Source organism: Phocoena phocoena, chromosome 15, assembly GCF_963924675.1.
Source record: "Phocoena phocoena chromosome 15, mPhoPho1.1, whole genome shotgun sequence".
Lineage (NCBI taxonomy): Eukaryota > Metazoa > Chordata > Mammalia > Artiodactyla > Phocoenidae > Phocoena > Phocoena phocoena.
The window spans coordinates 50,282,461-50,353,378 of NC_089233.1; the positions used below are offsets into that span (position 1 = coordinate 50,282,461).

At 48.5% G+C, this 70,918-nt stretch overlaps 1 protein-coding gene across 1 annotated transcript; it reads left to right on the top strand.

The window, feature by feature from the left end:
* Positions 1-23,275: 23,275 nt before the first annotated feature.
* Positions 23,276-59,012, top strand: JAG1 (jagged canonical Notch ligand 1). Its single transcript, XM_065893593.1, has 26 exons — positions 23,276-23,853; positions 24,295-24,600; positions 33,199-33,250; positions 38,557-38,811; positions 40,511-40,571; positions 44,436-44,566; positions 44,802-44,921; positions 45,360-45,473; positions 46,852-46,965; positions 47,546-47,659; positions 48,073-48,119; positions 48,455-48,628; positions 49,029-49,179; positions 49,975-50,139; positions 50,620-50,733; positions 51,228-51,341; positions 51,425-51,538; positions 51,678-51,794; positions 52,281-52,308; positions 52,768-52,853; positions 53,952-54,065; positions 54,712-54,821; positions 54,902-55,135; positions 55,347-55,478; positions 55,668-55,818; positions 56,800-59,012. The coding sequence occupies exons 1-26, from the start codon at positions 23,773-23,775 to the stop codon at positions 57,255-57,257; spliced, it is 3,657 nt and encodes a 1,218-aa protein (XP_065749665.1). The 5' UTR covers positions 23,276-23,772; the 3' UTR covers positions 57,258-59,012.
* Positions 59,013-70,918: the final 11,906 nt, after the last annotated feature.

The following is a 70,918-nucleotide window of genomic DNA, read 5'->3' on the forward strand; positions in this document are numbered from 1 at the left end:
GCCCATTGTCTAGAAATGTGACACCCACTGTATATTGAGCAGTTGGTGGTGACTCACTGACGTGTGTGTGTGTGTGTGTGTGTGTGTGTGTGTGTGTGTTGGTGGGGTGTAGGGTGCATTTTTGTTGGCCTTTCATGGCAAAATGGCCAGGGATGCTTTCCCCAACTGCAGAGGATGAAGGCTAGAGAAGGAAGAATGAGAGGGGGCAGCTGAATGAGCAAGGATCCTGGGTGAGGGGAAGGAACTGAATGATACTGGGGACTCAGAGCCTTCTGATGCTTTTGAGAATGAAAAGTGCAGCAGGGTTTCCTGCTTCTATCTTCCTGGAACATCAACATTCCCAAGAAGTGATAACTCCTTGTATTTCCATGGAGCTGGGACAGGCCTGGCAAGCATGCTTTGTGGCTATTTCAGAGAGCTGCTTCCTGAGCTTTAAAAAGAGAAGATGGCCCATCCTTGAGGCCTACTGGCAGCTGGAAGCCACAGCTCCAGCCCTTATCGCGCAGGCCCTATCAGCTCCCCCATCATTGTCAAGGCAGAACGGCCATGGGAGCTAAGATATGTCTCTCTTTCTCCCATGCTCTGGCTCTTTCGGGAAACAGAATGCATGATGCTTAGTGGAGAGAGATGCATAACTTTCAATGAAATTGAAAAGAAATTTTGAGGGAGAAGGAAATAAATCACTTGTCGGGCAGTGGAGAATAATGAGAACTTCCTCCTGAGGGTCACAGACCCCTGGAGATCCCTTCATACTTCTCAGTCAGCTCTAGCCCATGCTTCTACCATGTCTCAGGAAACCCCAAGAAGATGCATTGGGAAATCCTGGCAATAAGACACTTTTTACAGAAAGAAAATGATGGTAAAAAGAAGATACGTTGTATACTGGGCCTTGGGCCACATTTCCTTGGCAATTCTTAGAACTCCAGGTTTTCTTAACATTTGAGATTGATGTCTACTCTAAAACTTGTCTTTAAAGCATTTGATAACATGTAGAACAACTGCTTTGTCTTAGTTCACACCCAGCTCTGAATCAAAACGAATTTAAAATATTTTTTTCAAGGAAAGCCTACTTCTCTTACCTCTTTGTGGAGAGGGAATAATCAGACTATTATGGTTTGACGTAGCATCCAGTTTTGGAAGGCTTCCTATGGAGAAGAAGATAAAGTTCAAGGCATTATCCTGGCATTCAAGTCCATCCAGAGTCTGGCCACAATCTTCTCCCTCACTATCCCCAAACCTCTGTCACCCAAGCCTGTGTTTATGTTCTAGGCTTAAGTTTATATTCATAGACTTTCTTCTAATTTATACATTTTATCTCTTGATCAAAATGCTAACTCAAACTTCCAGCCCCACCTCTTTTATGGGACCTTCTCCAACCAGACACTCCACCTATCGCTTCTTCCCTCTTCTGTACTACTCAGCATCAGCTAGCTCTGATGATGATTGACACTTCATCTGTCTTGCTTCCTCAGTGAAATGTGAGATCCAAAGGCAAGAACCATGTCTTATACAGTCCCCTGAGCACCTAAGACATCTTCAACTGGGAGCATATATGTGAATGCACATGTCAGAGTTCTTGGTGGCAAACAACAGAAATTGACAGCAATGAAAGTATAAGAATCTCACAAAAGATATGCAAGTATTTTATAGACAAATACAATATAGACAAATGCTTTATTGAAGGGCATTAATAAATAACGTTAATAGACAAAGTAACATACCATGTTCATGGATGGGAAGACAAAATCATAAAAACGTTAATCAGCAAATTAAAATACAATTTTAATGTAATTCCAATAAAAATGTCCATATGGTTTTTCATGAACCTTAATAGTCAGATTATAAAATCTACATAGAAGAGGAAAGGCCCAACACAGCCAAGTCAGTCTTTAAGGAGAAGAATGAGGATGAATGGAGAAACTCATTTCCCCAAATCTAATATTTTTATGTGTAGTGATAGGGATGAATGCAGCGTAGTAATGCACAAGGATAAACAAAGGTCAATGGAACAGAATAGAGACTCTTGAAACGGTCCCATTTATACATGAAAATGTGGCATGTAACAGATGAGGCACCATAGATTATTGAGGAAACAATTGACTATGTATTTATGTTGCAGGTAGGACAGCTCATTACACACAAAATTATATTCCTGCTCTACGCTGTACACAAAAGCCTATTCCAGGTGGTCTAAAGGCCTAATGTTGACAATATAGGAGAATCCGTTTATGATTTGAGGGTAAGGAAGATTTTCCTAACAACATACCAAACTCTTCCACACAAATCACAAAAATAGAGATTAATAAATTCGACTACATTAAAAGTTAACATTTCTGTATATTACAAGACAGCATTAAAAAATAAAAAGTCAAGCCACAGATTGGAAGAGGATATTTACAATGCTTGTCATGGTAAAGGATCACTATATGGAATAGATAATTCACTCCTACAAATATGCAAGAGAAAGACAATTCATAAGGGGGAAAAATGGTCAAAAGATGCGATTTACTGAAGAGGAAATTCAAATGTCCAGTCATCATCTAGAAAGGTAATCTTTTTCACAAGTAGTCAGGAAAGTGCAAATTCAAAGTACCATTTCCCAGCCATCAAAATTCAGTAAAAATAAATAAATAAGTATGATATAGAAAGAATACGAAACAATAGGACACAGAATTATTATTACACAGTGGCAGGAGTGGAAATTGAGGCAACCACTCTGGAGAGCAACTTGGCACCAGCCAATATATTTGAAGGTAAATATGCAGGGACCTGAAATTCTGCTCTGAGGAACAGACCCCAGGAAAGCTCCCAGGTGAGGCTAATGCTGCTAAAGGGGCAAGTTACTACAAATTACCTAACAGTCACTGTCAGCTCCCCTTTCCAAACAGAGGTAGTAAATGAGTTAGAAGCTCAACTAAATGTGCACTTAACACCTTGAGGTCTTTAAGGAGGATCCAACACCGTCAAGCATTCATTCCAAGGGTTCTCAAAAAGCAGAAGACAGTTAACACTGACGGTTACTTTGACTCTTAAATAGTGAGTAATAGCAACCAGTAGCAGTCCAGGTCTCCGGTAGCTACTCAGCACCTCACTATCAGAACGCAGATAGGATTTTAAATGAGCTTAATTCCCAAAGATAAAATGTCCTAAGACTGGTTTTGCACCTTGCTAACTATGATTCAACTGAGACTTTGACCCCAAAAAAACTTTAACACCAGGGAAGAGGACAGCCTCTGAATGAAGATGTCATCGGGTCAACAATTTTAAAGATGCACCTCACCTGGGAACACTCTTAAATAGAACCAGGTTTGCCAGAGTGAAAAGGCCCAGCTTTTGACATGGAATGCTCAGAGACCACTGTGATTTGGGTTCCACCTTTACAGCCAGAACGGATTCATTAGTCTGTCCACTTTATACCGAGAAAGAGAGAGGCCAAGGCAACCGCAAAAGGTGGGCTAGGCAAGGTTTCCAACAAGGGGCCTATCTTTTGTCCGTTGCTTTTAGTGGCTTCCAGTCTGACCTATTAAAGGTATACCCTTGGCTCCAAAAAAGGGGAAAGAAACTATAGCTTTGTATTCCCAACTCATGTATCTTTGCCTGCAATCTTGCATTCAATTTCAGTGTAATATGAAGAGGCCTATTCTTTTACAAAAAGTTCTCTCTTCCCACCAGGCTTGTTTGTTATTTTATGTCTTTCTGCATCATTTGTAGACTCTGCTTTGATCTGCATTCCTCCTGGATGTGGGGTTTCCTTTTCAGCTACCAAAAGGAAAGCTGGTTTGTTTGAAAATCTGTTTATTTGGATTTTTTTTTTTTTTTGCTAGCCTAAAGTCCCTATCTTTATCAGGATGAGCAGAGCTCCGTGTCTGCCTGGCTCGAACATCACTCATTTTCCCTAAGGAAAAGGCACCTTGGAAATCATACAAGTTGCCCGATTGTCTTTGGAATATTCTGGGAAAGAATATTCTGGGTTTAGAGGTTTCAGTTTAAAGCTTAAGAGAAGTGATTCTTTACCAGATGTATTTAATCAGCAGTGGAACTTTCAGGTTGAGACTGAGGGGGAAGAAAAAAGAGTTTCCTCTCATTATTTCTCAACTAGGAATTTTCTCAGCAAGCACTGGGAAGAACCTGCAACCTCCACAGAGCAAGGAAATCTAGAACAAGATGGCATCGTTCTCCCTGTCTAGGCCAGCATGGTCGTGTGGACCTATGGAAAAAGAAAGTCAAAGTCATACGAGGGTGACGGTATCACTATATCACTGTCTCCAGAATATTTTCCTTTGAAGAGAAAAGTGAACACCTGACTCAGCGTTGGGCTACTAGGTTGCAACTAACATCTGGGCTCTGATTAATGAACACTGGCTACATGAACAATCTTGGGTACATTAGGTCCCCTTGGGAAAAAGGAGCCACAGTCACGTGATTCGGGATGACTTCCGCAGCGTGGAAGGATGTGGCACACATAGGGCATCATCAGCGAATACATCTAAAGGCACCATGTGAGCATCAGATAATTGTCTTTGATGTGTCTGTCTGGGGGTTGATGGAGGGAGATTATTTTGGGTGAGGGCAACCAATCCCATAGCTAACTACTTATGACTTATAAATGATATTGGCTCTCGACCAATATTTCTTCCCAGGGACAGTTCTTCGGAAGACTGAAGCAGTCGATAGACAAAACACAGGGAGGAAATAAAGCCTGTCTGAACGGGGAATACAGGAGACACTCTCCCACATCCTCCAAATGCCTCTTTGATGGGGAAACAGGATGTGTTCCCCAAGGAGCTCATGAGACAGTCACCTCACAGGATGGCAGTGGCCGGGACCCTCTCTTTGGAGGGCTAGCCAGCAGGATTCAATCTGGGAATGCAAACAAACTTAGGAAAACAATAGGCAGGACAAGGAAGGAATGGGAATTATTTGTCTGTTTTTAATAGAATCCTGCCTTCAAATTGCAGCTTTGCTCTAGGAAAAAAAAAAAAAAAATCACAGTTTTCTTTAAAGTTACACATGAACAGTTTCTGGCTTCAAAAGACAGAGATCAAAATAAACTCCAGTTGTTGCCTAAGAACCACCTCTTTTTGTGGGGACACTGGGCCTCACTCCATTTAGGCCACCTTGGGACAGGTGGTAAGTCTACAAAATAAGACTGGTTAAGTAAAATGACTCCACACTGAGATTTCTCAGCTATTCAAGCAGTGACAAACCCCAAATAGGAATTAAGATGAACTTGTTTATACCAAACTCTGGGCTGTTCTGATTTCTCAGCTTGGCCATCTGTAGAGGAACCTTTGAGTCTTCGAGAAGCAGCAGAAACTTACACCCCACTTTGGGTACCAAACCTGAGAAGTCCACATGATTGAAGAAACTACGACTATTTGTTAACCCAGAGAGCTTTTTTTTTAAACAGAACATTGAGATTAGACTTTGCTCCTTAAAAAAGACATTCTATTCACATTATAAGTGTTGTTTGTGAGGTCCAGAAAGAGAGTGGGCTGGGGTCAAACTGAACTGAGGATTTCATCCTGGCAGATCCAGGAGAAACACAAGGATCTCCTGTGGAAAGTTTTGGTTTTGAGATACAAGCTACAAAGGAAGCTCAGCAGAGTGGACAAGATGCTCAAAAAGTTTGTTAAGAGAAGAAGCCTGGGGCTTCCCTGGTGGCACAGTGGTTGAGAGTCCGCCTGCCGAGGCAGGGGACATGGGTTCGTGCCCTGGTCTGGGAGGATCCCACATGCCGCGGAGCAGCTAGGCCCGTGAGCCATGGCCGCTGAACCTGCGCGTCCAGGAGCCTGTGCTCCGCAACGGGAGAGGCCACGCAACGGGAGAGGCCACAGCAGTGAGAGGCCCGCGTACCACAAAAAAAAAAAAAAAAAAAAAGAGAAGAAGCCTGTCTTCCTCTTGACAATCCCCCAGATGCAAAAAACATATATGCGTCATTGGCATACAGACTCTAAATTTACAAAATTTTATAACACTTCTCATCCTCATCTTATGCCTTCATATCTCACGTGCTAAGATGGGACCCAATAAGGAATCGTGGCTCTCCTTGGAAGAACCTTGACATCACACACTGTGGTTTCCACAAAATCGCCTCCAGAAGGACAAACATTTGAGTCCTATTAATAAATTTCCACTGAGAAGCCCCATGTGAGGCCAGAATTCCAACCCACAGCCCCTAGAGAATTTACTAAAGTTCAACCCCTCCCCTTGGAGGTAAGCAAAGGCACACACCCAGAAATCCTGAGAGCGGCTGGAGCAGGTTGCGCAGAGTGTGGACCTCAGACCAGCAGCAACAGCATCTGGAAGCTTGTTAAAAAGCAGATTCTCAGGGCCCACCCCAACCGTGCTGAATCCGCATTGCAGTGGGAGAGGGGAACGAATCTGTCTGACAAATTTTCAAAGCGATTCTTCTGTACATTTAACTATGAGAAGCACCCCTCCTAGGAGGTCTTCGGCAGCATTTTGGCAGCTGTCGGAGAGGTCAGCCCTGCAGGACTTTATAAATGCAGCAAGGGCGTGGCAGGGGGGCAGGGAGAAGAGAGTGGGCCCCCAGGCCCCCTTTGGAATCGCCAGCGGGTCTTTAGGATGATGCCATCCATCCAACAGGAATGCATTAATTTTGATCTTTAGTGAAACACTGGACCCTGCCTGACAGTCTTCTCATTTTTCCAGCGGTAATGCAAAGGAAGTGCAGGTTCAAGGCCAGAAACCTAAACAAACCCTCTCACGTGAGAGTGGGCTCTTTACTGGCCTCAAGCTGAGCCTATCTTGACTTCACACACACACACACACACACACGCTCAGCTCACTGTCCTTCCCCAGGTGTGTCCACTCAACCCCAGGACGTGCCCACTGTCACTGACCATGGCTGAGCCCCCCACCCACTCTGCTGTGCTCTCATGGAGAATCAAGCTCCATCCAAAGGTCCGTGTCACTGCTACTCCAGACCCTTCAGTTTCAACTCAAATCAACCCAAGATGTTCTTCATGGAGCAATTATTACATCACCTCCTGCCTCCCGGCCTGGTTACATTCTACGTCACTTCCTCTGAAAGTGCCCAGTAAACAGACTTCCTCAGAGAGAAGAAGTTTCTCGGAGCTCAAACATACCCATCACGACGTCTTTCTTAAAGAACTCTACTAGGCTTAGTTTCCGGAACTTTTAATAGTTTTTAGTTCCTACTCCACTCAATCAGAAACACTTCACTATTTTTCATTCCCCTCTACCTCTTGATTGACGTTGACCTTTGGTCCCCACACCCCACGTGTGATAATTGTAACTGCAGCTAAAACACATGGGGAGCTTACCCTGTGCGGAGCATCATTTTACATACATTCTTTCATTTTCCCAACCACCCTGTGAGAAAGCTACTATTATTATTTCCACTCTACCGATGGGGAAACTGAGGCTTCACTTGCCCAAGATGACACAGCTAATCAATAGCAGAGCTGGGATTCTACCCCAAGTCTATCTTTGATACTTTATGCTTTATTGCCTCTACTGGCATAAGAGAAAATACATGTGAAAGTAAGTTGAACTTGCAAAACACGATCCACCAGAAACACATTCTTCTATGGGCTCTCCCACGCTTTTGGAGTCCTCCGCTCTTCAGTCCCATTCCCCATTTAAGTGTTAATGTGGCATTTTCTCAGTTTCTCTCTCACCACCACTGCAGATCCCAGCTGTTATGCGTCCTCTCACCTAGTTTTCCTGGCCCATTGCACCATGGGACACACATCTGATGGTCCCTCCATGGTAGAGAAGGCTCTGGTTATGTCATTCGTTCGTTTGCCTGCTTAGTAGGTAGTTTGTCCAGAGCCACGTTTCAACCTCAGCTACACATCAGAAGATTTAAACAGTCTCAGTGGCCCAGGCTGCAACCTACACCAATGAAACCAAGGTCTCTGGGGGAGGGACCCAGGCATGGATACTTTTCAAAATTCCCCAGGTGATTCTAATGTGTAACAAAGATGGGGAACACTGACTACAGGCTTCATCTTCCTGCTACTGTCCTAATATTTCTCAAGTACCTTATGTTGACAAAACTCTCCAGGATGGCCCTTACACCTGTGTTCCTCCAGTATGCCTCCTGGACCATCCTACATACAGTGGAGGCTTAATAAATGTCACCTGCCAGGGAACTGAGTTTTTTCATGGGGGTCTTATAATAATTTTCCTCATAGGGAAGTCACCCTAAATCAGCCACCTGGGATCACTTATTCTCCAGATCCTACTTGGGTCCCAAAACAAACCAGAAGGAATTTATTCTTTGAAATACGAATATCATTTCCTATGTTATTTTCCTTTCTCTGTAACCGTATGAACTATGGAACTCTTATGAGGAGTCTTCTCCCAGACCGGAAAGACCAGAGAAGATCTGGGAGCCTGTTACTACTGATAAGTATGAATGGGTGTTCTAGAATGAAAAAAGTAGGTTTGTTGGTCATTCTGGATGTATCAGTATCTTAGGACCAAATTTCTTAAAATTAAAGAACTTGGCTGTAAGATCTCACACTTCCTGGTGCAGGAGAGAGACCCAAGATACATGGCTGTGATTGACCATGGGTAAAATGGTCTTAAAAGGTTGTTTCACCATGGTTAGAATAAAGTGTAAAAAAATTGGTAGATCCTTAACGTGAATGAGCTATAGGTGAAAGGCTACTCAAATCCCCTCAAACCATCTTTACTTTGCCTCTGCAATTTTGCTCTTTTCTGAAGTGAATGCACGGTAAAAGAAAGTCCAGATAGTACTTTTCCTTGAAGATCTTATTTAACTCTCAAACCGGGGTTATGACTGGAGGCTTCTAGATTAGGGGAGAGTCAGCCTCCTGGATAGGATGTCAAATCATGTGACACCTTTCATCTCCCGTCCAACATATGAATTAAGCCCAGGTTTACCTCGGCCGACCGCACCTCAGTGAAAGAGCGAAGAGGATTTTCAGCGGGATTAAATGATATGAATAGCTTTCAGGTTTCTACTGGGGCCCGAGCTGCAGGGCGGAGCTGCTGTGGCAGCTGCTCCAAGGGGAGAATAAAGGATTTGCTGGAGCTTTGTAACTCCATGGATCTGCTGAGGATTGATCTGAGGGCCTTCCTTAGCCTCCTTCTGGGGGGAGGAGAAGGACTTCTTTTCACAGTCACATTGTCTGGCAACAAAGCCTGACCCAGGAGAGTGGTGTTTGAGGGGCTGCACACTTGCTGGGGAGAGAGGTGGGCTCAAAGCCTCCCTCAAAGAGAAGGCACAGAGCTTCAACAGGCGGGCCTAGAAGCTGGGAGGGGCTGGGGAAGGTGAGCCCAGCCTCCCTGGCTTTCCCAGAGCCTCTGACCTCAGCCTCCTCCCGGGTGGCTCGTGCTCCTGGCATTTCTCTGCCTGAGATCCCGAGGTGAAGGCTGTCCATACTGCGTGTGTCGAGGGACTGGGGGCAGTGCCTGGCATGCAGCTCAGAAAGATCACTCAGCTAATGCTGGGGGCAGTGCAGAAACGGTGCCACCACTGTGGAAAATAGTTTGCAGTTTCTTACAAACATACACTTACCATGGAACCCAGCAATCCCACACTTAGGTATTTACCTAAGACAAATGAAAACAGGTTGACACCAAAACTTGCCCCCAAATATTTATAGCAGCTCTCTTCATAAATGCCAGGAACCAAAACAACTCAAAGATCTCTCAGCAGGGGATAGATAAACACATTGCAGTACATCCCTGCAATGGAGCATCACTCAGCAATAAAAAAGGATCCAACTGTTGACACATTGATTAACATGGATGAATCCCAAGTGTATTATATTAAGTGAAAGAAGCCAAACTCAAAAGGTTGCCTGCTGTGTGGCTCCATCTATGTAACATTCTAGAAAAGGGAACGCTCTAGGGCTTGGAGGAGGGGGCTGAATACCAAGTGGCAGCACGAGGGGATGTGGGAGCTAAGGGAATATCCGCATCTTGATTGTAATGGTGATTACACGACTGTGTGCAGGAAAAAGAGTGAACATTACTATATGTAAGTAAAGAAAATAAATCAGTAACAGCTCCGTCATGAAAGACGTGAAGGGAGGTTCCAAAGACTGTCATACAGAGTGAAGTAAGTCAGAAAGAGAAAAACAAATGTCATATATTAACGCATGTATGTGGAACCTAGAAAAATGGTACAGATGAACCGGTTTGCAGGGCAGAAGTTGAGACACAGATGTAGAGAACAAATGTATGGACACCAAGGGGGGAAAGCGGCGGGGGAGTGGTGGTGGTGGTGTGCTGAATTGGGCGACTGGGATTGACATGTATACACTGATGTGAATAAAACTGGTGACTAATAAGAACCTGCTGTATAAAAAAATAAATAAAATTAAATTTAAAAATATTTAAAAATATACAATAACAGGTGAAGTGATCTTTTTGTTAGATACCAGAACAATAGTAAACCTTGAGGGGAGTCACTAGAATGGGACCAGGGGGCCTCTGAGTGTCTGGTGATTTTCTGTGTCTTTATCTAGAAGCTAGGTATAGAGTGTATTCAGATTATGATTTTTCTGAAATTTGTCATTTCCTTACAAACCATGCACGTTTTTTGTTTTGTTTTGTTTTTTAAAGCTGTGGTTTTCTTTTTTTTTGAAGATGTTGGGGGTAGGAGTTTATTAATTAATTAATTTATTTTTGCTGTGTTGGGTCTTCGTTTCTGTGCGAGGGCTTTCTCTAGTTGTGGCAAGCGGGGGCCACTCTTCATCGCGGTGCGCGGGCCTCTCACTATCGCGGCCTCTCTTGTTGCAGAGCACAGGCTCCAGACGCGCAGGCTCAGTAGTTGTGGCTCACGGGCCTAGTTGCTCCGCGGCATGTGGGATCCTCCCAGACCAGGGCTCGAACCCGTGTCTCCTGAATTAGCAGGCAGATTCTCAACCACTGCGCCACCAGGGAAGCCCTAGTTGTTTTTTATACATAACAAAAAGTAAAAAATATAGACTAGGGAAGGTAATTATAAAAAAAAAACAGGTTTTAAAACTCTCAGGCCTTGTCGCAGCTTTCACTATAATCTCACCCTCCTTCTTCCTGTCGGTGGTAACCAGTGATTGTTCTAGATTCCCATCACATGTTCCCGCAGTCAGTGACCAGGTGACTATATCCCTGGTTGCTTCCGGGAGGCGATCACTTTAGCATACAGTGGTGGGTTTTCTTACTCTGATGGTCCCAGTTGCTTCCCCTCAGCTCTCCCTCCTTTCTCTCATGAAGAATGTGGGGCCTCGGCATCCCTCCTTGGACTCATTCTTTTAATACAGCTCCCCCCTTGTGTTCCCTCTTCAAATTCTTCATTGACAAAATGAAAGGCAAATTGTATTGTGTGGATGACACAATTAAAGGACCATTCAGGACGTCTGCTTCCTGCCAAGGGACATCTCAGGCTTTGTGCTGATGCCAATGGCATTGAGAGCATTGCTCCTCTAAGTGCGTTCTGGGGCCAGCAGCATCAGCATTACCTGGGCTCTCATGAGGATTGCAGACTCTCAGGCCTGCCCCAGACCGATGAATGAGGATCTGCCTTTTAACAAGATGCTCAAGGATTCCCACTCCCTTTTAAAGTTGTCTTGCTCATATTCACTCACCAAGAATTTATTTTTAGCTATTCACATTTATTCTCATCAAGCTATATTCAATTTAGTTTGACTAGAAGCAACATCTTTCTTTCAGCACTCATATTTCATCGGTTTATGTAATAGTGAATTAAATGATGTAATTACAATAACAACTGGCATATACAGTTTTGGGAACTCATCCAAACCGACTCTTGGAAAATATAACATCCTACCCCTCTTTGGAACAGAACTTAGTCTATTAGCTGCCAGAATTCTCCATGCTGTAGGTTACTGTCAGTATTTATTAAAGAAGGGATGAAGGACATAGGTCAATTCAATGACTAGGTTAAGCAAAGGATGTTACAAGAGTCTCTGTCATGACTTTTTTAGGGGAGCCTGAAAATAATTTATTTTTTGAGATAACGTGAACAGATGCAAGATTATTTGTACAATAAATGCCCCTTGAGCTCACATTTCAGCTTGCTTTCTGAAGTAGAGGCTGCTGAGTTAAGGTTGGTTACCCCAGGCTATGCTTAGCTCACAAAAGTTTACTAGTGGCAATTACCACTCATTGCATGCTTGCAAGCAATTTTTGTGTTTCTGTTTTCTTTAAAATTTCATCCATGGCAACAAAAGCAAAAATAAACAAGTGAGACTACATCAAACTAAAAAGCTTCTGCACAGCAAGGGAAACCATCAATAAAATGAAAGGATAACCTACTGAATGGGAGAAAATAATTGCAAATCATATATTTGATAAGGGGTTAATACCCAAAATAACTCAAGACAACTCAATCCCCCCCCCAAAAAAAATCCAATTAAAAAATGGTGTGAAGCTCTGAATAGACATTTTTCCAAAGAAGACATACAGAAGGCAAACAGGTACCTGAAAACGTGCTCATTAATCATCAGGGAAATGCAAATCAAAACCGCAATGAGATATCACCTCACACCTATTAGAGTGGCTATTAATCAGAGACATCAGAAAGAAATAACAAGTGTCAAGGATATGGAGAAAAGGGGACACGTGCACTGTTGGTGAGAATGTAAATTGGTGCAGCCACTATGAAAAACAGTGTGGAGGTTCCTCAAAAAACTAAAAATAGAACTGCTGTATGATCCAGCAATTCCATTTCTGGGTATTTGTCCAAAGAAAACAAAAACACTAATTCAAAAAGATGTTTGCACCCTCCAGGATCACTGCAGCATTATTTACAACAGCTAAGATATGAAGACAACCTAAGTGTCCATGGATGGATGAATGGCTAAAGAAATAGTGATATGTATGTGTGTGTGTGTGTGTGTGTGTGTATAAATATATATATAATGGAATATTATTCAGCCATAAAAAAGAAAAAAATCTTGCCATTTGTGGCAACATGGGTGGACATCAAGGGTATTATGCTAAGTGAAATAAATCAGACAAAGACAAATACCACATAATGTGTCTTATATATGGAATCTTAAAAAAAGGCTGTTAGATACAGAGAATAGACTGTTGATCGCAAGAGGAGGAATGTGGTGGAGGTAAGAAATGGGTGAACTGTTTTGGTTTTTTTTTTAGTTTAAATAAACTGAATAAAAATTTTTCAAAAATTTCACCCATGGAGGCCATCTACCGCCACAATAGTGCTGTATAACAAACCGGCTCCAAACAAGTTGACTTAAAGGAAGCAGTTGTTACTTCTCACAAGTCTGTGAGTTGGCTGGGAGGTTCTGCTGATCTGGGCCAATTCGGCTGAGTTAAGTTGGGCTCCCTGGTGTGTCTGGAGTCACCTGGCGGGTCCAGTGAGACTGGTCAAGGAAGATCTTGGTTGGGACTACTCAGTTTTCCCGCCCATAATGTCTCATCCTCCTGCTGGTTAGCCCACCTTGTCCCATGACCATGGCAGAGTCTTGAAGCAAGAGGGAAGCAAGTTCTCTGGGCCTGGGCTCCGAGCTGGCCCACCGTCACTTCTGCACTGATTCGTGGCCACAGCAAACCACGAGGCCAATACAGATCCACAAGGTAGAAAGGACTTTAAACTCACATCCCAAAGGGGTAGAGATATGAGGCTGGGACAGGGGGTGGTGGTAAAGAGTTGGGGAGATTTTTTGCAATTCACCACTCATAGGTTAATTTGTAATTTAAAAAAATATCTTAGAGGTAATTGAGTAATTTTCTAATTGCAACACCTTTGCTAAACAGGTCTACATAGTCTTTATTTTAATGAATATATATCAAATGTTTGCATAAGAATATACTGGATTGTTTGTATGACCACCTTACTCTAGGTGTTACTCGTGTGATTTTGATGTCCAGTTTATTCTCATGTCGCTACTAAAGAGTACTGCTTTAATTGTGGGCTAATATGAAGAGGATTTTAAAAAAGAAAAACAGAACTGGACATAATATATAATGTTGGATTTGTGCCAGGTGAAGTGTAAATGCAATTTTGAGAGCAGGAAAAGCTAGATGAAGAAAGCTTGAGAAGTAATTTTTTTTTCTTTTTATTGGTGTATAGTTGCTTTACAATGTTGTGTTAGTTTCTGCTGTACAACAAAGTGAATCAGCTATATGTATACATATATCCCCTCTCTCTTGGGTCTCCATCCCGCCTGCCCCACCCCACCCGCATCCTACCCATCTAGGTCATCACAGAGCACCAGGCTGAGTTCCCTGCGCTATACACCAGGTTCCCACTAGCTATCTATTTTATACATGGTAGTGTATATATGTCAATCCCAATCTCCCAGTTCATCCCACCACCCCCTCCCTGCCCCATGTCCACACGTCTGTTCTTTATATCTGCCTCTCTATTCCTGCCCTTCAAGTAGGTTCCTCTGTACCATTTTTCTAGATTCCACACACATGCGTTAGAGAAGTAAATTTAAACTCCCTGGGTCTAAGCTTATAACCTTATTACTATTATCTGCAGAGTGGAGATCCAGGGTGGAGACAGGAGGAGGAAATCAAGATATTTAAAAAACATTAAGTCTAGTATCTTTTGATAGAAGATTAGTCATATCATTTCTTCTCATAAAACTTACATTTTGAGAAAGCTGAATGGCTTATTTCACTACTTATTTTTTTAAAAAGGCTTTTTATAAGTAGCGTCCTTCACAAAAAAAGGTGCTTATATCCCATTAGTTTTACTTCCCAGAAAAAGTTTACTGAGTTCATCAAAATCAGCACATTTACATGAGAGGAGAACTCCATTGAAAAAAAAAAAATGAAATCCACTGTGCTACTGACCTGGGTAATTACAGCCATGTAAACTGGAAGATCAGAGATCTCAGAAAGCTGTGTTGTTAGAACCTACATTGTGTCAATCTTTGGGCAGGGCGTTTTGTGAACGTTTTTTTGAACAAGAACAATTAAATTGCTAGGTATTTAATCTGTAATCATTTCCACACGTGAGAGTTTATTCGGTGATTCAATAATCATTGCTGAGCAGCTATGAAAAAACAAAAACAAACCAAAAAGCCACCACACTAGATAGTTGGGGATCATCTTTGGATTAAGCAAAACTCTCAGAAAGACGTACACTTGGAAGCATGTCATCTTCCTCCCCAGCCCCACCCCCATACCACTTTCTCTGAGCAGTGCTTTGGTGTCAGGCCCTCAATTTTCAGGTGCTTCGTTCTGAGAAACAGTCTAATTTTTCAGAGCTCCGTCAATGCAAGACCCAAGCCCCCCTAGATATTCGTAATCATACATTTCCACCTGTGGGGATATCTTTCATCACAAATGTCAGGAAAAGCTTTGCTCCATCTGAGGGACCAGCTTGTTGGCACTCTGAGGTGAATCTTGTAGCTGACTCCATTTTCTTGATCACTTTGGCTGTTGGCAAGCTCATCATCCAATTCTCAGCTCAATTCAGGTAGTTGTGCTTGACCCACCTGTCTTCATTTATTATTTTTCCTTCCCGATCTTGGTCTCCTACCTTCAGCTCCATTTTCCTTGGTCCTGATATTTATTATCAGGTCCTGATACTATTTATTTTACCTGAAAGTCACCTGAAGTCTTTTTTTAAGACTAGGCTGTTGTATACAGACTTGGTTAAATAAGTGAGAGAAATTCCCATTATGACTCATGATGGGACCACCAAAATGTCCATTTGACTAACCAACACTTCCACCCAATGACACAGTATTGCCACCATTCAGTGGAAAGAACATCTGATAACTTCTGCTTAACTGATGTGTAGACTTTCGGTTTCAGTGTGGGTTAGACTTGAATGTGCAGACGAATTACCTGGGGATCTTGTGAAATTGCAGATGCTCATTCGGAAGGTCTGGGGCAGGGGCCTGAGAGTTCGACTTTCTCTCAAGCTCCCAGGTGAAGCCAATGCTGCTGGCCTCAGACGGCTTTCCGAGTAGCAAGGGAGAGAGTACAGTCACGGGCCAGGGCTAAGATGACCAGCTCTGTGACACAGTTGACTTGTTTGCTGCAGCCATTATGTAAATATGGGTGTGATTGAGTCTCAAAAAGTCAGTTCAGGAAAGCAGATGGGTCCACACCGTTCTCACCCTTGCACACCAGTCTCTGCTGATCCCCAATCAGTGGTATCAAAAACCGGCTCCTAGATTCTCAGGTAGAGACCTGAATTCCCACCCTGTTTATTTTGTCGTTGCCTCCTAGAAATGAGGTTCCTAGGAAACCACCTAGTTCAATGTTCCATCCAGGGTGGGGAATCCCCCTCTCTCCTGCTGCTGACAGGTGGTCCCAGCAGCCTCTGTTTAATTACCTTCAATACTAGGGACTCACTACTTCCAAGGCAGCTTGTTACATTGCGGAATAGCTTTCATGGAAACAAAGTCTGTCTTTCTGCTGAGTCAAAACCAACTTCCTTGTAACCTCCACCCACTAAGCTGACTCTGCCATTTGCAGCATCCCAAGTCTGCTCCCTCTGACTCAAGTCAGCCTTTCCAATATTGCAGACACCTGCTATGCCTCCTATTCCCTCTTCTACAACTAGACAGCCCCCCCCTTGCCAGCCCTTCAATTGCTTTGCTTAAAGATCTGCATTTTTTGGCCTTTCACCACCTTCTGGGTTATGACCCAATTGGTTAATATACCTCTTAAAATGGTTCCCAGTATATACCCAACAGATTTGAAAGCAGGGTCTTGAAGAGATATTTGTAGACCCATGTTCATAGCAGCAGCATCCACAATAGCCAAAATGACCCAAGTGTCCATCAGTGGATGAATGGATAAATAAAATGTAGCATACACATACAATGGGCCATTATTCAGCCTTACAAAGAAGGAAATTCGGACACACGCTACAACATGGATGAACCTTGAGGACATTATGCTAAATGAAATAAGACAGTCACAAAAAGACAAATGCTGTATGATTCCACTTACATGAAGTACCTATAGTCAAATTTATGGACCGAAAGTAGAGTGGTGATTGACAGGGGCTGGGGGAGGGGAGAAATGGGGAATTTTTTAATGGGTACAGAGTTTCAGTTTGAGAAGATGAAAATGTTCTAAAGATTGGTTTCACAACAGTGTGAAGGTAATTAACACCTTTGAACTGTACACTTAAAAATGTTTAAGATGGCAAATTTTAGGTTATGTGTATTTTACCGCAGTTTTTAAAAGACGGTGCCCAGAGCTGGTCAGAACACTTCAGTCGTGTTAATGCTAGTGCAGAATATGCTGAGGCTATGATTTCTCCATGATCGCTAACCCCCTGCATTTCTAGTAATTCAGCCTCATACTGTGGCCCTACCCTTCTTAGTAGCCTGATTATAGAATTAGGCATGTCACAGGTGTGGTCTATTAAAATCCCCACCTCCTCTGCACATGAATTACTGCCAAATTATCCTAAAATAATGTAATTGCCTTCCCTAGCTTTTACCTGCTTTGAAAAAAATTACCACTTCACTGGATGCATCTTTTGGTAATTAAACTTTCACCTTTATAATCATTTGAAGTTTTCTATGTCCTAGTTTTATTTCCAAAAGAAAAAATCATCTTTGATAGGTTCTGAAATCGTTTCTGAATGATGTTTATGAAAATCTGTCTATCAGTAACCTATGTCATGATCAGTATCTAAGGATTTAGAAATTTATAGGTAGTCCTTGTGCCAGTGTTTCTGTGCTCAAGCTAATGTTTCTTTAGCCATCGTTGACTGCTCTTGGCATAAAAACAATATGAAAAACAACTATTTACTTTCCACATAAAAAAAAAGCTTAAGCATTACAATCATCCACATTTTATGTCCTTAGTAACTTCTAATTTCGAGAAAGCCATCGGGAAAGAAATCACTGGCTTGAGAACAAAAATGTCAAACACAGACACAATCTTGTAATTTATTGAGAACCATTAACCCAAACATGAAATACTGGGATTAGAAGCCCTGTGGCTTTCGTGCTGTTGGCAGGGTAATCACCTGTCTTTGACTCTCACACTTATGTATGTTTTGAAATTTTCTCAGATAACTGGATATATTTAGCTCTCCTTTTCTTGAGTTTCAACAACTACTTTGATTTTTTTTTTTTCTTTTTTTGAGATCTGGAGGCAGATTTGGGTTTGCACAGGTTTGGAAAGCTGAGTGCAAACAAGATGAAACGTTGCTCAAGAGTGAATTGTATTGTGGTACTTTCCAAATGCTACCTCCTTCTGGAAGTGTAATTTCCAGAGCCTTTTAGGAGATGAAAAGGTTTGTAAGAGTTCAGTCACACTTTCAAATTATAGAAAATTGTTAGTTTCATTTAGATCAGTCAACTGTACAAATGAGCCAATTTGGTTTCAAAAATATGATCCCAGAATATCTGTGGGTCAAGTCATTCAGGTGTCATTCATAGAACAGAAAACTCACTACGTCATCACCACAAAAAGGAGGGTAGATGAGTCATTTACAGTTGTTTGAGAATGCCAATTTAACAGGAATTTACACCCAAGATTTTTATTTTCAGAGAAGACTCTCCACTGTAAGAAAAGAGGACGTTTTATAAGTACTCTTTTCTCCCCAGTAAATTATGAAACTGTAAAACTATATAAAACTATGAAAGGTCATTTAAAAAATCTTTGGTTTTAATTCAAGGAGTGAAATGAGGAAATTAGTCCCACAGTTCCTGGATTTTGCATCTTGGGTTTTTTGTGACTTTCTGTGATTGGCTTGTTAAAGGGGACATGGACATGTAACTCTATTTGTCCTGATAGATTTCCAGATAATAACTGTGAAACAGGGTTGGGGCAAGACAGTCAAAATGATAAATTCCTGAACTCAAGGCAAAAACAGAACAATGTTTAAAAGCTCATACAAAATTACTGTTGAAGATGCAAGAAATTCATAGTTCTAGTTTCCAAAGAAAATTAATTCACATCTCTTTTGTATGTAAAATGAAGCTTTGAAAAAAATGGTTGGACCTACTCAATTCATACTTGGACGTATAAACCTGTGGCCTGGTTATGGTGGCTGTGGGAGCTGTAACTTTATCCTGATTTTTTAATGTCTAATTTGTTGCCCATAGGTGGTTCTTGTTTTTTCTTTTTCATGACTTCTTGTGATGTGGAAGAATAAGAATAATCCACGGAAGTGGCTGTATACTCAGATGCTGAGCTTCTCTGGGGGAGTTGGCTAGACAGAGTTTACAGAGGCTTACATTTTCTCACATAGTAATATGGTAGAGAGATTGTAGGACACGGAAGTGTCCTTTGGATATATATATATATACACTAATATGTATAAAATAGGTAACTAATAAGAACCTGCTGTATAAAAAATAAATAAATAAGAAAAAAAAGTGTCCTTTGGTCCTGCTGGAAAGGGACAGAAAGCTATCACATCTGCTTTTCCGTGGAAGAGGGCTCGTGAACTTGCACTAACTTCATCCTCGAAGAAAAAGGAAGATATTGAAGAATATTTTACATGTCCCTTCTCTATATTTGGACCTTTCTCTCTTACTTATTGGAAAGAAGAAAGAAATTAGGGAGAAAAGGTGTGGGGGAATGGAACTACCTTTCTTGGGTTCACTACTACAATCTAAACTATCATCATCCCTTACAAGCATGCCCTCTACTTTATTAAGCCCATTATTTTGTGTTATCCACTATATTATTGGCACCCTACACAATACCTGGCACATCTATAACTATTTTCCTCAACACTTTATAGTGAAAAATTTTAAACATAGAGAAGTTTGAAAGAATTTTACATGAACACCAGTATGCCCACCACCTAGATCCTATCACTAACACTTCACTATTTTGCTTCTGCATATACCTATTGATCCAGCCATCCTTTATCCATCCAACAGTCCCTCTAATTTTTTATGCATTTCCAAGTTGAAAATATCATTTCCCTTCCCTCTGAATACTTCAGCACTCATGTAACTACTAACTCAAGTATTACGTTTTTTTCTCTTTTGAACATGCAATGAAATGCACCAATCTTAAGTGTGCTGTTTAATGAATTCTGACAAGTGCAGACACCTGTGTAGCCCAAAGCCTTATCAAGAGACAGAACCTTATCCACCCCCAAGAAGAGGCCTCAAGCCCATCCCAGCTCTTCTCCACCCTCCCATCTCCCCAAGCAATCAGTCTTTCAATATGTTTTTGACCATAGCTTAGTTTTGCCTGTTCTAGAACTTCATAGAAATGGATTCAGACAGGATGTAGTCTTTTGTGTCTGGCCTCTTTCACTCAGCATGATATTTTTGAGATCATCCATGTTGTTGCATGTCACAAAGTTCTCAATAAATATTGATTCGCTGATTTTTATCACAGATTTTATTAACCAGAGATTTAAGTCAACTAAATATATTTAAATACAGTTAATATAGTTGAATGTCTTTTATTATGCCTTGGTTGGGGGGTGGGGTGGTTCAGCACTGCTGTGTGTTGATGATTCAGCAAAGGTAGGGCAAGTTTTGTAGAAAAAGAAAAATGAGGCATCATCTTTTTAAAATTAAAGAAGGAAGACACCCAAAGACACTTACAGGCTAGACAGGAACTGGCCACCAGCCTCTGCCCTTCTTGCAGGTGTAAGTGTGATGGCTAAACGTAGCAGTTTTCACAGGAACATTTTTCTGGAATGGTCACTTACTATAGGCTACACCCAAAGGCAGGATGCAAAGTGGCCAAGGAGGAGTCTGCACATTTGAGTTTTTTCTGCAGTAGTTCCCCATTCTCCAGGGAGGGAGGCTGAGAACTGGATGGGAGGAAGTAGAGGGTAGAGCGTCCACTTGATGTCTGTTGTGGGAAATGTGACTGGCTTTTTGGGGGAGTACCAACTAGTTGCAAGAGTCTCAACTGAAAATTTTCCAAAGAATCCCCTCTAGCCCACAACTGTCTTCTCCAAAAGCAGGTTCCCAAGCTCAGGAAGGGTGAGGGGCACCATGCTCTTTGGCATGAGAATTTCATGTTTATTAGTGATTTGACATTTCGGTTAGGGTTAATCAGATAGTTTCCATCCCTCAGAAACCTATGTTCTCTTATTATTCAAGGGGGCTAAACTCACCTCTGGCCTGGAGCTGACCTCGGTTTACATGCACACCAGATCCCTACCTGGAGGCATCTGCCATCTCAGGTAGCCCTCTCGAGTTAAGTCAGGTGGCTGGATCTAAACTCTTCAGCTAACGGCCTGGCTCCTTTTTGAGGGGTGTGTGGAAAACAGGCCACAGGGGTACAGAATCAAAACAGGTTCAAATATGGGGAACTTCAAGGAGTGCACATTTGAAGACCTTACCAGCCCTTTGTGAATTTTTTTTCCCCCCAGTACCAGCATTTTGCTTTTAAACCATTCCTTAGTACCCTAATTAGGGAATATTTGGGGGTAGAGGTGAGAAGGGGCAGATAGCAGGTAGGGGAGATTGGTTTGTATGGAAATGTTGGTGAGAAAAGTCTAGATGGGATTACATATGACAACTGGATGTCTTGCATTTAGTATAATTGGGAAGAGTGGGGACTGGGGTACATTAAGACAAAACACCCAGGTTGCTGCTGCTTATGGTTCTGATCTTGGATATGTCCTTTCCAAAATATGGACTAATTCTCTCATCAATGATCATCAAGATGGGACACATCACCATTAAGAAGGTGCCTTTCTGGGAATTCCCTGGCAGCCCAGCGGTTAGGCCTTGGTGCTTTCACTGCAGTCGCCAGGGTTCAATCCCTGGTCGGGGAACTAAGATCCTGCAAGCCACGTGGAATGGTCAATAAATAAATAAATAACAACAAAGAGAGAAGGTGCCTTTCTTAGACTGTTAAAATGCCAAAATTCCTAAACCATCCTTGGTGACTTTGAACCAATGTCAAGAGGTCAGTTAGCTGCTTTTATTCCCTAGCATGATGAGATCTAATACTGAAAACATTGTCCATGTTGATCCACCCATTAAATGCAGTAAATAAATAACCACAAATTAGCCACCGTTTTATTTTCTCATAACTTAGTATGTTGGAAAATATTTTCCTTTCACCCTTGCAGCCCATCATGCCCCACAGTTTCGGAGGGTTTGAGCCACGATCCGGCCCCTTTTCCTCAGGACGTACCCAATATAGGGGCCAAAACTTTGTCCACCTTTCAGGGGAAATCAGTCTTTTCCCTAAAGAGATCTCCTCCAACACAGCATTAGGTCCTCCCGCAGAGGGGTTGGCAGAGGCGTCTGCCAGCCCGCAGGTTTCCTTCGACCTTGGTTGTGACCTAGAGTGTCGCTGTTAATTGCGAGGCTCGCCTCAAGGTAGAAAATAGCATCGGTTTCCACTGCCACCCCAGAGAAGCCAAGTTCTGCTGCCGGGCGACGGCGGTGAGACAGTCTTCCAGGCTAGTCTCCGGCCACCCAGAGCTGCTCGGAGGCCGCCTACAGGTGCAATCCCGGCACTGCGGCCTGGGCAGCGGGACGGGGAGGGTGCGAGCCCCAGCCCATCTGCATCTCTGCCTGCCTCTTGCAAAGCCTGCGCAGGACCCTCCCCCCCCCCCACCCGCCCCTCGTGCCAGCCGCCCTCTGCCCCCGGCTTCCCCTCCTCTGCCCCGGCGCGGTTTGGAAAGGAAGCTGGGAGCCCTCCGAGGCTCCGCAGACTCGAGTTTGGAAGAGGGTAGGGCGCGGCCGAGGCTTCCCCTCGAATCTGCGGCCAGCCTGGCTCCGGGAAAGTTTTTCAAAGTTCCCATCAGCGCCTGCCCAGGTCGCCTCCGCGGGGCGAGCAGACGGCGGCCAGCGCGCCAGCCTCGCCGCCGCCGCCAGCCGCGCGCTCTGGGCGACTCTCTCGCTCGCTTAGCTTGCTCGCGGGAAGCCGTCCCGGCTCCCGGCGGGCAGGCCCTCCTCCCGGGGCGAAAGCCGCAGCTGACGCAGGCGGCTCGGAAGGCGGAAGCTGCCCCGCTCCGACTGCTCAGGCAGCGCCGCAGGGCCTACACCTGGGGCCCCGACGGGCGGCCAGAGGGGGCGGTCCGCGCGGGGGGCCCCGGGCGTCTAAGTGGCTTAGCGCGTCCCAGAGCAACGGAGACCTCCCGTTCCTCCCCGCGCCCTACCCCCTACCCGCCTCCCGCCTGGCCCAAAGCGCCCGAGGGCGGGGGTCTGCGCTGGGCCCCCAGACGTCTACGCGTCCCTGCGCGTCCCCGAGCCCCCCTGAGCCTCCAAGTTCCTCCCTGTACTCCCCCACCCCATCCAACGGGAGGGGAGGGGCGTGTCGATGGTGGACACGCCCCTAATGAATATTAATAAGCGCGCATGCGCTTGCCAGGCGCGCTGGGTAGAGGTGGCTAGCCCCGGCCGCGGCTCCCAGACGGGCTCTCTGAGTCCCTCTCCGAGAGCCGGGCGGGCACGCGTCATTGTGTTACCTGCGACCGGCCCGCGAGCTGGGTTCGGGTTGTTTTTTTTTTTCCTCCCCTCCCTCCCTCCTCTCTAAGCAGCTGATCTGAAAGGGAATAAAAGGCTGCGCATAATCATAATAATAAAAGAAGGGGAGCTCGAGAGAAGGAAAGAAAGCCGGGAGGTGGAAGAGGAGGGGGAGCGCCTCAAAGAAGCGATCAGAATAATAAAAGGAGGCCGGGCTCTTTGCCTTCTGGAACGGGCCGCTCTTGAAAGGGCTTTTGAAAAGTGGTGTTGTTTTCCAGTCGTGCATGCTCCAATCGGCGGAGTATATTAGAGCCGGGACGCGGCGGCCGCAGGGCCAGCGGCGACGGCAGCACCGGCGGCAGCACCAGCGGCAGCACCAGCGCGAGCAGCAGCGGCGGCGGCGGCGGCGTCCCGAGTGCCCGCGGCGCGCGGTGCAGCGATGCGGTCCCCACGGACGCGCGGACGGCCCGGGCGCCCCCTGAGCCTCCTGCTCGCCCTGCTCTGCGCCCTGCGAGCCAAGGTAAGAGCCCGCCGGGCCACTCTCCCGACCCTCCTCTTCTTTCCCTCGCGGCGCCCCGGACGCCTGCGGTTGAGCGTCTGGAGCGGCCTCGGTAGCCCTGGGGCGCCGGCTCCCGCCCCGGCCCCTGCGCCCAAGAAGCTGCACTTGGGCTGGGGGAGACCCCTGGCTCCTAAATGTACCCTCCAGGCTGGGCAGAGTGCGCGTTCGCTCCGCTCTTGCTCCTGGGGTGGGGGGGGGGGCAGTCGTTTCGGTTTGCTCCCACTCTAGCCTCTCAAGCCCGGGAATCACGTTGAGTCCTTCCTTGCACCCAGTTTTGTAAAATTATTTTCACTTGGCGCCAAGGGCTCGTCGGGGCGGGCGGGGACGGAGTCGCCACTTCCACCCCCGAAGAAAACAACTTTCCCCTGCGCTGACCTCCCTCCCTTCCTCTCTCGCCGGCAGGTGTGCGGGGCCTCCGGCCAGTTCGAGTTGGAGATCCTTTCCATGCAGAACGTGAACGGGGAGCTGCAAAACGGGAACTGCTGCGGCGGCGCCCGGAACCCGGGGGACCGCAAGTGCTCCCGCGACGAGTGTGACACGTACTTCAAAGTGTGCCTCAAGGAGTACCAGTCGCGCGTCACGGCCGGGGGGCCCTGCAGCTTTGGCTCAGGGTCCACGCCTGTCATTGGGGGCAACACCTTCAACCTCAAGGCCAGTCGTGGCAACGAACGCAACCGCATCGTGCTACCTTTCAGTTTTGCCTGGCCGGTGAGTGACGGCCGGGGGGCGGACGGACAGTGGCTTGCACCCGTGGGCCGAGCTCTGCTTTCTCTTGCGAGAGGAGAGGGATTTAAAGGGCCTTGGCTGGAAGCTCGGCGCTAACCCGGGATGTCTCTGTGGTGGCGGGGTTAGGGAGCCGAGGCTCTGTAGCTAGATCTCGGCAGGCCCCAGCCCCAGTGCTTTTTGCTAAGCGCACGAAAGTGGGACCCCAGAGCGGATGGTGGGGCAAGGCTCCTAGGAAGGCCGGTTGAAACTTACAACGTGAAGGCCCGAGAGTAACCGCCCGAGCCAGGAGGTCATTATAGATGATCTTTGCTCAGCCTTATTAAACCTGATGCGCCGGGGAAGGCGGCTCGGCACAGTTCTGGCCTCCGAACGCCGTCCAAATTGGCACCCTCGCGTTTCCCGTGAGCAACCGGGAGGGCGGGTGTGTCCTTCCTGGAGGGTGTGGGGAGCCCACTTCCCGCTGCTCCCCGGGAGATTTCGGTGCGTGCGGGGGCGCGCTCTGGGCTGAGTGTAAGGCCGGGGGGCGGCCGCCGCCGGGGGGGGGGGCGGCCGGGCTTTCCCCAGAGCTGTGGGCACGGGAGCCACCCGCCCCCTGTCGGCCCCTTCCTGCCCTCGCCCCCGCGCGGCGTAGCCCTTCTGGCCTCACTAACAGCGGTTCCCGGGCTCTGGAACAGCTGTGTTTGCAAACTTCCCCGGGAAGGGCGGGGGTGCGCCCTCGTCCGGTGGGCGCGCGGGCCCCGCGAGCGTCGGGGGGCGTGCCGAGGCCTGGAAGGGGCGGCCCGAGCGAGGCAGCCCCTGCGGGTGCAAGTGCACAGACCCACGACTCCGGAGCCGCTTGAGGCTCGGGCCCCGCTGGCCGATCCTGCAGCGAGGCCCTGGCAACGTCTCGAAACGGGTGGAAGGAAGATGAGTGTGATTGCAGAAGGGGAGGAAAGGGGAAAATGTTGGTGCCCTCTGCCCCGCTCCTGCCGTCCAGGAGGCGTGACTCAGTACCAGGACTGGGGCTTGGCCTGGCCTGTGCTGGGCGGGTGGGTGGTGAGAGGGGGAGGTCGGTGCCCTGGGGAATACTCTTCGCCACGTGCTCTGATGGGGCGCACTCTGCTGCCTCCTATCGCGGGCTAGGGCTGCGATCGCAACTGTGAGAAGGGAGGGGAGAGAGTCGGCCTTGGAGTACGTGAGAAGCTCGGAGTGCCTCTCAAGGCCCACGTTGACTGGGGCTGGCGTTATAAAGTGCCCTCTGCCTGGGTGGGATGAGACGTTTATCAGAACATGCCATTAAAAGGGGCTTATAAAAACCTGTGGTTTGTGGAATTCTCTGAGAATGGAGGACTGAGTCTGTTGTGGGATCTCATTTTTACAAAGTGTTTATCTTGTTTGTTAATCCCCTTTAGGGAGAACTTTAAGCTAAAGAGGTTGGCCGCTTTTTAATCTGGCTGGGCCCAAGTTGACTGTGACGACTGACCGCCCTTGGCCTTGTCCGTGTGTTTGGAGGTAGGGGGGAAGGGGCCTGCAGGTGGTTGCACCCGCCTGGAGGATCAGTCTGGAGCCCCTCGCTTTTCACAAGACCATAAAAGGAATCTTATTACTGATGTGGAAAAGCTGCAGGGCTGGCTGAGGTTCATCTTGGAGAGGAGGGTCAGAGAAACGGCTGGGATGAACACAGGGAGCCTTGCTCCCCTGGCTGGCCAGGGAAAGTGACCCAGAAGGTGTGTCTGCCTCCTTTTGACACTTGGCAGAGAGCCCGAGATGGGGAAGAGCGGCCGTGGTGTGTGAGGGCAGGGAGACGATTGATTTGCTGGTGCTTGTCTGTGGTTTCAGGCCCCGCGGGTCACCAACCATGAAATAGACTCTCGGCTTTTCTAGAATGGGGGAGACGGCTGGAGCTCACACTGAGAGAGTGGTTCTTTTGAAGCTGGGCCAAATGCCTGCTTCCCCCCTAAACAAGTCCCCACCCCACCGCCCCAAAAAGGCCTGCTGTGCAGTGTAAGCTTGACTTCCCAAGAGAGAGTGGAGGTGGGGTGTGCCGTGTTATTTTCCCCAGCACGGTTGGAGAAACACCACTGTCTGTAACTTTCGAGAATGATTCCAGTGTGAGTGTTAACTGAAGTGAAAGCACTTAGGCAGCTGGATTAGTACCGAAGTAGATCGCACAGCTTCATTCAGTTTGGCAATTAAATATTAGCGAGCGTGTCTATTTAAAGCGGATATCTTAAATAGGTAATAGCTGAACTTGGTATAGAATTTCAAGATGGAACAAGGAGGATACAGGGTTTAAAAAAAAAAATCTAAACCACCTTGGACTTCCTGGCCCCTAAGCTTCTAACCCTTAGGCAGCCACAATTAGTGTCCACGTGGTTCCTCCCAAGTTTGCTGACAGTGGCAGAGAGGTGGTTCAGGGTGCACAAAAGAAGGTCACTTTAGAAGGTGGTGTAATTATGTGTTTTGTCTGGAATTATGGCCCCAATCAAACAGCTGCTTGTGTTCTGAAGAGGAAGAGGAGAAAACGATTTGGTCAGATCTGAAGTGTAATCCACAGGCCAGTGTCCTTGTGAGAAGCTCTGTGGTGTGGGCCTGCCCTCCAGACAGTATCTGATTGTGTCCCACTTGGGGTCCACTGCCCGAGCCGCAGCCTGGTGATGGTTTTCTTTCGTGGCTTCTAATAAGCATAGCAGTGCTGCTCAGAGGGGCTTGACTTGAAGCAGTAGCCTGATTTATGATCCTCCAATCAGGGGACCCAGCGATAAGACCATGCATTATCGGAGGTAATTAGGCTCAACGGGAAATGATTGGGGAATAACCATTTAGAAATCACTGAAATGGTTAAGTTGCACTTCCCAAAATTAGTACTAAATCCCAGGAGTGCCTGATAATTAAAAGTACATTAGTGTAATTACCACTACCCAGTCCCAAAAACTTTTTAGGAACTCCAGAACCCCAGTTAGCTGTACTGATGCTTCGCTGGCCCTGGAGTGAAGTGAATCTGGAGAAATTTGGGAGGAAGCAGTTCAGGTACCTGGTCTCTTGGCCTCATATTTAAATGCCATTGACATTGACAAAAGACTTGCTGAGATCAACTTCCATCTTTTAGGAAAACCCAGTGAAGTGTGATTCTTGCATACCAGAGGGATGCCAGCTTTGGCATCACACTTGAGGCCTGAATGACCAACGGCCAGGGGTTTGGGTAAATCGGATGCTATAAGGTTAGTCGCAGACCGTAACTGACATGCCCTTGCCTTTATGCCTTCCTCTGTGCTTTCGGGTCCCTAGGCCTCCGCAGATGGGTAGCCACGTGGAGGGATGGGATTCTCATTTGAACTGGCTCCTCTCTGCAGTCAGAATGTGCCACCCACGTGGTCAGCATGCGTGCATACAAATAGCACACGTGTGTACGTGCTCAGAGCGAGCGACTTTCTGTGTATGGGGAAAACACCCTTTGCCCTAAGATACCTACCTCGAACTAAAGTGATGAAATGATATGTCTGCATTGCAAAACCAGGCTGGAGAGAAAGTTGAGCTATGCCTGCTTTGTACTGAGTGTCTGCAGAATGGCTACTCCCCACATGGAATCCCAATTCAAGGTACTTGGTTTCTGATCATTCTTTCCTCTTCCAGGTGTAACCTCTGTGTGTTCTTCCTCCTTGTTGTCTTGTTTCTTAGCAACTTATTCAAACCTCCAGTACTTATAGGAGTTTACAACCCACCAGCTCCACACCCATAATTCTATAGGGACTTCAAGCATTTTTCAAGAATGGTGAAGCTTTTGGCATGGAGGCTGTTTGGGGGAGTTGGATGGTTAAGGAGGAGAGGCAGCAGCCACTCACAAAGCATGTAGCCTGCCAGAAAGCCAGCAATCTGAATGCTGCCTAAAATCTTTACAGCAAATAGTTGTAAGGGACCTTTTGGATGGAAGGTATGTGGAAAGTTTAGCATAGAGGAAAAATGTTATTCATGAAAAAACGAAGCCAAGGCAACAGGGAGTCTTCACGTCCTGATCTGAAAACAGGAATGCAAACAGAGGTCTTGGCTGGATTCGTAGCAGCCACTGGCCCATTGTAGGAGGGCCAGAACCTGGTTCCAATGCCAGGCTTTCAAGATCAGTTACAGTGTAAGAATGCGTAATCTCTGGATGTGCATACAAGCAGCATGGTAATCCATAAAGGCAAATATTCCTGAGAACTCCCCCTTGGTAAACGTTCAGAGGCATGTCCCTACACTCTGCCCCTTCAACCCCCAGGGTGAGGTTCCGAGCTGCTCCAGCTTTTAAGTACATTAAAAAAAAAAAAATTCGCCCTAAACAAACCTAACCTCGTTTTCAACTTTAGGAAGATGTTTGTTTTAGTATGCATGGGAAGTGATGATTCTTGTGTTTTCTAGAATGGTAGAGGTGGAGGGGTAGGGTTCTGGGTTCAGAAATGTCCTGCCTCTAGCTTGGCATGGGGCGGGGGTGAGTGGCTGTGTTGTGACTTCTTGCTGGTTTCTGATCACCGCCTGCACTACCCTGCCCTGTGGCCCTTGTTTCTATGGCACCAGTGACATTTGTCTCTGGTGCACTGCGTGTGCTGGGAGGACACAACAGCGTGGCTCGCAGTGGTTAAAAGTGGCACATAAATAGTCAAACATTCAGGGCCCTCTATCAGTTCAGCCCAGTCTTTATGCGCTTCTGGTAAACGAGTAGAAAGGCATCTTGTTCAGGCTTGCTCTGTGTGAACCGGACGGTTGTGCTTGGCTGGTTTCTCGGTATTCTATCTATTAACCTCGCCACCCTTTTGTAACTGGTGCATTTAATTATCAGTGGGATGCTTTTCAAACAGGTAGGGGTAATGATGGGAAAGGGGGTGGGGGGCCTCTCATTGAGAGTCTCAAATCTGGATATGAGCTTCGGGGCCCTGCTTGGTGAGTCTTTGAGGTGGGCTTTCATGAGAAAAATCACCCTTTGTAACCAGATCAGACTCTATTGAAATGTCAAGCCCTGCAGACTAAATTGCTTTCTGTGACTGAGGTCTCAGCCGGGATGCCATGGGGTGGCTGTCCTCCCTCCGTGCCTCACCTTGCCCAAACCCTGCCACACATGAATCGTTGGAGCGAGCGCGCATGTACCCACTCATGACATCTCTGGAGCCTTTATTGAATACGTTTGTGCTTGGAATGTTTTATACTCCGGCCACCCAGACGCAGGCAGGACAATAGTGTGGCCGAATTGACTGAAATGAGGATTACGGGGAATAATGCAGCCGCCGTACAAATAATGCAGATACAGGGCCAGCCACAGGAAGCGACAGTTGAGTCAGCAGAGCACAGGGCCCCAGACCGACCTGGGGCCGATGCCTCTGTACAATGGCCCTGTGGGCGCTCCCAGGGCGCGCTCCCTGCCGCCTGCCCTGCAGCCCGGGCTTTTGGATGCCGCACGTGTGCCGTTTGCATGGTGGGCTGTTTGTGTCCATCAGCTTGGCAGGAGGGGAAGCAGCAGCTTCTCAGGGCTCGGTTTGGCTGCCACTGTTGCCAGGAAGAGGAAGCTCTCAGCTGCCAGCACAATTACCTTTGTTTCTCACATCCCCCCTTCTTAATATGGCAATTAAGTGCTTACCACTCCGCCTGGTGCCAAGGTAACCACCATGGGGCTGGATGGGCGCGGAACACAGGCCTCCCGCAGCCCCAATGCCAAGGGTGGGAGGAGGCGCCGGGGGCCTTTCAATGCCAGGACCCTCCTGGAGGTAGAGTTCCATGGGCATCCTCCCCAGAGGTCCTCCTGAAAGCTGACCATTGCTCCTTCCTGCTGCACGAGAGTGAGAACCAGCTGCCGTGTTGCCAGGTTTCCCTGGAGCTGGGAAGGACAGAAGCGATTCACACTGTGAACCCAGACTGAAGATCTGCTGGCTGCCCATCCCTCCTGCTTTACCCCCAGGCCATTTTTCTGGAAAAATGTAAGGAAAAATAGATGAATGCCAGGTAGCTTTTTATAAGAATCGTGTTCTCCTAGTTTGAAACCAAGAAAAATCCAGGTGTTTGCTGTCTTTTATGTTTTTTGCGGGTTGGTTTTTTTTTTTGTATGAACTTGTTAATAAGTTGAAACACCTGCCCGTCATCTCGCCTGCACCCCTTCCCAAGCCGTGAGAAGGGCCTTGGGACTTGGCCTCTCTAGGGTTAGGCTTGCAGTGGCCACTTGGGGGTGATGTGATTGTAGTGGAATGCCAGTTTGGGGCCTGGTACCTGGCCTTGATGGCATAAGGTGCACATGATCTGGATCCCGGAGTCGGGATGTACACTCTGGGATGTACAGAGGGCAAGTGTGGGCCTGGGAAAACTTAAAGTTCCCTAGCAACCAATAATCATTGCCAAATTATCTCGATTGTTGATCTATAGTGTGGGGTTGGAGTGGGAGCTTAAGAGTGCCTCCTAATAGGAGCCTTGGAGAGAATCCTTTTCTCTGAAGGCTGGGTGGGAGGAATCCTTCTGCCCCAGGAGGCGAGTCCTAGAACCACAGTCCCTTCTCTGAAACAAGGGAGAGAGACGGTCCAGGGCTGCTGCTTGATTTTTCTACCAACGCCTCGTTGTCAGTGCTGCAGCCCCCAGCCCCTGCCCCACCTTCACCTCCTAGAAGGCCGTTCATGGGGAAATCATGCTGCCAGCTGGTGTCAAGGGTTCTGTACTCCTCTTTCCCCTCAAGGTGGGGCATGTTGGTCAGCGACTTCTGAGATCTTCCAGTTCTGGAAGGATGAGTCCGGGAGAGAGCCTGACCTTCTAGGATCTTGTGCAAGAACCAAGGATGCCCTCTCCCTTGAGCTTTAAGCAGAGTTACTACTGTCACAGCAGCTCGGTCCCGGGATGCCTTCCCTTTCTGTGGGGTTGTGGGCATATCATGTGTTTACTGCTTGTACAAGTCTGAACAAACTCCCGGGTACCAGTGCATTTAATCAGAGGATTAATTACAACAATATGTGGAAGTGGAGAACGTGGATCTCGACGTGACCAGCAAATGAAGGGCTTCATTATCCAGAATCAGACCCACATCTGGCCTCATTTGGACTTGGCTGTCATGTCAAATCAGTAGAGAAACCTCTAATTTCTTGGTGCTCTCAGGGAAGAGTCTGGTAATTTGTAGGAAGTCCTAAGAAACACAGAGGCAGTAAATAAGGTGTAACTTTCACTAATAAAACACCAGTGACGACAGCAATGAATTTGGACCTCTGGCCACTTGCAGGAGAGGGCTGGGTATGTGCCCCGGCTTGCCCAGTTTTGCTTGCTTTTCTGAGCATTTTCCCACAGTTATCAGTGAGCGAAATGGAATCCTCTGCTTTGAGTATGAAACATATTTCGGCTGAATTCCAAGGCGGGGTCTATCACAAGATATTTTTCTGTTCAGAGACCTGCTGGGTCGCTGTGTGAGCAGTAAGCTTGCTTTGAGTTATGAATGAAGTTCCTTTTTTTTTTTTTTTCTTCCCCCCTCTGTTTTTGCCTTCACCTTGTAGGTGGCATTGTATTATTTGATCAATATACGCTACTATTTCCGACGTACTGGTACCTGCCGTTGACAAGGCGGGGATACATAAAAGGGTTCACGTGCCTCTCCTCCCTACTCTCTACCCCTTTGGATACATTTCCCCAGCGCCAAGATAGCAGAAGTTTTCTTGAAACCCTGGTGTTTTGTGAGACTGACCTCATTCTAAATTACAAATGAAGATTTGAGTAAAAGTGGGAATTTGCTAATGGCTTGGATTTGGCAGTGGGGGGCGGGGCATGGGGAGGAGGTGGAATTCTGAGATAAGCCTGGAAGATAAAAGGTACCTTCAGTAGAATGGCTGGCATCCCGCCGGTGTCCAGGGAATTTGTTTAGTTAGTGGACTCTGATTATTCCTGGAATGTTAGATCTTATTGACAGATAAGTTTATCAATAAATACAACCCATGGGGTGCAGCTCTTTCTTCCTTTTATACTTTGGTCCCTAGAGTCCGCCCCCCCTGCACCCCCAAGTTAGGTTACCGCCTTTGTCTTCAGAGTCTATTTGCACCTACCCACCCCTCCTGCTTCCTGGAGTCACCTGATACTTGTGGGAGCCGAGATGGTCTCACACAGACAGGGCTTTCAAAGGGGTTCTGCAAAGGAAAAGGGGCCTCCCTGGGGACCTCCCCACCATGGCCCAGAGTGTAACAGCAATCCCCAGCCCTCCTCACTGGGTGAGCGCCTCCACTCCCAGGTACAAACACCTGGTTTGGTTAGCTTAGAATCAATTCTTTGTGTGGTTTTCTCAAGCACAAGGGTTAGAGTCTGGAAAGTTTAGGAAAAGCATACGCAAAGTGTGCACAAGTCTAGGGAGATGGCATTTCTTGGTCGGGACTTTAGGCTGCCTGCATGAGGACCACGGTGGGCCCGGTGTCTTTTGCCACCCTGGGGTGGGTGCTAGGGGGAGGGGTGGGTAGTCGGTCTGGACCTAAACACCCAAGACCTCACTTCGACAGCAAATACAGTTTCCATTTTGGCTGCATGGTTTTGTTTGGCAGGGCGTGCAGGGAGGCTGAGAAGGCCTGACCTTTGCGAGCTGACCCCCGTTTCTGAATACTGAGCTGTTGTTTATCTGTGTTACAGAGGTCCTACACTTTGCTTGTGGAGGCGTGGGATTCCAGCAATGACACTGTCCGTAAGTATCACAGCCATGGGCTGAGCGCGTGAGTCTGGAAGCACAGAGCTTGGCACCGGTGCTTGTCAGAGCTGGACGGAGCTGTCCCCAGGCTGCTTCAGAGCTCTTCTGCCACTGCCCCTGCCCCCCCTCCCCCCCAGCCCCGTGGAGTCTTTTTCCATCAATTCCCCTAGAATTTTCGCTTGGAACATTAAGTGGCCAGGACAGATCGCCAGTTAACTCAGTCCCTGAATACGGCCCCTAGATTATCTTTGGGATAGAGATCTTAATGGTTTTACAACTCTAAAACCTTGTAGACTTGCGAAAGGATCAAAGTAGTGACTTTTTAAAAGTCCATTTAAAGTTTAAGTGAGCATTTAATCTCTCATCGGAAAGATAAAGCCCGAAGAGGTGGCTTTGGGCTCTAAAGACCGACCTTGAATTTCACTTGTTGGGCAGGTGAGCCCCCAGCCGGTCAGGGTTTCCCACACTGTGCATGACAGGTGTTCCAGTGCCTCACGGCCATCACACTGGCCTTGTCCCCTTCTGAAAGGTGGCTCTGTTCTCAGCGCAGGCTGCTTTTCAGGGCTGCTGGGAGTGGGTGGGTGCTGGGCTCGGGGGAAGCCCTAGAGGATGCCGGTAGAAACGGCAGCATCTGTTTGGCTTAGAACGGAGTCTTTGCTCTTGGATTGTAGCTTCAAAATACGTTTCCCCTCCCTCGCTGAGACTGCCAGCCAGTTCCCTTTTTGCCAGCAGGATCTGGGTGGTTGTCATGGGAAAACTTGATTCACGCTGAAACCTGAGTCTGCACAAGAGGAGGGGTTGACCGGCCTGGTGTCTCTGTGCGCCCCCCGATCCCATCCCTCTGCGTGTCTCATCCTCTCTGACCCTTGGTGTGTTTGCTGCTAAGAACATTTCCCCCTCTTCTCGCCTTGCTTTTTCCTTCCTGACTCTGGGACTGGTGAATAACCAGAGAGGGCGCAGTGAGGGCTTAGAATCCGAGAGGCAGCCACTGCCCAACTGTCTCGCTGGCCCACCTTGAGCCGCTCGATCACTGCTGAGCCCCGGTTGCCAGAAGCTTCAGGCCGTTTGGGTCACTCCTTGTGCTTTGGCACCTGAAGTCCAGATCCGTGGACCTTCCTCCCCGAGTGATACCCCCGTCCTGCTGTTGGTGGAGGGAGGGGAGGCAGTGACCTGCCTGGGCTGTGGCTGATGCCAGTCAGGGTCCTGGGCACCTGTTTGTTCTCTGTTCCCTCTCCTGCCACACGCGTTGTGGGCTGGGTGAGCGTTATGTCACTGACCTGCTTACAATGGTAACTGTACATTGGGAAGATGGGGGATGGGGAGGGGGATACAGGCTCTTCAGATGTCCTGGTGCAGATGTTAACACAGGCTGGCCGGTGGCGTGAGCATCCTTGAGGTTGACCCTGGCTCCTGGTAAGAGCTGGGTTAGGACACCTGTCAGGGTGTGCAAGGGGCCCCTAGTGTTTGCAGGGCCCTTCCTGGGCCTTCCACCAGCCCACGGGTCAGGTAGCTGTTCCTCCGGAAGCTGGTGCCCCTCCAGAGCTGCCCACGGTTGTCTGCCCCATTTTGGGGTTCTGGAGCCTCTCCTCTCTTGCTAAGAGGTAAAATCACTGGAAGGACACAGGAAGACTTGGGGTAGAGATAAAGGGCGTTCAGCCGTCTACTCTTGAAGGAGAGGGGTTGCCTCAAAGTCACGGAATGCCCACTGCAGGGCATTGAGCCTCCCTTTTTTTTTTTTTGCGGTACGCGGGCCTCTCACTGCTGTGGCCTCTCCCACTGCGGAGCACAGGCTCCGGACGCGCAGGCTCAGCGGCCATGCCTCACGGGCCCAGCCGCTCTGCGGCACGTGGGATCTTCCCGGACCGGGGCACGAACCCGTGTCCCCTGCATCGGCAGGCGGACTCTCAACCACTGCGCCACCAGGGAAGCCCGAGCCTCACTTTTGTGACCCTGGTGAGGAGGGACGGGGGTTTGCTGGGAGTGGCTTATCCACGTGCTTGTGCAGCCTTCCTTTTGTGATGCTTCCAAGGTATCTCGGATTCCAGCATATTCAGAACCAAATGTGTCATCTTCCCTCCCCAAATGCAGAGCCCGCCTAGGGCCCTTTATGGACGACTGGCACCAGCATTTGAACGCCCAGTACCACAAGCCAGAAATCTGGACAGCACCTCCTGTGTACCACCCTCTCTTAGCATCAGTATCTAATCTACCTCCAAGTTCCGAAAATCTTATGTCCAGTGCTCCACACCCAATCCTGACTGGGTTTGCCTCCCTCCACCTCCCCTGCTGCTACCCTGGTCCATGTCACCATCTGCTTACGCCTGAATTCTTACAGTAGCGGCTGAATTAATGCACCCCTATCTACTCTGGTCCACCTCCAGCGCTTTCTCCATTTTCCTGCCATCTTGACCTTTTCAGAGCATAACATTTGAGTGTCACCTTTATTGAGAGCCACTTGGTAACTTCCTGTTGCCCTTGGGACAGATCTTTGTGTGGCCCCAAAGCCCCTTGCATGGCCCAGTCTTGTCTCCCTGCCAGCTCCATCTCACATGCCACGTTGTCATCTGTCATACCTGTATTCTCTCAAACCCCACCAGTCAGCTTTCTGTCCTCAAATGCATCACATTCTCTCCTGCCTCAGGGCCTTTGCACGTGCTGTTCACACTGCCTGGAATGTTTTGCTTTTACTCCCTTCACCCTCTGTCCCTCCCAAGGCACTGTCCTCCATGAGGGCAGACGCTGAGGATGTGTAGCAACCCAACTAGGGTTGGCTGCTCTTTGGGGACCAAACAAGGCTTCAGATTAGAGGCAGAGCCCTGAGCTTGGGAACAGAGAATTCCTTCTCACATCAGCTCTGCAATGAACCCTTGGGAGCAGAGCCTGGCCCAAGTGAAACCCAGGTGATGTACACGTGTTAGAAAGTATTTTCTGAGGCCAGCCCTCCAAGGTCGTTGCTATTGCATTTCAGCACTGCGCTATATAAGGGTGCAGATCTTACTCTCTCCCCCAGAGCAAATGATTTCAGTTTCTCGTTCTGATCAGTAGATACGTAAACACAGGTTGGCATACTTAGGACCAGGTTTTCCTTATACTGTAGCCTTCTTGGTTAAGGTTTGTGGTTGGCGTGGTTGCAGGCTTCTGCTCAGACTCGCCTCTCATCCCCTCCTCCTTGGCCTGCAAGGCTGTTGTGGGTTCTTCGTGCTCCATCTTCATGCAGTTCAAGGTTGTAGGAAGGCCTGGTAATATCCCCTTCCAATCTTAAAGCTGGGCTATCAACTGAACTACCCCAAAAACACTGGTAATGCCCTGAGCTGATAGGAAGTGTGATTCAGGCGACAGCAGCTTAGAAGAAGCATCTCTGTAATCCAGATGCCAGAAAGTGTGTCACAGACACACTCAACTCCCTCTGGGCCCTTAGGAAAAATCTGTCACGCAGGTGTGAAGTTAGTTATACAGACCTGTGAGCCCCATTGAGGATTCTGAAATGATGTCTTCACAGCATTTCCCGGAAATAGAAAGCATACCAAACCACTGACTGACATGTCAGCCTGTGCCTTTAGGATAACCCCGGACTCTTGTCTGAATTGTTTGTTGTTGCAGCCTGCCTGAGAAGGAGCCGTGGCTAGTGTGTTTAAGTAATCCCTTTATTAAGATCTCATCATCACATGGTAATAGCTCACTACACTTTTTCATTGAACCAGCAGAGGAAGCACACAGTTAATGCAGGGACATTTTTGTCATTCTTTGGCCCATGTTTATTTGCAAAACTCAGGTTAGGAAAGCGTCCTCTGCAAGTGCTTCATGCGTGCCGGGGTGTAGGTCTGCAGGTATGCAGGCTTGTTCAAGGCCCGTCTTGCCCACAGGTAAAGAGCCCAGAGGGTGAGGGCTGGGGCGCTGTTGGAAGTGGAGTATGGCCGAAGCTGCCCAGGAGTGCCCGTCTCCTGGTCACCTGTGGGGTTTGCCTAGCCTTGCAGATGAGCACAGGCCTAGAAAAACAGGGGTGTAGGTGGATACGAATCACAAAGACACTGCAAGCAGGTCCTAACGGTCTCTCCAAGGTGGCCTTGAATTTGACAAGGCGTCAAGGGTTGGTGCTGGCAGGTTTAAGAAAACAAACACAGGACCAGGGTGGGTGCTGACTCGGGGGCCTTGTTTCCTTTTCACGCCCCTCCCCTGAACTCCTGGCACCTGGAGTTTGGAGCTATTTTTGTACCCGTCTCTTCTCATACTAAGTGATAGGTGACCCCAGGGCAGGGACCACTTCTTCCTCCTGGACCTGTTTGGGCCCCAGGCATGTCTCTTTTCCTCAGTAGGCGCTCTTTAAGGAGCCTGACCCTCAGTCTACCTGTCTGTAAACTGGGATGAATGCTTTTCCCATCTGCCTTCTGGGCAAAGGTGAAAGGTGAAATGCATCAAGTTCATGGTATTGTTATTTAAATGCCAGCTTAAGAGGTGACAAAGTTTATAATTAAAAAAAAAAAATTACTCTTTGGCTTCCAGTGAAGAGTTTGGAAATAGACACAGCCTTTCTAAAGCAAGACACAAAACTCTAAAGCTAGAAAAGAAAGATTGCTAACCTTTACCTGGAATAATGAAATTTCTTCAAGAATAGCCTTCCATAAGGGGCCACTTTCTATCACATGTAAAGAGCTTTTGCAAACCAGTATGACCAAACAGCGCAGTAGAAAAGTTGGCAAAGGAGAGAAACAGATTGAAGTTCAGAGGAGCTGATACACATGGTTTTGTCAAAAGGGTGCTCACCATCACTTAATTAAATACCCATTAAATCAGAAAGTCTGATAACGCAATGTTGGCACTGCTGTTGGGAAACAGTTTCCTTTGCTGGTGGGAGGGCAGACAGATGGGGCTTTTGTTCCTGGTGGTTTGGGTTTTCTGGGCGGAAGTGTGTTGGTTGTGTGTGTCTTCTTCGATCCAGCACTTCCATTTCTGGGATATTTCTTTTTTCTAGAACCACATACAGGCAAATATGTTCAAGGGTGTTCCCTGTGGCTTTGCTTAATAGCCAAAGGCCAAAACAACCTCAGTGCACGTATTGGGAACTAGGTAAATGATTTCACTTTATTTCCAGATGAAGAAATGCTACATGCCCAGTAAAAAGGGTAAATGTATGATGGGGAGGGAGATGAATGGCTCATTTTTTGCCCTTTTGTGTTGTTTGAATTTTGTGCCGTGTGCATTTGTTATTAAAAGTCATCAAAATGGTGGGGGGAGAAAGCTCTGATGTCTGATGTAAATGTTGGTGTGATTAATCCTTTTTTTTTTGTTTTTTTTTTTGCCTCTAGAACCCGACAGCATTATTGAAAAGGCTTCTCACTCAGGCATGATCAACCCCAGCCGGCAGTGGCAGACGCTGAAGCAGAACACGGGGGTTGCCCACTTTGAGTATCAGATCCGCGTGACCTGTGATGACTATTACTATGGCTTCGGCTGCAATAAGTTCTGCCGACCCAGAGACGACTTCTTTGGCCACTATGCCTGCGACCAGAATGGCAACAAAACGTGCATGGAAGGCTGGATGGGCCCTGAATGTAACAAAGGTGTGTGTGGGCGTGCCTGGTGGGTTAACCAGCTCCTGGTGGCTGTCACTTTGGGTGTCATGTTCTCACCCCCCCTGCCATCAGGTGGCTTTCTTGGGTATGGTGAGATTTGGGCTGTTTTCTAGGCCTGAAGCACGAAGATGCCGTTGATACCCCATCCCCCAGACGCTCTGAGCACTGGCTGCTAAGATCTCCTTCTCTGGAGCGTTGTCCTTGGCCAAACAGGTGCCACTCCACGCCCCGTCCCTCCAGCTCACAGTCTGTGAATGGCTGACATGGGCGTAAGAAGGCCACAGCCCCCTTTGCGTTAACTCTGGGCTACAGTTCATACTCCAGAGTTTCCCCTGGGATCAGGCTGAGGCCAAGCTCCCGCTGAGACCACATTCTTGCTCAGCTTCTTCCCCTGCCCATCTGCCCTCTACCTCTTTCTCTGTACCCGAACCCCCTTCTCAGGCTCTGCTTTTTAAGGCATCCGACACAAAACACATGCCAGGTGGGACTGGGTTAGCCCAGCCAATGTCTGAACAGCTTGTGAAAAATGACAGCCCTTGGGCTCAGGGTGGCCTTACGGCAGCTTTCACTGGGCATCTCTGGGGGCCGTGGTATTGAGGGGAGGGGGCGAGTGGTGAACTGAACGCCTCCACAGTAGGATAAACTTCCAGACCTCCTGTCTACTGTCCCAGCCCCGTCTATTAGAATATAGGGAGTTATCACATATTCACGGACATTCACAGAATTATCTGTGGTCTTTACCTTTACAAAGCTTCTAATTCATAGCAAATTGGTGTATAATTCTAGGCAACCATGTAATAGGCCCTCACCAACATTAACGCACTCTGCTTAGTTCACATAATTTGGTAAATTCCTGTAAGAGACACTCAAGTTGAAAAATGAATTTTTGAACTGTGACTGAAGGGTAGGGCAAAGAGAGGAATTTGCCGGTCTCCTGGGCGATATTGCTTTCTTAAATAATTAGAGACAAGAGTGAAAAGGATGGCCTTCCTGGGATCCAAATGAAAGGATTGATAAAACATATTTTAAATAGTTGGTGTCCTAAATATCAATAACAATTACTTAAAAAGTATCTACCTACTATTTTTTAATGTGTGTTCAAAAACTTTTTTCAATAAAGGAAGCAGAATGGTTTTGTTGTGGATACTTTGCAAAAAAAAAAAACAAAACAAAACAGGGACCACCAGATCTGGCCCGTGGATTAGCCTGCCAAGTGAAGCCGGCCTGGTTGGCTTTGTGAGTCCCATGGGATTTTTGAGACACCAGGCATTTATTTATTTGGTCAGAGGGTTCTGAAGAGGCTGGGGTACAGAGTGGGAAAGATGACAGAGTTGAGGAAGGATGAGACCTCCTTTTGGCTTTTGGCGAGGGTGGGAATTGACCGGGAGCAGCATAGCTATTGTTCGGAGACTCCGTGAAGTTCCCCTTCCCCCACCTGCTTGCCTGCATTTTGTCCCCAAATGCTATCATGTTTGAGGATCTGCTGGCATGGCCTTGAAGGTTAAAGCTGGGTTTGTTCTTGGGGCACCTCCCGTCTTCCTCTTCTTGCAGTGGGCTTGATACGAGATCTCTTTAAAACAGTGGATTTTGTTGGCTTAATGGACGAGGTCATTCTCATGGTGGTGACAGTGTGAGAAACTGGCAGTGTGCTGACACATCCTTCTGTGTTTTTTTGTTTTTTTTACAGCTATTTGCCGGCAGGGCTGCAGCCCCAAGCATGGGTCTTGCAAACTCCCAGGTGACTGCAGGTAAACAACTAAAGTCTTTTTTTCCTAATAATGACCCCTTTAATACAAGAGGAGGACTGACTTTATTGTGAATAAGCCTCGTTTACTTTGGAGGACAAGAAAGCATTACCAAAAAAAAAAGTAGGCACATCCGAAGCTTATTAAATTATACCAGCTGTCCAGTGAAATGCACACGCTTCTCTCTCGGGGGGGGGGGGGGGGGGGGGGGGGGGGGGGGGGGGGGGGGGGGGGGAGGGGGGGGGGGACTCTTCTGGGCATAGTCAGTGACTTCACGTATTAACGGTTCTGTAAATTGATAACTCGTTTTTATAATCTTCCCCTTAAAGTGCTAATGGACTAGATGGAGGGCTGTGGGTTTGGTTTTTGCGGCGGTCTCTCTCCTCCTCCACCCTTCAGCCCCCGCCTGGTTTTCTGTCTCCCAGCCCTCCCCCACTTTTCCCATCAATAGGGGAAAGTGGAGCATTCTTTAGAATGGGATTAGGACAATCTCCTGGCCCCTTTGCAGGCGGGAGCCTGGCCGGTGCTGAGAGGTTAATGGCTGCGCTGGAATCTTGTCAGTTGAGCCTGATGAATGTAGACTTTTGCTGCTGGCCTTTGAAGTCTGTTCTTTTATGGTCCCGGACAATGCAAGAAGCCAAATGGAGACCTCCCCCACGGCTTCCCGATTACAGTTTTTGGAACTTCTTGAAATGTACATCATGCCAATCTGGGAAAGGCTTGTTTCAGGAAATACTGTTGGTGTCTGTGGCATTTTGACATGATCGCCCACTTTACTCTCCTCCCAAATCTGAAGGATTAGCAGATTTAATGTGACACTCAATGGTTCCTTTGGGCCTGTCATGTTTTCTCCCAAAGCTACCCCAGTTTGAGCCCAGGGAAGCTTACGAATCCTTAGTCTAAGCCAGTGCATCTCAAACTGACATTACCTGGGACTCTCGTGATGACACAGATCCTGATTCCATAGCTTGGGGTGGACTCAAGTCTCTGCATTTCTAACAAGCCCCCAGCAGTGCTGTTCTTGCTGAGTGGGCGGCGGGGGGAACCGTACTTTGGGATTCACTGCCCCCAAACCTCAGTACTCAGAGTGTCATTCCCTGAGTTAACCAGGGACATGTGGAAATGCAGGCTGCTGGGTGCCACCCCACACCCACGGAACCCCAGTCCCTAGGTTGGGCCCAGAAATCTGCATTTCGACAGGCTGAGCACAGCCACAGGATTTTGCCGCTCTGAAAATCCTGAAGACCCCTGTGGTCCTCCGCTGCCGCAGCTCGCCTCCCATGCAGCGGGGAGCTCTGGGGCTTGAAGCTGAAGTGGGAATCAGGGCAGCTGGAAACAAAACAAAACCAGGCTGGCCTGAAATTGTCTCTTCCTGCGCTTCAGAAAGATAAGTGTACTTTCTGGAAGACTGAAGGGCTTCGCCTGCGAACCCCCATCGCTGGTGGCAGCCGACTGTGGTGTTTAACGGCGTTACTGTCAAGCTTGGGGGCAGGCTCTTCTTCGTGAAGGTTGTTCGGGAGAGTCAGATCAGCCGTGCTCTCAGGGACTCTGCTGCGTCCGCTTCGTACTCAGCACGCGGGTGCTGAGCTCAGATGAGTATCAGTGAAGGGCGACCTCGATTTCTGCTCCTGTCATCAGAATAAACACACGGCTGCCTGGGGAGTGCCCTCCCAGCCAGAACAGCAGGCTTTGTTTCCAGAATTTAGGCCTTTCTCTTTCGAAGTCTCCCTCCCACTCCCTGCCTGGACTCGCAGGCCCTTATTTACTTAAGGTGTGACTTTCCCACACATCATTTGCATGGTCTCCCAGGCCATCTCCTTCTCCTTCCCTTGAAAAATCAAAACAGAACCTTCTCGCCAAGGAAGTTCTGGTTGCGTCCTGCTCCAGAAATAGCTGATGGCAAGTTACCTGTAAGTTGTCCTTCGGATCATGTATTGCAGAGGTGTGTTTTGTCTTGTTTTTTCCCCCACATGAGAAAACTTTACTGCTTCTCTTGCTCCCAGGTCGACCTGGAATCCCTTTTTCTGGGTGCACAGTCTTGCTTTATTGCGAGCCTGCCAATAATATCAGACTCAATTATGAATCATCCTGTGAGGAAAGTCACTTCAATTTCTCATGAGAACCTTAATCATATATTATTACACTGGGATAACCTTGTGGATGCCTCTTTTAGGGTCAGTATTTTCATTTGTTTTCTTTTGAAGTCATCCAGGGCCTCTTGCGGTTCCTTTCTTATGCTTGGGTATCCAGCTCTCACTGATTAAGAGCCGAGGCGGGTCCTCAGCTGCCTCTTATCCCTTGTATTAAGCAAATTGAAGAGGTGTAGTGATCCTTCATCTGGAAGGGAATGAGAGAAAGACTGTAAGAATAATGCTATTTCCCAATCAGTTCCTTCTTAATATCTACCTTTCAAACTAAGAATATCAGTCTTTACACAAGCATCCCCGTGATCTCCCACTAACTTGAGTGTCCACTCTTAAAAACAATTTCTACCAGAGGATTTACTTTGTTCTTATTTTACTCCTTTAATAGTGCCTTGTCATTTAGACCAGAGTTTCGTTTTAGATAAACCAGAATCCTCTGATTTTTAAACCACACAGCCTGGTGGTTCTTTGTATTGGGGCGTGGATGGCTTGCTCTTAGAAGTTAGGAAGTGGTGAGTCAGAATTCTCAGGGGCTGAGTTGACTCTCGGCCGTGGATGATTAGCGATTAGCTGGATCCCTGTAATTTTCCCATGACAAGGATTTTTAGCCCACCTCCAGCTCTCTGGACGCAGAAAGCCTTTCCTTCTTTGCGGGGGAGGCGATTCTGACCATGGCTTTCCCGGGTCCCGTCATGGAAATATTTGCTGGTCGCTGTTTCTGGCTCACCCCACCTTCACTCCACTGTGGGCTGCCCCCCCCCGCCCCCCCCCCACCCCCCCACCCCCCCCCCCCGCCAGCTCCTGTTTGCTAGAGCTTGATTTCTGAGAAGGCAGTTAGAGTTTCAGAGGGCTTGAAACTTGAGGGGAGAGTAGCTGAGCCCCTGCCCCAGGTGAAGGTGTATGTTTGTGTTTTTGTTTGGGGATCAAAGGCACCATTTGGCCTCCAAAGAGTCCGATTAATGAGGCGCTTATAAAGGAAACTCGACTCCCTTCCCCAATACGAGATAAACCAAGTTGACTTTTTGTGTGTGTGTGTGCAAAGTGAGAAATAACTATAAAATAAATTAGCCTAAGTAGCCACGAGGGGGGCAGGTCATAAATCATGGACGGAAATGGTTCCAAGCGCTGTTGCTTTCCTCGTCCTCCCTGCAGAAATGGGTCCAGAGATCCTACCCCATCTCTCCAAGGAAGGGTGCCCCTCTCCCTCCTTGTCTGATTTCAGGGAGCCTCCTTGGGAGGCAGTTTCCTGCCGCACTTGGTGTCTTGGTGCATTTTTGTGCGCTGGGGTCGTGACTTGCTGCTGAGATACAGCCCAGCCGAGCTGCTGTGTAAAACTTGCCCAAAGGGCTGCGTCTGCAGAGGCTTTCGCATGGCTATTGTTGTCACTGCAGGGAGAGCCCTTTCCTTCCCCCCAGGGCTTGATTTATTCCAAGCCTCCGCCCTGGGCTCATGGGGGAGCCTGAGAAGAGAGAGGGGCTTTGTGGAGGGCAGCCCAGTGCTGGCCTCTCCCCAAACAGCCCTCCTTTTGTTGGGAGTCGCCTGGGAGGGGACCTCAGTCCAACTGGGAAAATGTTTGCTTAGAGGGAATCCCCGGACAGACCTTGACAGTCTACCATCCTGTCGCCAGAAACAGCAAGCCTGGGCTTTGCATCCTTGTGTTTTTCTGGCTCCGATCTCCCTGCAAGTTCTAAAGGGTAAAGCAGGGTTTGCTGTGTGTCCCCAGGTGCCAGTATGGCTGGCAGGGCCTGTACTGTGACAAGTGCATCCCACACCCAGGGTGCGTCCACGGCACCTGTAATGAGCCCTGGCAGTGCCTCTGTGAGACCAACTGGGGTGGCCAGCTCTGCGACAAAGGTATGTCTGGGGAGGGCCTGGGTGGAGCTGGAGGTCGGGGGTGGGGTGTGGGTGATTTGGTTTGTACTTTCATTTATTTTTATTTGCAGGGGCTTTTATTCTAAATTTGTTTGAATTTGCCTTTAACCCTGTGAATCTGGGTCTGTTTCCCTCGGTTTTAGTTTTTAAGGAGGAATGGGTCTAGGAACACAGTGTTTCTGGTCTCTGAGTGACTTCTTTGGGGTCTTTTTGGCAGATCTCAACTACTGCGGGACCCACCAGCCATGTCTCAATGGGGGAACCTGTAGCAACACAGGGCCTGACAAATACCAGTGTTCATGCCCTGAGGGGTACTCAGGACCCAACTGTGAAATTGGTAAGTGGTCCAGGCGCAGTGAGATCCCTTTGTCTAATTTTTCTGTACACTCGGCTTAAATACACTTAGGGACTCGTAAAAAGATGAAAATATCCTCCAACGTTAAGACCTGTCCTCCCAGCCGTTCCGTGGGTCTTTGAAACCTCTGTCCAGTTGCTCAGGTGGTTTGGGGGCTGCGGATTGCATCGGGGGCGGCGTGTACAGGGCAGTGACCCAGCTCCCAGGTCAGAAGCTTGGAGAAATGGGGCCGGAGAGCTTAGCAAGAAAGATGACTTCCTTTCCGCACCAGACACAGCGGGGTTACGTCCCACACCTGCTTTGATTTCTTGAAACGAGCTCGAGCTGGCGGCCCAGGCGTGGGATTTGGTTGCCAGGGAGAGTGTTAGGTAGCCTCTCTCGGTGGGCGCCCCTTGCTGACTGCTGTGCTGGTGTCCACAGCGGAACACGCCTGCCTCTCTGATCCCTGCCACAACAGAGGCAGCTGCAAGGAGACCTCCCTGGGGTTTGAGTGTGAGTGTTCTCCGGGCTGGACCGGCCCCACGTGCTCCACAAGTAAGTCTGCGTTTTGGCTTGTGCCCTTTCTTGGCGGGGAGGGGGGGAGGGGGGTATTGTGTCAAGATACAGGGTTGTGGGTCCCACGTCGGTCTTAGTGATGGGTCTGTCTCGGTGGGAGGGGGTCTGGTGGGGAGGCTGGCCTGAGCTTCCGGCCTCTGCCCTTGGAAGTCTCCTGGCACCCCCATCCTAAGGCACCCTGCTAAGCTAGCACACGCATCTCTGACTGCAAGAAACTCGCTCGTGGGGTAGCTGCGTCCTTTTCCCTGGACTTGTGCCTCCTCTGAACTGAATTACGGTTATTCTCCTCGAAGCTGTACAGAGGATGCCTGCGGGGGAGGTCGTCATGACTGAATTTCATGGTGGGGACAAATTTTGAAAGAGGGACCAGGGCTACAGAGTGACAGTGGCTGTACACCAGGACTACCCCAGTGCTTCCCAGTACAGGTCTCTGGGTCCTACGGTTTCCCTTTGGAATTGGGGAGTTCGTACCTTCCGCAGGCTCCTGGGGACTTCCCTGGTGGTGCAACAGTTAGGACTCCGAGCTTCCAGTGCAGGGGACGCAGGTTCGATCCCTGGTTGGGGAACTAGGATTCCACATGCCACGCAGCGCGGCCAAAACAAAAAAACAAAACACACACAAGCTCCTGGATTTCAGAGGTGCAGCCAGGCCCGAGGTCCACGGTCATCAGCCCCCTGAGAACAGCATGCAACACGGTTAAGGAGCTGGGTTCTGGGGTTGGATCACCTGGGCTGGCACCATGGCCCCGCCACCCGTCACCATTGTGGGACTGTAGTCACTGCCAACCTGTGCCCTGTTTAAACGGGAGAGTAGCAATTCCCGTCTCCTAGGGGTGTGACGGCTCGGTGAGCAGATTCATGAGGAGAGCCTGGCACCTCCTACACGGGCAGGAGGTGAATCGCTAAGAGGCCTCGGGAGTCTACTGCAGAAGAGGGGGGAGGTTGGGCACCCCAGGCAGGTGATTTTGGGAAAAGTCTGTGAGTAAACAAGAACATGATTTTTTTTTTCACCAGCGAAGAAGTTATTTTTCCTTACCTCTCCTTAGTTACCTCTGTGCCGTGATGAAACTTTTCTTTAAAAATAAAGGGTAGGCAGTGAGAGATGTCCTGAGTTACCCAGGGCTGATGCTCCGGGGATCCAGCTGGCTCTCCCACCCGCTCAGGTTGCGGATTAAATGAACTGGGCCAGTGGGGGATTTAAAGCTAAAATCAGGCCTTATCGTCATCGTAGCAGTCACTTGCAGCAGGTGTCTGGCTCTTAAGTGAAGGCCCCTCGTGTGAGGGGTGGTATTAAATTATCTAATTGTCAAATGGATTGAGATTAAATTGCCAACCCTCTCCTCTTTTTGTCAAACAGACATTGATGACTGTTCTCCAAATAACTGTTCCCACGGGGGCACCTGCCAGGACTTGGTTAACGGATTTAAGTGCGTGTGCCCGCCCCAGTGGACGGGCAAAACGTGCCAGTTAGGTAAGAGAATTCCTGCACCAGGGCTGGCTTGATCTGAGCGATTAAGGGAGATGTACATGCGGCCAGCAGTGCAAGTTTGCGTGCCATCGTACCAAGAAGTCATTTATTATCTAGGGTCCAGCCAGCAGGCCTGGAAGAAATAACTCGCATGCAAATGGCCTGGCTCTTTGAGGCCCTGTGGGAAAGTCGTGGGATTCCTTGAACCATGTCAATCGTCTGTCCGAGGAGTGTTCAGCTGGGTTCCAAACGGGGATGATCTCATGAGGAATGAGCTGTCTGCATTCTTTTTTGCCACTATTAAATCCCAGCAACTAGGCTGCGTTGGGTTTTGCACAGAAGTGCCTAGTGGCTTTCTGCTGTCCTGTTGGGGGCTAGTTGTTAACAGCAGCTGGAACGTTATCAATTAGCATTCCTTATTGGAGCATAGCTAGGGGAGAGGGTTCAGATGTTCAAAGTAGTATCTCTTATTTAGCTAGCTTATTAAAATGTCTCGTTTCAGACAAACTATTGGTGTGTTTTTTTTGAGGGGGGAGGTGGGGTAGAACCCCATTTCTCACTGTTCACCCTCTCTGTTTTTCAGATGCAAATGAATGCGAGGCCAAACCTTGTGTAAATGCCAAATCCTGCAAGAATCTGATTGCCAGCTACTACTGTGATTGCCTCCCGGGCTGGATGGGTCAGAATTGTGACATAAGTGAGTGAGACTGTTTCAATTTTGATTTTCATGAAACTGGGGTGTTGAAGGCATTTGCCAGCCGTATTCAGGCTCCAGGTCTAAGACTTGAGTAGTGGAAGGAGAACCTTATAGAGGGAATGTTTTTGGAGAGGGAGTGATGGGCACAGAAATGAAAACATACACGTTATCAGGCTCATTAGCTGGTAAAAAACGGCCGTACTCTGATAAGGTGGCTAAAACAATGATGTGAAGTTTCAGTACCTCAGTCTGGAAGAACTAGGGAGTGTTCCCACCAATAACCTCATTTCACGGGAAGCACGCAAGAAATCTGATTGGAGGTTTTTATCTGTCCTGAGCAGAGAAGGCTTTTCAGTTAAGCCCAATTTCAATGTAAATTGCCCCTCCAATACGGTGACTTGTTTATTTTGTAGATATTAATGACTGCCTCGGCCAATGTCAGAATGACGCCTCCTGTCGGGTATGTAAATCTTTGCTTATATCAAAACCTTAGTGATTGACAACAAGCCTTAAGATTTATGTGACCCTGGGAAAGCTCTGTCCCTGGGAGATTTAAAAATGCAGGTGAAAAGTGAGTCTCTGGAAGTTTCACTCAGGCTCATGTTACCCCAGCCTCCCGGGAGTCATCTTGAAGGCATGCACATAGAAATTCCTCTCTCACATTTGGAGAGGTTTGGCATCTCTTTCAGTGAATCAGCTGAAGCGCGACAGTCACGCTGAACCACTGAAGCCCTGTGTTTGTGGAGCACCTAGAAAAAAAGCATGTGTTTCTCACCCTCCTTCTCCTCCCTCCAGGATTTGGTTAACGGTTATCGCTGTATCTGTCCACCTGGCTATGCAGGCGATCACTGTGAGACAGACATCGATGAGTGTGCCAGCAACCCCTGTCTCAACGGGGGTCACTGTCAGAACGAAATCAACAGATTCCAGTGTCTGTGTCCCACTGGTTTCTCTGGAAACCTCTGTCAGGTGAGCTGGGCTAGAGCGTCCGATGGCCAAGTTTTCACAGGCAGTCTCCTCCCCGCCACCTTCCCATTCCCAACACTGTCTGGAACCTCCTATTGAGTAGGGATCTCTGCTAGACACACGCCGTGGAAGGAGGGTGATGAGTGATTTTCTTCCCGTTGTCCGGCAGCCTGTCGATTTCTCTTGGTCCGTTTCATCCCAGACCCAGCACTCTCTCATTCTGCCCTGTTGTCTCAAATGCGTACCTGGACAGTCGCTAGGACACAACTGTAAATCATGCTGGGTGTTCTCCTAACAGAAGCAGATGGAAGGGTCAAATTCCAGTGGCCGCTGCCCCAGAGGAGTCATAATCACACCTTTGTTTTACTTTGTGTCCCCCCTCCCCTGCCCCTGGCCCTCGCAGCTGGACATCGATTATTGCGAGCCCAATCCCTGCCAGAACGGTGCCCAGTGCTACAACCGCGCCAGCGACTATTTCTGCAAGTGTCCCGAGGACTATGAAGGCAAGAACTGCTCCCACCTTAAAGACCACTGCCGCACCACCCCCTGTGAAGGTACCTCCCTCCCCGCCAGGGTTCTGGCTTGTCTTCAAGGCTGCTGTCCTCTGCCCGTTCGTCACTGCCCCGTGACACTCGGGGGGAAGCCAGAACATGTGGAAACAACCTATTCAGGCCCACCAGTTCGGGGGGACCATACCTGCAAGTAGCCCAGGGCAGAGAAGGGAATTCATTTAGCATCCCCGTTCTGGGGGACGCTGATGTGCAAGGCCGAGATGGATTCCTCAGGGCACCTCTGCCAGTAGAACTTTCTGCCACGGTGATATCTGCACCGTCAGGTACAGTAGCCTCGGGACACGTGTGGCCCGGAACGTTTAGTGTGTGACCAGGGCAACTAGAAGCCCTGATTTACTTACTTTTCATTCACTTAAATTTAAACGGCCGCCTATGGCTGCTGTGTGAGATGGCTCAGGCTTCCAGGTTCCTGCAGCCGTAAGTGCCCTTACATCGAGGGAAAGGCTGTTCCTCCTCCTTAGCCAGCTTCCAGCAAATTTGGTAGATGTATCAGTAGAGGGAGGATGAACAGGGCCCGCAGACACGTGGGCTCCTGGCTCCATAGGGAGAAAACGCCTAAAAAAAAAAAAACTTTCCGCCTGGGGTCTCGGCTTTGCCTGTCACAGCGTGACACGGCATGTTGCCAGTCTTGGCCACCGAGGTGCTGGCTTCTTACCCTCATTAGCCTGGCTAAGGTGCCTGGCTCCAGGAGAGCAGGCGTGGCGTGTGGGTCCTGGGTTCAGGAACACCGGGTCTTCGGGTCCCTGGCGGGGATCTGACCCCAAGTCTGTCTCGCAGTGATTGACAGCTGCACGGTGGCCATGGCCTCCAATGACACGCCTGAAGGGGTGCGCTATATTTCCTCCAATGTCTGCGGTCCCCACGGGAAGTGCAAGAGTCAGTCGGGAGGCAAATTCACCTGTGACTGTAACAAAGGCTTCACTGGAACGTACTGCCATGAAAGTAAGACCCCGCATCCTCGGGGAATGGGCCGAGGTCCCCCAAACCCTGCCCCGGCCCAGCTGGGGGGCATCTGGAATCATTTCAGGAGAGATCAGTCCAGGTTTACCATCTACAATCTAAGACTGAGGTCATGTTTAACGTACGAGATCACCGACGCCTCTTAAGTCTTCAGCACGTTTATTTTAGAATGTTCTGGAACCTTACTAGATCGGGTGGTCCGCTTTGCCTAGGAGTTTCCTCCCCACTCTCTCCAAGTAGCTTAGTGTGAAGACATTAAATAAAAGGGACGGGGTGCTCTCTGGAGGCCCCTGCTTGATAAAACTGCCCGCCGGATTCAGAAACAGTCCTGACGGAGTTCAATGTTGAGGTGCCCAGTGTATTTTCTCAGGAGGGGCAGGGAAACCCGTAGAACAGTGCTTGGCAGTGGCATTACTTTTCCTTCGTTTACTTACCTGTTTCTGTTTGTTTTTCCTTTCACAGATATTAATGACTGTGAGAGCAACCCCTGTAAAAATGGTGGTACTTGCATCGATGGTGTCAACTCCTACAAGTGTATCTGCAGTGGTGGCTGGGAGGGCGCCTACTGTGAGACCAGTGAGTTCAGGGGTCCTTTGGGGACAGACAGCTCTGGGGGGTGTGGGCAGGACAGAATCCACATGGGAAGCCTTTCTTCTTCGTGGAAATATCTGGGAGTTGGACCCCGACAGTTCCTGCCCTGGGACGGCATGGCCTGTGTCCTATTTGCATGTGTTGATGCTGACGCCAGCCAGCGGGAAGGAACTTCTGCGGAGGAGCTTATAGAATTAGACCCTGTAATTAGGATGGTAGATATCCCCGCTTGCAAGAAAAGTGATCATCTTGCTCTTTGGGTTGTCCTTTCTGCCCATCTTGACTTTAACTTCCATGGCCTGTCAGGGGGCTCCTTTATTCCTGGGAAAGAGTGACCGTGTTTAAGTCCCCGTGTGTCTGCTGGTTTTGAAGTGGGCGCGGAAAGCAGGGGCTGGGGGTGGAGAGATGCAGTCCTTAGGCGTCGCGGGGCGTGGATGGGCCTGGGAGCGTCTTCAGCCGGCTGTCTCCTCTGATTGCAGATATTAACGACTGCAGCCAGAACCCCTGCCACAACGGGGGCTCGTGTCGCGACCTGGTCAACGACTTTTACTGCGACTGTAAAAACGGGTGGAAAGGCAAGACCTGCCACTCACGTAAGTGGTGGCCGGCTGGGATCCTGCCCTGTCTTCCGTGAGCAGGGCCGGCCAGGGGCTCACGCCGGGATCTTCTCTTCCAGGTGACAGCCAGTGTGATGAGGCTACGTGCAACAATGGTGGCACCTGCTATGACGAGGGGGACGCTTTCAAGTGCATGTGTCCCGGAGGCTGGGAAGGAACGACCTGTAACATAGGTACCTTTCTGCCCTCCCTGGGCCTCACAGGGGCCGTGGGCATGTGAGCCTATGACTGTTTCCTGGGACCTGGTTTCTGCCCCTCCAGACTGTCGCTGGATCCTCAGGGAGGGTGGCCTTGTCTGCTCTTGTCTCATAGCCCGAAACAGTAGCTGCCTGCCTAACCCCTGCCACAATGGGGGCACCTGTGTGGTCAATGGCGAGTCCTTCACGTGTGTCTGCAAAGAAGGCTGGGAGGGGCCCATCTGTACGCAGAGTGAGTGTTTCCCCTCCCCCCACTTGCCACCTTGAACTCTGAGGGCTGCAGGAGTCCATCCTGACACCCCCAGGGACTGGCAATGGAAACCAGAAGCAGAGCTGTTTGATGTCTGCTTCTGCATCACCTGGGTCTGTTCTAATGACTTGATGGGATGCAGCCCTGACCTGGGCATGAGAAAGTCGCCGAGGAGATAAGTGGAGACAGATGGCGTCGTGGTTCCCAGCTCCGGTCTGACTAGCAGCCTGTCTCCATCCATTCTCACACCCCCTGCCCACCCCACCCAGGGCCTCTTCCTGTGTACATGTGTCCCACGGTGAATGGGACCAAGTGTGGTGTGGGCCTGGTTCCAATTGAGCAGAGGTCTTAAGCTCCTTCTGCCGGTGTTAACGACAGCTTTATCATCTGGGTATCGTGGAAATCACTGGTGTTTTGACTTAGGGCTAAGAAGGCCTCGCTGTTAAGTTGTCTTTTTTTACTTTGCAGATACCAATGACTGCAGTCCTCATCCCTGGTAAGCACGGCCACCTTTTAAGCTGGCGCTTTATTGTTGGCTGTGACGCGTGTGGGGATCCTGGGGATCTTGTTTAAAGTGCAGGTTCGGATGCAGGAGGTCTGGGGGCTGCTACACATCCCTCCTCTCTGACAGGCTCCCAGGCAATGCCGGTCCTGCTGGTCCGTGGACCACACTTTAGTCAGGGTGTGTCCTCATTTAGAGCAGTGATTCTCAACCTTGGCTGCACCCGAGAATTACCCGGGGAGCATTTATAAGTTCCAGTGCCTGGGCTGCAACCGAGACCCGTGATATTAGACTCTCTGGGGGTGGGACCCCGGCATCAGTGTTTTTAAAGCTCCCAGGCGGTGGTGCGTGTGAGCAGGGGTGAGAGCCGCTGATCGTAACTGGCATGGCTACCTTTGAACTGGCAGGGGGAGTGGTGGACTGGTGGTGACCGAGGGGTCTTTGCTTTCATAGTTACAACAGTGGCACGTGCGTGGATGGAGAGAACTGGTACCGCTGTGAGTGCGCCCCCGGCTTCGCTGGGCCCGACTGCAGGATAAGTAAGGACCACCTCCGACTGGGTCTTCCCACTCCAAACCCTCAGCCTGAGAGTTTTCATCTTTAAAATAATTATGGCCATGGTTCTAAGTAGCCTTGACAAGTAATCTGCCTCCAGCTGGGATTAAGGTGGCTCTGGCCGGCCCCTCCCTGGGGGACACAGCCCTCCTTGCTCTAGGGGAGAGAGCGTCAGCCACAGAATTTGGTGATTAATCTACTCTGAGGTCCTAAGGAAAGAGTGTGCCTGTCCCCGTGACTAACATGAAATTATGGGCAAGCGGATGTTGCCCCAGCCATGCTGGTAGGGGACAGAGCTAAGGCCACAGAAGGGACTGGGGCTGTGGTCTCCAGGGCTTGATCAGGCCCCGGTGAAATGATTAAACAGAATGGAGGCAGGCAATGCAGTTTTTCAGGAAGTTCACAGTTTATTCTTTATTTTGAGCCTTTTCCCTACTTTTTTTTTTTACCTGCCCTTTCTTTTGCCAAAAAGGGTGATAGATTAGTTGTACTACTTTCTGTTCTTGTCCCTAAAGTATTTAAAGTTTTACTGGTCCTTGAGGTCCCCAAGTCTGGGACTTCAAGAACTACTAGATGGGGGATCTGTGTATCTGTTTCATGTTTCTGAATCGGGAGTCAGCAAATTATGGCCTGGGGGCCAAAATAAAGTTTTATTGACACACAGCCACACCCTTGTTGATGTACTGTCTAGGGCTGCTTTCATGCTGCCACGGAGTTGAGCAGGCATGACGGAGACTACATGGCCTGCAAAGCCTAAAATACTTACTAGCTGACCCTTTTCAAGATCTTTGCCGGCCCTTGTTCTAAATCGTACTATCAGAGAAAAAGGAACCTCAGTTAAAAATTGCTGCTTCCCCATGATTCTCAGCTGTTAGAAATCAGGCTAGTGGTGGTCCTTGCGGGGCAGTGACTGGAGACTTTGGGAGTACTGATGATCTGTTTCTTTATTTGGGTGCTGGTCATGTGATGAAAATGCGTCAAGCTTATACTTAGAAAGCTTATCTGTACGTTTTGTCAGTAAAAACTTAGAAAAACGTTGCTGCCTCCCACTGGGGCCTAAGCTCGAACTCCATTTTTCCTAGACATCAACGAATGCCAGTCTTCACCTTGTGCCTTCGGGGCAACCTGTGTGGATGAGATCAATGGGTACCGGTGTGTCTGCCCCCCAGGGCACAGTGGTGCTAAATGCCAGGAAGGTAAGTGGGCCGGGCCCAGCTGCCCGTGTGTCCTGCGGGCTGAGCAGGCACTGCAGTCACTGTTTTGACTGTTCGTGAGTGGAACTATGCTCAGAGAACACGGAGGGGACATCCACTTGGGACCACAGGGAAGGGGAAACCTGAGGGGGGGGGCGGTCCCGTGAAAACAGCGTAGCTGTTGGTTTTAGCCAGCTGTTGCCACAACTATGCTGTGTGACAACCATCCCCGATCTCCGTGCGTACGACAAGTATTGGTGTTGCTCATGGGCACAAAGGCACAAGCAGAGCGATGGATGCCTCGGCTTGGGTGCCCAGGTCTGTGTGCCACCCCATCCTCCTCGGACCAGCACTGTATCCAGGGCACGTCCTTTCCCTGGCAAACAGTAGGCTCTCAAGGGGCCAAGCTCACCGGGGAGAGACTCTGCTCACGTTGCATCCCAACGCACTGCACTGACCAAAGCCGGTCACGTGGCCGGGTGCAAAGGCCACTGGGGAGGGAGGGATGCTTGCCCATCGTAGGAGCAACTGTGTTTTCATGGGGCAAGGGGCAACAGGTGTAATCACTTCCCGACAGGCAGGGAGTGAAGAATCAGGAGAACTGTCTCCAGAAAAGGCAACTCCTCCCACTCATGAGTCTCCACCTCAGTTTCAGGGAGATCTTGCATCACCGTGGGGAGCGTGATACCTGATGGGGCCAAGTGGGACGACGACTGCAACACCTGCCAGTGCCTGGACGGGAGGATCGCCTGCTCGAAGGTAGGCGTGGCCCCAGCCGCCGGCGTTCTGGTTCTGGAACTGCCAACGAGCGTCTCCTGAGCTCTACTCTGTCTCTGCAGGTGTGGTGTGGCCCCCGCCCTTGCTCGCTGCACAAAGGGCACAGTGAGTGCCCCAGCGGGCAGAGCTGCATCCCCATCCTGGACGCCCAGTGCTTCGTGCGCCCCTGCACTGGTGTGGGTGAGTGCCGGTCCTCCAGCCTCCAGCCCGTGAAGACCAAGTGTGCCTCCGACCCCTACTACCAGGACAACTGTGCCAACATCACGTTCACCTTCAACAAGGAGATGATGTCGCCGGTACGGAACACCTTGCTGGCTTTGGAGAGGTGGGGTGTGTCTGCTTGCCCTAAAGCAGGGGTGTCACGAGCTCGGATCTCCTCCTCCTTAGCCTAGATTCTTGTCTTACACCAGAGCTCAGCTTCTGAATATAGCTTCACTTTCAAGCAAACAGCAGCCTTTCTTCCTTCCGCTCTTTTACGTGTGTTTGGATTTAAAAATCTCGTTCTAGGGTCTCACCACAGAGCATATTTGCAGCCAATTGCGGAATTTGAATATTTTGAAGAATGTTTCTGCTGAATATTCAATCTACATAGCTTGCGAGCCTTCCCCTTCTGCAAACAATGAAATACACGTGGCCATTGTGAGTATGAGACCCATGCACGCTTAGTTGTTTGATTGCCAAGTAGCTCAGAAACTTCACTTAGCCAGTGTCCAGATGAGCAGATACATTGAAGGAGAGCTTGACGTACACGTGTGGTCAAATAATTTTGAATGAAGGTGACTGTGGAGTGTCCCTGACCCTCTGGTTTGATGAGTCTTCCTTTTCCAGTCTGCTGAAGACATCCGGGATGATGGAAACCCAATCAAGGAAATCACCGACAAAATTATAGATCTTGTTAGTAAACGTGAAGGGAACAGCTCACTGATCGCCGCCGTTGCGGAAGTGAGAGTTCAGAGGCGTCCTCTGAAGAACAGAACAGGTAGGTGGATGGGGGCAGTGGTCCCTTTCTGCGAGGACTGTCACGTCCGTCTCATCGATAAGACCAATACCGGGCTTCCCTGGTGGCGCAGTGGTTGAGAGTCCGCCTGCTGATGCAGGGGACACGGGTTCGTGCCCCGGTCTGGGAGGATCCCACGTGCCGCGGAGCGGCTGCGCCCTTGAGCCATGGCAGCTGAGCCTGCGCGTCGGAGCCTGTTGCTCCGCAACGGGAGAGGCCCCAACAGTGAGAGGCCCGTGTACCGCAAAGAAAAATAAAATAAGACCAATACAACCGGCGTCCAGTAAAGCCTCCAGGGTGGGGAGTTACTTGACGGTTCCCTACTCAAGGACCCCCCATTTTTAACTGAGAAAACAGAGGCCAGCTGACGTGACCAAGGTCACATGGCAAAGGGCAGAGGCGGCCCTGACTTGTTCCCCTGCCTGCAAGCTGTGCTCCAGCAGGCGGGCGCCCTTCCAGGCACGCATTGTCTCTGGGTCCCGGGAAGAGCATGGCTGTGCCTTGAGCGTGTGTCTGTGCGGAGCCTGTCCTGTGCTCCGGTATCGGGGGACAGGCCGTCCTAAGCACTGAGACACGGGTTTGATAGATGGCTCGGTGGCCCCGCAGGATGTCCAGAGGCCCCCGTGGGTGCCCCGAGCATCACCGTTCTAGTGAAGCGACTTGCCGGGCGCAGGACCACTGGGGGCATTTGAGCCGTCCATGCCGGGATCCTCTTGCTGATGCTTCTGAAAACCGGCTCCTCTAATGAGCTGCCTAAGTAGCCAGACTCCCCGTGACCGGCCCAGATGCTGCTCCGCGCCGAGGCGGGAGCCTCTACGGGCTGCTGCTCGGCCTGGTCTCCAGGGATGCTGGGAGGTGACGATGTGTGGTTGGGAAAGGGACTCGTCCCCATGCGCCCTTCTTAGGGACCAAGGACAGGGGAGCCGTGGGCGCAGGGCTCACGGGGGTGCCCCTGCCTTGCAGATTTCCTGGTGCCCCTGCTGAGCTCGGTCCTGACCGTGGCCTGGGTCTGCTGCCTGGTGACTGCCTTCTACTGGTGCGTGCGCAAGCGGCGGAAGCCCGGCAGCCACGCGCGCTCGGCCTCTGAGGAGAGCACCACGAACAACGTGCGGGAGCAGCTGAACCAGATCAAGAACCCCATCGAGAAGCACGGGGCCAACACAGTCCCCATCAAGGACTACGAGAACAAGAACTCCAAAATGTCCAAAATAAGGACACACAACTCGGAGGTGGAAGAGGACGACATGGACAAGCACCAGCAGAAAGCCCGCTTCGCCAGGCAGGCCACGTACACGCTGGTCGACAGAGAGGAGAAGCCCCCCCACGGCACGCCGGCCAAACACCCGAACTGGACAAACAAACAGGACAACAGAGACCTGGAGAGCGCGCAGAGCCTGAACCGCATGGAGTACATCGTATAGCAGACGGCGGGTGGAGTCTGAGGGCGCCCGGGGTTCCAGAAGCGTCTCCAGCTGTCCTGTCGTGTTCCGGTCCCAGGCTGTCCTTGACGTAGAACCCCTGTGTTAATTTAAGTTCTGACAAGCTGGCTTACACTGGCAATGGTAGTTTCTGTGGTTGGCTGGGCAGCACTGCATCGCACAGCTATGCAAACACCAGGCCCCGGGGCCCCCGCCCCTGTCGGATCAGGCTCCCAGGAGAACACCCGGCCCCCCGAGGTCTCCAGCCTCCACTTCTGCCAGATGTCCCGATGGTGATGCAGTCTTAGGATCATAGTTTTTATTTATATTTATTGACTCTTGAGTTGTTTTTGTATATTGGTTTTATGATGACGTCCAAGTAGTTCTGTATTTGAAAAGTGCCTTTGCAGCTCAGAACCACAGCAACTATCACAAATGAGTTTATTATTTATTTTTTTTATTGTATTTTGTTGTTGGGGGAGGGGGACTTTGATGTCAGCAGTTGCTGGTAAAATGAAGAATTTAAAGAGGAAAAATGTGTCAAAAGTAGAATTTTGTATAGTTCTGTAAATAATTCTTTTTTATTAATCACTGTGTATATTTGATTTATTAACTTAATAATCAAGAGCCTTAAGACATCATTCCTTTTTATTTATATGTACGTGTTTAGAATCGAAGGTTTTTGATAGCGTTGTAAGCGTATGGCTTTATTTTTTTGACCTTATTTTCTTATTACGTGTTTCCTATAAGCCAAAAGTAAGGTGTTTGAAAATAGTTCATTTTAAGACAATAGGATGGCCTTCTGTGCCTGGAATACTGGTGGAGTTGTTTTTTTTTTTTTTTTTTCGTACGACGTCAGATGTTTAAAACCCCGACTGAGGCAGTTTGAGAGTTAGTCTAGAACAAGTGTTTTTTTTTTGTTTTTTTTTGTTTTGCTTTAGACTTGAAAGAGACAGGCAGGTGATCTCCTACCGAGCAGTTTAAGGGAACAAGCTGAGCTATGACTAAACGTAGCCAAAACGTGAGTGGTTGAAGATAATTAAAGATATCAGATTAATTGTGTGAAGCTGGAAGCACACCAATCTTATCTTGTAAATTCTGATTTCTTTTCACCATTCGTAATGTAAGACTGAACCACTTGTAGATTTGATTTTGTGTTGTTATCTACTGCATTTAGGGAGTATTCTCATAAGCTAGTTGAATACTTGAACCGTAAAATGTCCAGAAAGGTCACTGTTTAGATTTGCCAGAGTCCACTGCCTGCCTTAAGTGAGGAAATCAAAATGCTATGACGAAATTTAAGATCAAAAAGACTTATTAAAAACTGACTTCGTCGGTTCACCGTTAAGACCGTGAAGATCCTTTGTATTGCCCTCTTAGTGTTATACGAACATAAACATACATCATTGATGTGTTGTTCCTGGCAATAAATTTTGAAAAGTCATATTTATTAAATTTTTTTGTACGAAAACACAGACCAGTGTGGCCTCTTCTGAGCTTACGTAGTTCTGCCTGGCTCTGCCTTGTGCCTTTGCCAGCGCCCTGGGTCTGTCCTGGTGACTGGGGTGTGAGAAGTAGGCTGTGCTTGACAGGGGCCCCCATCAAGAACGGAAAGCCTTTTCAGCCGTAACATTCTCGAAACCCCGAGGGGCTGCTGTGAAGCTGGAGCTGTGAGCCCCGTCTTGGGGGCCTAGATGCCCTTGTTATTCGACAGCAAGTGTGAATACTGCTTGAATAAACACCACTGGATTAATGGCCTGCAGTGTGGACTGAATTGTTTTGAGCACTTGCGGGGGGGAACGCCCACCGCAGTAAAAGGGTTTTAAATAGCTTGGAATTGATGCTGGGGGATTAGGAGGGAGACTGGATGCTTTCTCTTTTATTTTCCCCTGGCTGTTTGGATGAATGTGGATGTCCTGCCGTCACTGCAGACCACACCCTTGTGGCTTTTGTGCACCTTGTGCCTCTGGGCTGGTCTCCGCAGGAGGTGGTGGTTACAAGCTTCTGGGGTGAGGGCCCTTCTGCCCCTCACCACCTTGCTCCTAGGAAGTGCACTAGTGGCTGGCCTCCCGTGCACCCTTGGGGTGCCAGAGCCGGGCTGCTCCTACCTGTAAAGGGCAGGTGAGCTGTGGTTGTTGCTCGTGGCTGCTGGGGCCAGAGGCCAACAAGCCTGCCCCACATGGCGGGGCGGGGTAGAGCGGGGGAAGCTTTGCCTCTGGCATCTCGGCACCGAGGGATGAACCACCAGTGACAGGCATGTGGACAGCTTCCAGCAGCTTTGAGGAGTTGCCAGGAGTTCCCTCCTCTGGTTAGGAAGCTATAGCTTACCCTCCTCGGAGCTGTGACACCCAGGCAGTCACCCCCCTCCAGTCTTCATAGTATAACTCCAGCTGGAGTGACAAACTGAGCGGAGGAAAAGCTACGGGGATGTTTTATCTTTCTTCATTCTTGGGAAGCTTCTCTTTCTACCAGGCTAGGAGGTGTGTCCCAATGGGCATCTTGGTTAAGAATAGATGGCGGGTTGAAGTGTCCCTGGTTCCTTGTGCACGAGTGGAGGCCATCAGGGGAATCAGTCCGGGACAGAGTTTTGGCTTGGGGAGGGAGCGCGAAGGACCTGGACCGTGACGGGTCTGGGTTTCCACGATGTCTCCCTGTCCTGGAACGGGCCTGTATCACTGCTCTGCGGGGCTCAGGTCAGAGGGAGGGAGCAGTGCTTTCCCGGTACAGACCCGATGAGCAGGACAGTCTTGAGTTCAAATGCTACCTTGCCCTGGTGGTTTGTAAACTTGGATTCTGCAGGACCCAGAATTCCCTGGATAGTTGCCAAAGGCTTGTGTGCCAAGAAAAAAGTTTAATGAGCCTCTGCAATTCTTTATTCCAGGAGGGAAGTGATCTTGTGATTGTTATTTTAAGGAGACGTCTATGCAGGACAGGCTGGGTAGTGGAAAGGATGAGGTGGTCTCATCTGGACAGGGCTCAAAGCCACGACCTTGGTCGTTAAGGGAGGTGGTCCCCTTTCTCCAGGCCCTGGTTATCCTGGGGGCAGGAGTGTGCAAAAGAAGGGACTTAGAACCTTCCCTATCCCCTGGGAATGTTCTGTGCCCTCTGTAAGCAGGCCCTGGAAAAGGAAGAATTTTCCGTCCAGAAACATGGCTAACTAGAACTCCAGCATTAGAGCACATATATACCATGAAACTCCGGGAAAGCATCAGCTCAAAGTTGGGTGCTTTAGGATGGGACACTGTCCTGGGATTCTAGACTTATGTAATGCAGAGTTAGAAAAAGGGGGGTATATCTTGACTAAAAGCCCAGTGAGACTGGGTGATAAGCAGAAGCGGAACTTGTAAGCTGGGGCGGGGGTTTCTCTTAAATACAGAGTCCCAGGCGGGGCCTATGATTCATACGTGGGGCCTGGGAACCTGTATTTTCAACAAGCTGTCCCCTCCTCCCCCAATCCTCCCTGGTTTAGGTACAGCAAACTTTGAGAACAGCTTCACTAAAGTACTAAAGTACAAGCTCTTCCATTAATTACAAGGTTTTTCCTCCTTGTTAAACTGAATTAAGTATTCTGGAAGCCGGTTTGTTGCTCAATTGCCACCTGACATCATTTTTCAGTAAACTAACGACACCTCCCCTTGAACAAGTTGTGGCGTAAGAGCTTCATTTTGTTGGCTGATCTGAGGGGGTCAGTGAGTCAAAGTTAACTTATTTGGTAATATTTCTTAGGTAGCAAAGAGTCCAAGGAACCAGATTGTGGGTTTCCCACATTTCTGAACGGCATACACCCGTCGACCCCAAAGTGAGCAAGTGTGCGGCTAAAAACCAGTTAGTTACCTTTAAAGAAAAAAAAAAAAAATGTCCCACCGGCCTGCAGAGGTTTGCGACTTAGGCCGAGCAAAGTTCCAGCAAAGTTTCCGCTTTGACGGCGGCCTTCTTTCTTGCCTCTACTGGGAATGAGAAACAGGAGTTCAGAGGTTCCCGGGCTGGGAAGACACACAAGCACTGGGTTATGGGAAGTCTCCTCCTGCTGGTGTGTATTTATACTTTGTAAACTCTGATTCATCTGAGCATTGAAACAGAAATCTGCTTCCTGAGGTTCTGTTTTTAAATAGATAGTTTGCAAAAACAACAATTATTTTTCTTAACATTTTTTTTTCCCATCCCACAAGCAGCTAAACATGCCGGCTCGGGCTATGTCAGGCTCCAACTATGCCAACAGACAGCTTGGTCATCAGAGGTAGAAGGGTGCCCCAAGGCCGTTCTGTGGGGTTCTGGCCCCAGAAGTCTTAAAAACAAAGTTTAGAAACCATTAGGGCAATCGTGTTGTGTCACTTTAAGTCCATGAGATATTCCTGGGTCTATTAAGAATAACGAATTTCCCTTTGTGAACAACTGCCTTCTGATGGTGGTTAAAAGTAAGGGCAAGTGGGGGTGATGCAGGGCTGTGGGTACCGCTGCCTGGCACAGACGGGCCTGCACACCTGCATGGCACCCTCTGAGATCGTGTCAGGAGGGTGCGGCTCCCTGGCTTTGGACAGGAATTCTACCTGTGTCACTTGCTCCCACATGCCGGGCACAGCCTCCTGGCTTACAGTGTGTTTCTTTCAAGTCCCAGGCAGCTTTTACAAGTCTTAAATTCTGCAACATTATGCACGGGCCCCGTATTAACCTGTGATATGAAAGTTGGGGAAATTAACTTGGAGAGTAAAGGCTCTTAAACCCAATGAGAACCTTGAATGGAGGCCTCCCCGCCGCCCCGCCCCGTCCCCTGCAACTGTCCACATCAGGGCACCCAAGGGTTGAATTACTCCGAGAGCAAAAGCAGATGCCAGCAACATGAAAGTAACAGCTTTGTTTCAAAGAGAAGCTCTCCTGGCAGGGACAGTGGGGCTCCTCCACGATCCCCAGGGGAACACAAGTTAGCAGCTGGCTTCCTAATGACTGCTCAGCGCCCAGACGGGTTGGCCCCCCGCTCTGTTTTGCACCTGAAAAGTGAAAAGCTGCTTTACTTCATCCTTTCTGAGAAATGTGCAGTTGAAAAGCCTTCATTGGAGACCCGCCGGGGTATTAATGCAATCGGTGACCTTACCAGTGAAAGGATCCACCCCTCCTTACTTTCCCAGAAGGGGAAGCTGAGGCCTAGAGAGGATCAGGGACCTGTCCCAGGCCACACAGACTTAGCGACAGCCAAGACTAGAACCTGGGGCTCCTGCTAGCTGGGCTGCTGCGTTTTCTGCGTCTTCCGGGGATTTGCCAGGTTTATGTCCAGATCCTGCCCTTGATGTGATTTTCAAAGGTAAAGAATTGGGAGATCAGCAATTAACAAAAAGGGGGGCCGCAGGAAGCTGCTGTAAAGACAGTGGCATTGATCTGAGCTGTGCCTCCTCTGGGCTTTGCCTAGAAAGTGACATCTTTATAAATCTGTGAGCAACAGATATCTTCCTAACCGAAGGCAGATGAAGGCGCATCCCTTTGGAGGTGATTTCCTTGTTCTTGGGCAGCTTCACATGTCCTTTTTAGTCTCTGCTTCATAGAATTAGAAGATGAATCGCAGGAAAAGAGGCTCAGGAAGGAAAGCAAGCGACAGCCCCCTAGGTCCTACTCCTCCCTGCACTGCACACTCGTACACGCCCTTCCACAGGGGTTTTCAGGGTGATCACGACACTCTCCGTGTCTGAGGCAGTTGGGAGGGTGCAGGCCAGTGTCAGGCCTCCTCTCACACCCCCTAACCACGGTTGCCTCCTTGGCAGGCTACGTCCAGGTTATGGAGCAAAAAGCCCTTGAGCAGCTAAAAAGATGAAAAGCCAAGGCAGTTGAACGTGATGCCACGCCACGACAGGGTGCAGCCACGCCATGACGGGATGCAGCGGGGCTGGCACAGACGCACCTGGGAGTTCCTGGAACCGCCCGTGGGCCACTCTGCCTCTTCCACCAACACCTGTGCTCTCCCCACCCGCTGAGGAGGGATGGGAGTGGGTCCCACATCTCTAACCTGTTTGTCATGTTGGGGAGGCCAGAATTAGGCGTAGTATGCTAAAGTTTCCTATGCGCTGAGGCACCAGCACCGACCAATTTGGGAAAACTCCATCCTGGGGACAGAAATGTCAACCCTCCAAGTTCAGGACACGGACAATCAGATACCCTCACAGGGCTCTCTGGCTTGGCAGGGATGGTTTTGGGAAGTGTTTTTGAAAGAATCCAAGGCACAAAACAGAAAGGAAGAGCACAAATGTGAAACAGCTACAGTTTTGCACAAAACTGAGGGCATGGTGGCTGAGATGTGAAGGAAAGGGAGTGGGAGGGGCGAGTCAGGCCTCCCCACCCCCTCTGCTCTCCCAGCACCCAAGGCCGGTATCTCTGCATTTGCTTCCTGTGCGTTCTCGGTCCAACACTCAACAAAAGAGGCCCCGAACAGAATGTAAATTGATGCAGCCACTATGGAAAACAGTCTGGAGTTTCCTTAAAAAACTAAAAATAGAGTTAACCATATGATCCAGCAATCTTACTCCTGGGCGTACATCTGGAAAAGATGAAAGCTCTAATTTGAAAAGGTATATGCACCCAAATGTTCATAGCAGCGCTATTCACGACATCCAAGACATGGAAGCAACCTAAGTGTCCAACAACAGATGAATGGATAAAGCAGATGTGGTGTATGTATATGCAATGGACTATTACTCAGCCACAAAAAAGAATGAAATATTGTCATTTGCAGCAACACGGATGGACCTAGAGATTATCATACTAAGTGAAGTCAGACAGAGAAAGACAAATATCATATGATATCACTTATATGTGAAATCTAAAAAAAATAATACAAATCAACTTATTTGCAAAACAGAAACAGACTCACAGACCTAGAAAAGAAACTTACGGTTACTAAAGGTGAAAGGGAAGAGGGAGGGATAAATTAGGAGTATACGATTAAAAGAAACATACCACTATATATAAAATAGATAAACAACAAGGATTTACCATATAGCACAGGGAAGTATATTCAATATCTTGTAATAACCTATAATGGAAAACCATCTGAAGTTGTACACCTGAAACTAACACAATAAGTCAACTCTAGTTCAGTTTAAATAGATAGGCCCAAACATCTCCTCCTGGGTGCTCTGCCTCCAACTGGGCCTGTCACTTTCACCTTCTCGGGCACAGGGCCAGGCTGAGCACTGAGCCGTCAGGGGCCTGCACCCTGAAGCCGCACTTCCTTGATTCCCTTGCAGCTATTCCATCCCAACTCCTGGCGTTAGTATTTTTTGCCTGGGCGGTGTTAGGCGCACACTAGAGCGGCCCAACAGCAATTTCTGGGCTTTGGGTTTGGACAGGCCTGGATTCTAGGCTCTGCCACTTTTACCAACTCAGGGAAACTTTCCAAAATTCCCTGTGCCTCAGTTTCCCCATCTGTGATATGGTGATAAGAAATGTGTGCCACCGTTAGTATTCATTAAAAAGCGCCACAGGAAGAAAGAACACTGCTCTCAGTATTTCTCTTAGCATCCCGTGAGACCAGAGAGTCCATTAAAAGATGAAGGAATCCAGCTAGATTTCAGTGACAGCCTCCGTTCTTACCATTGAACTGGGCCCCTGTCAGAGAAGAGCCAAGGGCTGCTGGATCTGATGGTAGATGGCTCCCAAAGACTCCTGGTTCCTGGTTCTTTGACCAAACCCTAATCTAAGTCCTACTGTGAAGGGATTTTTCAGACCTAATTAAAGTCCCAAATTCAGTTAGCCTTAAAATATGGAGATTATCCCAGTGGGGCTAACCTAATCACAGGAGCTTTAAAAGCAGGGAGTTTTCTCAGGCTGGTCACAGAAGGAGAAGTCAGAGAGATTCAAAATATGAAAGAGATTCAGCACAAGGGCTTTCTCCATTACTGAGATGGAGGGGTAGGCATGTGGCAAGGTCCTGAGAACAGCCAGGAGATGCTGAGCAAACCCCTCCCAGCTAACCACCAGCAGGACCCCAGGGCTCTTAGTCTCACAGCTGCCAACAACCCAAAGGAGCCTGGAAGTGGGCCTTTCACTAGTCGAGCCTCCAGATGAGGACACAGCCCAGCTGACAACTTGATTCCAGCCTTTTGAGACCCAAAGCGGAGGACCCAGCTAAAAGTTGTCAGGAACCGAGATAATACCTATGTGTTGTTTGAAGCTGCTAGTTTGTGGTAATTTGTTACGCAGCAATAGCAAACCAATGCAGGCCTCTTGTAAAGGGGGTGGCACCAGGCTGTGTCTGGTGTGGGTGCTATACCGTATTTGGTTCTGACTATATAAATCGTGGACTTTTTCCTGGATCAGTTCAGTGCCTGCTACCAGGGTTGCAGATAGAAAAGCTCATTTAAGACAAGAATGAACTACAGGATCACAAAAAATCTTGGTGCCCAATTAAATTCTACAACAGTGAGTGGTCTGAGAATGTAGATGACTCGCTATAGCCTCTAAATAATACTAATAGAATATAGTTCTTCCATATCCATCCTCTTCACTGTTTCAAAAAATTAAGGCCAAACAAGGTAAGCTCAGGTGCCTGGCCTTGGAGGACTCCAGGACACACAGTCTTGGGCCAGTTTTCTCTCCTCATGAAACGTGATAATGTTTGACGCCTGTTTTCTTGCTGATGCTTTCAGTGGACTGGACGTCTCAGAATCACTTTGTAATGCCTTTCCCTACAGGGATATTCCTTCCCTGGCTGTCCTCACTGAGCTGTGACCATCTCCTAGGCACTGAAAGGGGCTAAATGTTGAGCCCAACTTACTCTCCCACCATCTCCTCTCTCCTAAGTTTGTGCTCTTATGGTGGGCGCTGGCCTGGGTGGGCATGCAAAGCCAGTGGCAGAAAGTGAAGATTCTCTCAAGTATGGTGCACTTTTCTAAAATATTACTAGGACCTAGAATTAGACCTTACGAACACGAGGAACAGCAGCCACAGTTGTTTCTACAACCAGGACCCAGAACATGCGATTTGATAAAGTGGTACCGAGAAACGCTGTCTTCAAGAGAAAGGAAGGCCAATTTGATGTAGAAAATTCACAGACGGACCGAGACTCTGCTTGTCTTTGAGCCTGTACAGAGATGTCAGGTGAGATCCAGAAGGTTCTTCCAGCTGGAGGTTCTTATTAGCATCAAAACAAGAACTCCAACAGCACACCCCCTGCAGTTCTGACACAGCACTTCCTCCCACTGGAGAGCTACCTGAGGATGCTTTTCTAGCTGCCCCGGGCTCTGCCCAGGTAGGCTCCACCCTGCTCTACAGGTCGCTGAGCTGAGCAGAAAGCGCTGGGGAAAGGCTCACAGGCAAGCATTTTAAGGAGAATATATTATACAAAGCAAAGCAGGGTTGCTGTTTCACAAGCCCCCATTCACGCTGCCATCATTTCGGGAAGGCCTTCCAGGCCCCTCCCACCGGGACACATCCCAAACGCACAGGCCGCGTGTCACGTCAGGGCTGGAGGTCACCCTAATTTACCATCCCCCCTCCTCCCACTGACAACAGGAACGCATGAGCTGGTCTTAGTCCTCCCAGGCACCCACAGTGGGTTTGGGAAAGAGCCCTCCACATTCTTCTCACCAGCTGAGCATGTGAAGGAGGAACTGAAAAGGCCTTAGGAGCCACTGGGCCCAGAAAAACCCCCCAGCCAATCTGTCACCTGCCTCCTCTGGAGAAGGGTCTGCCTGTCCATCCCGCAAATCCAGGGGCAGGTGGAGAGAGGGATGTGAGGCAGTGGGGGAAGTGAGAGCTGAGGCTGTGTCCATGAGTGTGTGTGTGTCCATGAGTGTGGGTCCACCGGTGTGTGTGTCTGTGTGCCCACAAGTGTGTGCATCGATGTGTCCGTGTCCGTATGTCTATGAGGGTGTGTCCACAAGTGTGTCTGTGTGTGTCCATGAGTGTGTGCGTCGATGTGTGTGTGTGTCAAAGCGCAGAGACAGGGCTGGTAACAGAAGAACAGGCAAGAGGGCGTGGGAGACTGGGCCCTTATTTATAAAAACTCTTCTGCCCTGAAGCGAGTCAAACTCCCTGCTGAGGAGCTGCTTTTCTTCCTCCCTTTTGAGTCTTCTTGCTGAACTGACCTCTCCCCCCGCAGAGGTCAGGACTCTGCTCACCCTGGGCACCTCGCCTTCTGGTGCTGGATTGCCTTGGAAGCCCACAGAGGAGAGAATTCTTCAGCTCTAATTTCTGAGAGAAAGAAACTATAGTAAATCTCGTGAAGAAGCTGTGTGTTTTTTTTTTTTTTAAAGAAATATATGCACTTTATGATCTTTGGGGAACTGTGGAAAAAACAGAAAGCAAACATGAAAACTGTACATCACCGGAGTCTCCTCCCACAGCCTGCTTCACCACCTAAAATAAATCAGGGTGGGTAATGAATGAGGTTTTAAGAAATATAACTGAACTTAAAATACAAGGTCAGCATCTCATCCTAGGTAATCCTTTAGAGGATGAGAAATTCTCCTGATTTTCCCACAGGGTTATTTCACATGCGCTTTTTTGAGCCAAACTATTTTAAAAGCGTTCTTTCTTCCACTACCCTGCCAAATGTGAACTTGAGATTCACACGCACTTTTCGAGAGCTTATTAACGATATTAATGATCACGGATCAAAGGCAAACCCCAGACAATTATTTAGGTGCTTTAAAAACTCATCTTCTGTACGAGGGTAACAATTTCTCAGTGCTGGCAAAGATGAAGGTAGCCTCACGTGTCGGGTCTAAAGCAGCAGAAGTAACGTAGGGGGCCTTCGGGAGAAAAGAGAACACGTCTCTTGTCGGATTAAAACTTATGCCTATTGATACCTTGTCGCCTAAGCCCTTCCCATTTGTTTGAAAGTAGGCCCATTTCTCATCTGCAGAAAGCCTCTCTTCTAAAGGATACTCAGCTCTTCGCAGACCCTGCCTCTTTTAACATCCAGTTAAACACACTCAAACCTCCACCCCCCACTTTTACTTATTTTTTGGCCACGACTCACGGCTTGCGGGATCTTAGTTCCCCAACCAGGGGTCTAACCCGTGCCCCCTGCAGTGGAAGCGTGGAGTCTTAACCACTGAATGGCCAGGGAAGTCCCTACCCTCTGCTTTTAAACAATAGTTCTTAACTGTGGCATCTCATGAGAACTGGAGGAGCTTTTAAAACTGCCAATGCCTAGGCCAATAGAAGCTACCCAGGTAATTCCAATTTCAGTGTCAAGAACCCACTTTTAAACGGATGGTGAAATTAATACACGGAGTGGTACGCTTACCTCGGGGCTCTGTGGAGCCAAGTGTGGTACTTAAACTATCAGAGATTATTTGACAGATGAAGAAACTGAGGCCCGGGAGGTTAAGTGACTTGTCCCCAAATACATGAACCAATTGGTGGTAAAACAGCAGGGCTGTCAGTAGCCCCAGGCAGGCCAGGGCAGCTTTCCTGGGCCGGCCACATGGCTCCCATGACCAAAACGGCCAGAAGAAACGGGCTTTGCTTTGTCGAGTGCAGCGGTTCTCAGCATTTCACATACAGCTATTCAGATGTATTATTCCAAGCTGATATTGAAATGCTTCTGAAAAATTATGTACAGGATCTGAGGGGAAATATATTTACAAGCAACCAGAGAGGCCTGGGATCCTGTCATAAAAGGCAGTGCAGAGAGTCAGCCCAGGGTTTCATTCGGTGCTGAACTAGGAGTAAATTCACTTCGAAAATGGAAATGAATCCACTTGGGAAATGTCAGGATTCTCTGGAAAGGAGTCAAGGTCGCATCCTTTAACCCCTCACGAGAGGAGTCTATCTTGACTCACACTGGGAGCAGAAGTGGTAACATAGCTGCAGTGTAGAGGCCGCCCCAAGTCTTACGGGACAATTTAATCACAACATCCCACACAGGGTGTTCCAGACCTAAATCTTTAGGGCCAATGGTTCAAATGAAGAGCCCCTTTGATTATTTTAACACAGTCTTCAAAACTTCAGAATTGCTTCAAGGCGGAAAAAGTCTCCAACCAATAGAACATAATGCTATAGATAGCATGTTCAGAAAAGGGCATTTGGAATGTATATTCCTTGGGGTTAATTCACTTGCTTTAAAGAAAAGTGACATACACTAATTTACTTTTTTAAAACAATTTTACGTTTTATTCATAAAACAGGCTCATTTACACTACATACTAGTTTCATCCCCTAGGCGTGCACAACTATTTGAACTATTTTAGCAGTTTAAACAAAACAAATGAGAGGATAAGGCGAACGGGAGCAGGGAGCTCTTCTGGTGATGCCTGCAGTGCTTGGCTTTCTACCTTGACTGAAGAAAGTTTATTCTGGGCATCTGTCAAATCCATACCTTTAGTTGCCTGGTCAGGTGCTTGGGGACCAAATGTATGGTTTCACTGATTTTTGTTTAATTAACAAGACTTTTGATAAGTAACTGTAACAGCCATCATCAGGTAACATGCTGCATAATACAACTTATGTGATTCAATCCAACCCCGCTACTGAGCAGTTCTCGACAATTAAAGGCAATAATTTCATCCACTCAAGTTCCCTCTGTTAAGCTACACGTTGACATGTATTTGTTCCTTGTCTTGTTAAGTAAACACAGAAACCAAATTAGAGGGAGTTCTGCAGATTTCTGAGAATTTAATTACGTCATAAATTGTAACACCAATGATATATGTGGTTAGACTTCTGCCCTGAGTGATTTTCTGAATTAACTTCATTTTACAATGCCTAATTTATTTTGTACCAGGGAAGACCTTAAACTGTTTAACAGAAATCAGCTTAACTTTGATTTCTTACTTGTTGCAACGCGTTTCAATTCATTTGTGTTTCAATAACAACGTTTGAACTCTCTTGTCTTGACAAACCAAGCATGGAAATTTCCTCATAAAAGAAGAAATTAAAAGGATTTCCATACTCAAGACATAGCACAGCACACTGAAAGGAGAGGTTCTGGCTCTTAGGAAAGCCAAAGGAAGGCCACTCACCAGAATTCTGTGGAGATATTACAGTGGGTCCTGCCAAGAAGGAATTCAAGGAAACTGGGAACGGCGACACCGTGATCCCAGGCCACTCTCTTGGGTACAGAGGTTTCCTTCCCTTACGTGCTCTGCTCTCTCTGAGCTCTTTCTGAAATCAAAAGCCACTGATAGGCACAACAATTCATGCTAAAGTCCAAACATGACACTGAGAACAAACAAATTAACTGTGATCCCATTGTTGTCCCCAAGATATACCCTGAGATACTCATTCAGAAAGAAGCTATAGCCTCCAAAAATCAAAATACAGAGAGTTTTCGTGACTCTTGCTTTTTATAAAATGAAATACATTTTTCCTATTCTTTTCATTTAAAATAAGTGAGCACAAAAGCTGCAGCATTTACTCCTCTCTCCCCAAACGTTTGCTCCTTTGCATTTAGCAATTTATATGCATATCTGGATGACAGTTAACCTCCAGAGGCAAAGAAAAGAAAAATGTGTAAGAAAAGTCACACTGTTCTCAGACATTTGCGAACATTAAAAAAAAAAACAAAAAACACCACCAATCTATTAAAAAGTCATTTGAAAGCACTTGGAGGTGACGTAGAAGCCATGACATCGAGAAAGTTAGGGAGTTCAAAGTTATAACATTAATCAAATTGGATCCATAGCATCAGACTTGGATTCCAAGCATTAGACTTACGGGAACTTGACTATACA

What these genes read in the sequence shown, in the direction of transcription:
- JAG1 (XM_065893593.1), top strand. Translation starts at nt 23,773, where the DNA reads ATGCGGTCCCCACGGACGCGCGGACGGCCCGGGCGCCCCCTGAGCCTC. An exon ending in AGGACCCAACTGTGAAATTG is followed by an intron (nt 44,922 to 45,359) that starts GTAAGTGGTCCA and finishes TGGTGTCCACAG; the next exon opens with CGGAACACGCCTGCCTCTCT. An exon ending in AGGAACGACCTGTAACATAG is followed by an intron (nt 51,539 to 51,677) that starts GTACCTTTCTGC and finishes CTTGTCTCATAG; the next exon opens with CCCGAAACAGTAGCTGCCTG.